This window comes from Varanus komodoensis, unplaced genomic scaffold (assembly GCF_004798865.1).
Source record: "Varanus komodoensis strain SLA01 unplaced genomic scaffold, ASM479886v1 scaffold78, whole genome shotgun sequence".
Taxonomy (NCBI): domain Eukaryota; kingdom Metazoa; phylum Chordata; class Lepidosauria; order Squamata; family Varanidae; genus Varanus; species Varanus komodoensis.
The window spans coordinates 334,606-405,511 of NW_025336455.1; the positions used below are offsets into that span (position 1 = coordinate 334,606).

At 49.2% G+C, this 70,906-nt stretch overlaps 2 protein-coding genes across 2 annotated transcripts; both read left to right on the forward strand.

The window, feature by feature from the left end:
* Positions 1–38,074: 38,074 nt before the first annotated feature.
* On the forward strand, positions 38,075–51,101 carry LOC123035311 (protein-glutamine gamma-glutamyltransferase E-like). The gene is made up of 13 exons (XM_044453347.1): positions 38,075–38,247; positions 40,832–40,999; positions 41,192–41,428; positions 42,657–42,775; positions 43,634–43,762; positions 44,565–44,745; positions 44,990–45,128; positions 46,236–46,339; positions 46,900–47,139; positions 48,049–48,339; positions 49,444–49,601; positions 49,922–50,055; positions 50,250–51,101. Exons 1-13 carry the CDS (start codon positions 38,241–38,243, stop codon positions 50,395–50,397), a joined length of 2,055 nt encoding a protein of 684 aa, XP_044309282.1. The 5' UTR covers positions 38,075–38,240; the 3' UTR covers positions 50,398–51,101.
* Positions 50,907–59,117, forward strand: LOC123035240 (protein-glutamine gamma-glutamyltransferase E-like). Its single transcript, XM_044453226.1, has 6 exons — positions 50,907–50,993; positions 54,030–54,201; positions 55,691–55,990; positions 56,356–56,513; positions 56,871–57,004; positions 58,604–59,117. Exons 1-6 carry the CDS (start codon positions 50,907–50,909, stop codon positions 58,749–58,751), a joined length of 999 nt encoding a protein of 332 aa, XP_044309161.1. The 3' UTR covers positions 58,752–59,117.
* Positions 59,118–70,906: the final 11,789 nt, after the last annotated feature.

Here is a 70,906-nt window from a genome sequence, read left to right on the forward strand (position 1 = left end):
GCTCACCAACCATCTTCATGAGATCATCCCAGGATCTAGTGTAACTTATTATATTTATAGCCTCCCTTTTTTCCTTTCCAGGCACTCAAGAAAGCTCACATCGTTCTGCAACTCTTCTCAGTCCTATCCTCACAACACCTTTGTGATGCCTCAGGGCTGGACCGAGAGTCCGTGTCTGGCCCAAAGTCACCCACGGCTGAGCGGGGACTAGAACTCAATCAGCCAAGCCCTGGTCCTGCGCTCTTCACCAATACACCACATTGTCTCTCAGCAGGGACGGGAGCAAAGGAAAATCTCTCCCTCCCTGCTTTTTTCTCACCATGTCTAATTCTGAACACCTCAATCACGCTGACCCACTTTTGCTCTCCGCTAAGCCCACCTCGTGCCAAGCGTTCATGTGAGGCAGCTTGTGCGCACGACATCCTTGCGTCTGCCAAGCGCAGTTCTGCCTCTACCACGACTTCCCATTTTTGCTCACTGAGCAAAGTGCTTTGTGCAAAGGATGATGCACTGTGCCAGTTTTGCACAAAGACTTACACGCAGTGCATGCTTTGTGCAAAGAAGCCTCCCGCATTCTGGAGTGCTCGGGGGCTGGATCTCAGCTTGGCTCGCTCGCTGCTCAGGGCTGAGCAAGAGAGAGAAGTTGCATGAGTGTCAAAGAGTCAGATTCCAGTCATACTCATAATAGAGTTGCTCCAGCCTCTTGCTTATTTCTACTGCCCCTTTCCCGCCCCTTTCCCACCTTCTCCAACCCTGCAGCAGAAGCAATGGCCAGAACAATACACAACATTCCTAGTGCAGCTGCATGGTAGATTTGTGTAAGAACAGTGCGGTAGTGGCAATCTTATTTTCCATTCCATTCCTAGTGATCTCCAACCTTTAAAAAAATAACCAGCAGCTGCACAGAGGGTTGGCATTTTCATCGAAATGTCCACAACTCCAGGATGTCTTTCTGGCTCAGTCACTGCCATCAGTTTTACCTGTGAAGCTGAGAATTGTTTGCCTCCGCATGCGTCAGCATCCGGCTCGCTTCTCTTGAACCACGTGCTCCCAATTTGAATTGCTCCTCGGGCACTCCCTGCAGCCCCTTTTTCGTTTTTTAGCCTCCTGTAGAGATCATGCGGACAGGATGGGGGCTGTTCGCCTGCCTCGTCTTGCTTAAGACTGCATGGGACACACCTGCTTCCAGCACCACTCATCCTCTACAAACGCAGGTGAATATCTCAGACTATGGAATGGCGAATTTACTGATTCCACAAGACGGCCCAGGTTGATCCTTATGATTCAACAAGATGGTGGATTAGTCTTTCTTTACACTGAGAACAAAAAAACAACACCTGCTAAATTAGGGCTGTTCCTGGGTGCAGTTCCCCCCTCCCGGAACAACATCATGCTGGCATCCACCCTAAGCAAAGCGCAGGGAACCAAGATGTAGGGTGGATGCCAGGAAGCACTTCCTGACAGTCAGGACTCCAAGGGTATGGAATGGGCTTCCACAGGAAGTGGTGAAGGCCCCATGGGTGCGGGTGTTCAAGGAGAGTCTGAACATGCACATGGTGGGCATGTCATGAGTGGAGCCGGCTGGAGTCAGGCTAGATGGCCCAGGAGACCCCTTCTGACTCACTCTGTTTCTATCTTCCTATTGTTCCTACACACCTGGAGGGCTTGCAGTTGAAGGATGTTGGACTCACATTTGGTACACTAGAGTCATTGTGTTAGGCTGCAACAGAGGGAGAGGTTGGAAGAGGTTATTTCAGTTCTCCCAAAATAGCAATGTTATTGGGCCCTTCCTCGGCAGACCTCCAGTACCAGCTATCCCATCAGGCTCAGCAGGAGAGAGAGATCAGACTGTCGGACCCTTGCTGAGACCAGCTCCACTGTTTCCAGTTAAGCTGGCCCTTGAAGTTGTAACTCAGAGCCCTAGTCCTGGGCTTAGCTTTCTCCCTGTTCCCTCACCATCTCCTTTTTCTTCTGTATTGTGTCTTACAGATTTTAAGCCTACCCGACAAGGACTGCCTTTTATTACTGCCTTTTCCAGAAAAACAGCTAGTCCAAAAAAATCAGAGAAATGCTGTGTATTTACATCTAGCGACTAAAGTCGATGCTGCGTGCATCTGAAGTGGAGTAGGCTGTATCCTATGAAAGCTCTGGCCATCATAATACAAATCGGTAGACTTTAGGGACCCGAAACACTTGCCTCACAGGGAGGGTTCTCCAACCCCTTGACCATTTGGGCCGCCTCTTTCTGCACTTGCGTGCAGAAGGTCACTTAGAGGTTAAGAGAGAGCTTTGCTTTATGTGCTGATTATGAAGTGAGCATGGCCTGCAGCGGAAGGCACAGGCAACATGAGAAGGCATCTGGGTATATAAAGGCTTTTAAAGTGGCACTTAGCGGCATAATATATATTAGCTACTGTCTTAATCATGTTGACAGAGGCTCAAACTGCCAGCTAATCTGTAGTTCACTTTCCATTTATTTATTTTTCAAACTTGGCTAGTGCTTGACCCATCGTGAATGTGAAAAAACAGACCACTAGATGGCTGTTCCGAAATCCAGTAGCGCCACCTACTGGGGAAACAGACGATAAGTCTCTGTGTGATCTTAAGACTGGAGAGAGAGGGAGGGAGGGAGAGAGGGAGGGAGGGGAGGGGAGAGTTGTACATGGTAACGGCTACCTCCATGGGACTTTGTAGCAGAAACCCAATAATGTAATACGATAATCTACCCAATAGGTTGCTAGGAGATGTGCTAATTTTAAGAATGATGTGGCTGTAGCCATCTCCCTTTTCTCGGGTCTTTGAGGATATTCCTCTTTAACTGTCTTCATGACTAACTCATAAATGAAACAATTACAGCCCACTAACTTTGCTTTGAAAACAAGGAGGGAATCCAATGAAGAAACACACATCATTGCTTTTTAGTAGTGATTACACCTTCCCCCTTGTGCTCGTGTTGAAATCACTTTACAGCAGTTGTGGAGAGCCTGTCTCCCTGCAGGAGTTGTGGCTAGACTCCAACTCCCACCAGCCCCAACCACCATAACCCAACCGAACATTCCAGCTGTGCTCTGCCAGGCCAAGGCGCCACCTGTCCATTCAGGGGACCAAGTGCCCCCTTGTCTGTGTCCCCAGCAACTTGTCTTCAGAGGCTTGGCACCTCCAACATGGGAGGCACCAGGCCACCATCAGGACTAGCAGCCCTGGGTAGCTTCAGTCAGGAAGGATGGATGTGCTAGTCCAACAACCTGGAAAGGGCCACAGGATCCCTACCAGAGCACAGTCAGACTCTGTCGCTCGAAGCATTCCCAACCTTCCTCTTGTGCCCAGCCTGGTCTTCCAAGTGAGACACCCTGAGGGAAAGTCTGGGAATGCTCATGGTTGTACAACTGGCAACCTCCTCCTGTTCAGCTGCAGCAGCCCCACGGGAAGTACGGAAGAGGCACGCTGCTTGTGCTCCTGGCACACAAGAGGGGTGCTGCTTGGGCCATGCACGGGGCTTGGTTCCTGGAAGGCAGCCTGCAGACATGCCCTTCTCCCCGGGAACTAGGACTCTGGACCGCTGCAAAGTGGTCCAGAGTCTGGGCAGCTGAGCCCAGGGAATCCACTGGATTCCCCCCTCCAGACTGCCTAATCCCCACCCTGCATTAGAAGATTCAGACCATTTAATCTACATCATCTGACTGTACTTTGACATCAACCACCTTGAGAACAGCAGGCAAAGATGCACAACAATGACAATTTCTTTTTCTCTCACTTTGCCACATTTCAGTTAGATTTGCCCCATTTCCACATGCATTTAAAATTGCTTTTTAAAAAATCACATTAAAATATGCACATTTTGCACCCATTTTCCTGATATGCACATCTTGCAGGCAAGTTTCCTGAGAAGATGCATGAAGACGTCCCTGTTCTACTCTCCTCAGCTGACGTTTCCACCTCAGTGACACGCCTAAAAACTGATCCCACCTGCTTGGTTCCTACAGAAGACGTCAGTCAGAGGATTCCCACCAAGCTCTTTCTTCAAGTTGTGGAACAAAGGGAGTCTTGCTTTCCTGTAGCTTGTAATCAGATGGAAGGCCAGGTTTTCAATGTTTGACACATTTGACATTCCACAGCCTGGGCAGGCCCAAACCATACATGTTCCCTCAGCCTACCATCCAGAGAGAAACCAGGCTGAGCTAAATGTTCAGGCGCCATAACTCAGCTGGGTCTTCAACCAACCTGGCCCACCTCTGAATCAGATTCCGACTCAAAAACTAGAGATCCAACGGCTTGGGCGAGGCCCAAGCACCGCCTCTTGCCCCCTGGCCATCGGCCTGTCAGGCAAGCAACTGGTAACAACCTGCAGAAAGAGCACAAGGAGAAAGAGCCTCTGGTGACAGTTTCTCTCTCCCTCCCTCTCTCTCATGATAGGACAGCCCATGAAGCTGATTGATGGGACAGACAAAAGGAAGCACTTTTTCACAAAACACATAAATGATGCCTTTCACCTCTATGAGCCACCAGTGTGAAAGGCCTTGAAAAGGGATTGGGCACCTTCATGACAAGGAGGCTACTAATGGCTACTAGCCCTGCTAGTGACAGTGTGGTAGCCAGTTGGCCACTGTGTGTGCAGAAGGCTGGAGTAGATGGACCAGGGCCTGGCCCTGGATGGCACCTCTTATGCTCATATTCTGTGGACTCAGATTTCCCGAATCAATGGACCTGTTCCACAGGCCTTGCCCTCAAAGTCCTGGAGCCAGCATGGAGAGGTCATGTAGCTTTGCCCATGCTCAGGAGCAAAATACATTCTAATAGTACTTAGCATCGCTATCCTGATGGAGAGATCCAAAGGACATCATAACCTTCTGGTATGCCAGAATTTACTTACTTTATTTATTTATTTAACTTATAGGCCACATTAATTAGTACAAAAGACTCTCTAGTCCATAGGACTTTACTGTTAACAGTGAAGAAATTGAAATCGTGAATGATTTTATGTTATCGTGGCTCAGTCATCAAATTGAAGGGAGGCAGTAGCCAAGAATTTAGAAGAAGATCAAGACTCAGAAAGGCTACAATGAAGGAACCAGAAAAGACCATCACGTGTGAGGATGTTTCACTGGAGACCAAGGTCAAGATCATCCAAACTATCGTATTCCCGATCACAGTGTATGAGTATGAAAGCCGGACAGGAAATTGATGCATTGGAAGCATGGTGCCGGAGGAGAGCCTTGTGAATACCTTGGATGAATGGAAGAGGAACAGGTGCCCCCAAGATCAAATCAAGCTAGAAGTTTTCCTAGAAGCAAAAATGAGAAAACTGAGGCTGTCTTACCTTGGACACATCATGAGGCCAGGCTTCCTGCAGAAGACCATCATGCTAGAGAAGTCGAAGGCAGAAGAAGAAATGAAAGACCAAATAAAGACGGATGGACTCCATCCAGGGAGCCACAGCCCCAAACTTGGAGGAGCTGAGCAGGGCTGTGAAGGACAGGGCCTTTCATGGGCTTCTGTTCATGGAGTTGCCGTAAGTCGGAAAAGACTTAACGGCACATAAAGCAGCATGCTAGTGATATATCCATCACTAGACATTCCCTATAGCATTGATGGCAGAGGTGAAATTCAAATTTGTGTCTTCCCAGCGTGGTCTTGTACTCCCATTGTACATCAGCTTTCTGCTGCCTAACTTTATAAACCAGCAAAACTGGAAAAAGCGAGAAGTAGAACAGTTAAATGGACAACCCAACAATTTCCTTTAAAAGATTGCCAGTAATCATTGTGCACCATGTTCCCAGTGACTGAAGGCACAGCTCCATAATTACTCTAATAACAAACAGCAACAAGAGTGGGAAGAAGCAAATTACCAAGCCTGTCATCTTGTTCCCAGGTGATGGTTTTGCCATCTCACTTTTGAGTAAGATTCCCATCCTTTCTTTCCCTCAAGAAAGAAGCCCACATCTTTCCCTCAAGACAATAAACCCACAAATGCGGTAGCCTAAGAAGGCAGTGTGGTGGTTCAAGTCCAGCCTGAAATGGAACTCTGGGGTGGTGTGAAGTTTTTGAAGAAAGAATGTGGAACTGAGCTCAAAATGCTCCAAAGAGCATTTTATGTTTTGGGCATTTCCAAATGCCCAAAACTCCAAAGAGTATTTTGAGGTTGCGTATTGGGATTGAGGAAAATGGCCCCCAGTCTCCAAACCCCTTTCCGAATTTGGCGGAGGAGGAGAGATCAGTGCAATTTTGAGTGATGAGCGGTACCTGCTGAGTGGAAGTACCTTCCCCTCCGATTTCTTGTTCTTCTAGATGTTGTTTGTTTTCTTGTTTATACTTCCTGTAACTTGATGTAAATTTAGCTGCAGGAAAGAACTTTAAAAATGCAACCCAAATATGGATCTCCCCATAGATTAAAGTGTGACTGCACATCTTTTAAGCAATCCTAGAACAGATTGGAAGGGGTCAAGAAGGCCGTCAGCTCCAACCCCCTACTCAATGTAGGACACCATGTGAAAGATCCATGCATTTTTGGACATTCAGATTTGTGCAAGTGTGATGGGACAGGCTGGCCAACACTCCACAAAAGGCAGATGAAACTAATTCTGCAAAGTCCACATGTGCCTCGCCGTCAGCTTCCTTCCATGCTTTCTTCAAAAATACATTGTTATTGGTGCTGTTTGCACTTATTATTCAATGGCTCCAACTTATTCATTCTCTGAACAGGAGATAGAAACATAGGAACATAGAAACAGAGCGAGTCAGAAGGGGCCTCCCAATCCATCTAGTCTGACCTCCAGCACCAGCCGGCTCCGCTCACGACATGCCCACCATGTGCATGTCCAGCCTATCTTTGAACACCCTCACCAAGATGTTCTATTGTTGCATGTTCAGAGGTACAATTTATAGGTAGACCTAGAAAGAGGCCTAAACTAGAAGAATTCTTATGCATGTGTGTAAACTAGGGATGCAGAACCTCCAGTCATGGGTCCTTATCCACCTCTTGGAGGGTCTCACTCTGGCTCTCCCAGGTTTCCAATGCCCACTTTCCCAACCCAGCCTTCCCTCTTTCTTTTTCTCTGGGCCACAAATGGTTGTTTTTTCAGCTTCTTTTCAGGTCTTCCAGAAAGCTGAAATGCCTCACGTCATTGCTGGAAGTTAGAGTTTTAGGACAAAATATGCCAGCGTTAGGGAATCTTTTCCCCTCGCTTCCTCCTCCTTTGCCTTTGCTGCACCCGATAACAGAACACAGCCCCTGAGGTTTCTCCAAAGTGGAATTTGGCCCTGTGACTGAAAACAATCAAGCATTCTGGGCATAAATGCTTATTATATTTAAAGCAACAATAGCACCAGCCACAACATCCAAAATAGACAAGTGGGGAAATTAGGGGAACCCCTTCACCAGGAAGAGGGCATCAGATGGGGCTATATGGGAAGGTGGAAGCATGTGAGCACATCCTGTTTGCAATCCCAGGCAGAATTGCAAGCAGGTCTTGCATCCCCCAAAACTTGGTCTGATCCAGCATGCATCTCCGTACGCTCCTCTGACATTGAGTGCATTCTTTCACTCCACCTCATCCCTTGTACGTAGGGCCACACGGTTGGTGGCTGGTTTGCAGGGAAAGATGTATGAGGCGAGACTGAGGGAACTGGGTCTCTTCAACCTGGAGAAGAGGACACTCAGAGGGGACCTGTTGGCGACATAAAGGTATGTGAGGGGGTGTCACACAGAGGTGGGGAGAGACCTGTTCTCCCCTGTGGAGGAAGGCAGGATGCGCTCCAATGGAGCAAAGCTCAGGGAACCCAGGTTCCATTTGGATGCCAGGAAGCCCTTCCTGACAGTCGGGACCCCGAGGGTGTGGAATGGGCTTCCACGGGAGGTGGTTGAGGCCCCATCAGTGAGGGTTTTCAAGGATAGGCTGGACATGCACATGGTGGGCATGTCGTGAGCGGAGCTGGCTGGAGCTGGAGGTCAGTCTAGATGGCCCGGGAGACCCCTTCTGACTTGCTCTGTTTCTTTGTTTCTGTGTTTCTATTAACGTGTTCTAAAGTCCACCTCAACGCTCTTTCCAATTCATGTCCGTTTGTGAAGTTTCTTTTTTCTTGCCATTGTGACATGAAATTTTGTGCATATTTCAGTGTGCTTTTCCAAAGGCAAGCACCAGTTGCGTACATTTCTGAGAAGCATACTTTTTGTCCAGTTGGTTAAAACATGTCTAGGTACTTTTTTCATAATACAAATTTTTGTGGCACATTTTGAAATGGGCTGATTTGAATGCAGTTGTTGCTGGTCTGCAAACTGCATCACAAGCTTGGAAATGTATAAAATTTGCTCACAGACTGAGTTTGACTCCACCTTCAAGTCCAGGGGTGAGGGGCAAACTGGGCAAATTTAATTTAAAATAAAGTGAAATGATGTATCTCATGTACTCCTAGCTTAGCAGAGAGGTAATAATCAAACTGGTGCCACTGATGTCCATTCAGAGCCAAAGACAATGCAAGGCAAGACAGAACTTTAAAAGAGGAAAAGTCACATAATGCTGGATTTTAGACAAACTGTTCTGTCAAAAATCTTTCACTCACCCACACACAAAACACACCCACTTTGGTATATACTGCAGCTTCTATATAGCCTGAAGTGCCTCAGCCTGCCCAATCTTGGAAGCTAAGCAAAGTCAGGCCCAGTTGCAATCTGGATGGGTGACTTAATTGTTGTGAACCGGCCAGTATAGAAATGTAATAATTATAATAATGACACTTCTGCACATGGCTGTGGAGGATCTGAAACCAAGTAAGTTTTGTTGGACTGGCTGTTTAGTTGCCTTAATAAAAGTTTAAGTTCTGTATTTTGGAATATAGAAAGCTTTGCCTGCCTTCCTTCCCTCTGCAACCTGCAGGCATTTTCCATTCAGGTTCCTTCTGCAGGAATAGGAGACAAGTCCCAGGATACGCAAATAAATATTATTTGCGTACATAATCTTGCCGGCCACTCCAATCTTCTGCCAGCTCCTCCATTGTCTTCCTGGAAATTCCTACCTCTGAGTGTAAAAGCAAACACTAAAAACCCTTAAATTCTGTAACTTCTGATTGTTTTTGTTATCTGTTACTCAAGCTCTGCATGCATCATTACGTTTCTTTGATGTCCCTGATGATTTCGCCATGCTTCTGTACTGCCTCGCTTCATCACCCATTTGAAGTCTCATTCCCTTCCCTGCCTTATATACATGACTCCGACCCCATAAAACAGTCTGTAGATGCTCTATTTCCTCACAGTCAGTCTTAAACTGCTGCCTTTCAGCCCTCCTGTAATTTAGGAATTTCTGTTTGCTGAAAATAAACTGTTGAATGCTTGATGGTACACCTCCGCTGAAACTGGGTTTTCATTCCAAGCAGGTCTGGAATCCCGACACTGACAAACACCATTACTTGCACCCGTGTTTTTAACTCCCTGAGCCCTCAAAAAGACTCCTTTGGGCTCACGCTCTTGGAGATATCATGGGACTGAAATGGCAGGCATCGTAACAGATCCAGGTTGCTCATCTGCAGCCATCTCTGCATTCCAAGATGGTGTTGTTGCAAAGTGGGGACCTCTGAACCACACCCTGCCTGAGAAGGCCTCCTTGGACAGCTGTGGGTGGGATAAGATTGATGCTCACAGACCACTCTCCTACCCAGCTGCATCGCATCCTTTCACCCATCCTCATCTTCTTTCACTCCACCTCCTCCCTTGTACAACTTTCATGAACAATCAGAGTGAGTGATCTTCAGAGTTTGGCCTGGAAGGAAGCGCAGGTCATTCAAGCTCTAACTCTGCTGACGACGGCTTTCCTTCCGAGTTTTGCTTTTTCCCCTCTTGCTGTAAATGCTTAAGATGGCGGTGTGAATAATTTCATGGCAGGGAAACGCTTTTGCATAAGGGCAAAGGGGAGAAAGGAGACATAAACGAGGCTCAGCCCATTAATTCCCAGTCAGGTGCTCACCCGCCTTGGAATAATAACTTACGGATGGATATTGCCATGTGGATGAGGATGGAGTTCAACTAACCTTTCCAAATGGGCTGTCAGACATCCATCTGCTTGATTGGTGTCAGGCAGAAAGCAGCACAGCTACCCTGAGGAGAATGGCCAGCTCATGGTGTGATCCCGTCTTTCCAGTAGCAAGCACCAGTGAGTTCAGTGGGCTTCGCTCCCAGCTGTTTCTGTAAGATGCAAACTTAATGGCCGGTCTGCCGGGGCCATTGGCTAGGGATAATCGGCGCGACTGGTGTATAGCTTCTGCAGGTAAGAGTGCACGGGTTTTGAAAAATCCACTCTCAGTGTTTTGCAGATTTTCCAGTTTATTTTGCTCAGTCGTTTACTCATTGAGGGCACTGATTGAAAAGAAAAACACATGGAGAATTCCATTATACTTGCTGAATGCAGTGGCCCCTCATGCAGGTCAGTAGGAGTGAAATTTCTTGAGTAGTGTGGTGGAAAGTGTACATCTTATTTTTAGTAAACAGATATATTAACCCAACTATGCAAAGCAAAGGGAGGACAATCTTATATTCATATTGTATTTGGCTTTTCTGCACCAGGCTGTATCTACTTTTGGTTTGATCACAGAATTGCATGAGCAGCATTTCCTTTCCAGCTTTTCTGCTACATGACCTCTAGGTGGCACTGTGGGGTATCAGAAGAGTGCAAATTCATAAGTGAAAGTTGCACACAGGGAACTGTTTCAGAAATAATACCACTTTTTTCCTGATTAGGGAAAGACAAGTGCAACGTACATGCCATTTCCAGAAAAGTTCAAGTTCATAATTTATCAGAATATCTGAGTTTTGACATTGCTAGAAATATTCGTCCTTTATTCCATTATCAAAAGTGCAAGGGGAACTTTATTAGCAGGCAAAATGGCAGAATGAGATCCCACCTTCACACCTGCATGGAAGCTTCCAGAAGGCAGCTGACTAGCCACTGTTCAAAGGAGAATTTGGCGTGAGATGGCCCTTTGACCTGAGCTGGAAAGGTAGCCCTTATGAGTATTTTGAACATTAAGGGGAAAAAATGTGTCCTTCTTTTGAGTGGGGAGAGGTAAAGCCCACTGGGTGGCTTTGGGCAGTTCCTCAGTCTCAACCTATCCTACCTCACAGGGTTCCTGTGTGGATGAAATAAAAAGCAGAAGCATTATTTACGCTTCCTCAGGTTCCTTTTGGAACAACAGGTAGACCTCAAATATCTTTTTAAAATGTCTGGGGAGCAAGAACTAGAAGACAGTGTGATGAGGAGTTCAGTGTGAACCATTTGGCATCAGTTAAGTGTAGCTTCAGAGGCTTGCTGGGCTCAATTGCTGCAAGAAAGCTGCAGGACCTCAGTGAGGTGTCCACTCACCAGCAGGTGCTGTGATTTCCTCACCTCTTCCTTGCGATCAGGATGCTTTTGCCGGGCTGAATTGGGATAACTGGACCTTCTCTCACCCCACTCCCTTGTCTCCCAGAGAGGAGGGCTAACCTGTGTGTCCCAACAGCATCCGAAGTCGAGCGAGAGAAGAACGGCATAAAATCCCTGGCGAAGTTCATTGCTCTTTGGCTTTCCACTTGCAAGCAGAAGCTCACACAGTATCTAAGTAACAGCATCCCAGGAGCAGTGTTTCTCAAACAGGAAGCCCTCCAACCAAGGTGATGCTTTCAGGCTTTTGTTTTGCTTGTTTACTAGCAATCTACATCCTTCTTTTGTCCCTGTGCATATTCCGTAAACTGGAAGTCATCTTTGGTACAGGTGGTCTGATTTCTTCCTAGCATCCCTGGAGCTAAAGAGGGATTCCCTTGTTGGTCCAGGCAGAAACACAAAAGCATTTGCTTGGTGGGAACTGGTGAGTTAAATGTGGTCACTGACTGGTCCTTGACGGCTTTCTGTGCCTGCTGCCTATTAGTCTTGGGCACATCCACACACAGGCTTACCCAACAAGGGAGTTCCAATGTTCTTAGCCATTATCCAATGTCATGTCTTTTTAAGCATTTTCAAACTCACTGGGAAAGGCAACCATGCTAGGGAAAGTCAAAGGCAGAGGAAGGGGAAGGCCGCCTATGAAAAGGACTGCCCCCATAAAAGAGGCCACCATTTCCAAGAACCAAGCAGGACAGTAAAGGAGAAGGGCTGCCATTCATAAGGTTACTGTAAGACAGAGAGGGCTTAATGGCCCATCACATCCACCACCTGGCCTCTTCCTGCCATTTTGGAGTGACGGTTCTGGAGGACAAATATGAGCACAATCTGGATGATGACTTTAAACTAGAACTTTTCCATTCTGTGTACAGTTTACCTCTGTCTCCTGTGATCCAAAAGCATTTATCATTAAACATGAAAGCTACACCCTCTGGAATGTACTCTGAAATCCCCGAGCAAAGTCTACTGAGAAAATGTTGCATTTCCTTTGTTTGTTATCACAGATGCGTCAACATGATGTTAAGCAAACTTAAAATCACCTTAAAATACCTAAAAATCACTTGGAGGCTTTTTTTTTTTTTTCATTTTCTCCAAGTGCAGCAAATCTTGTCATCTTTAGTGTAATTATGTAACATATACCCCTTCATTTCCCTTTCTTAAATATGCATTTCTGTTCATTGTTACTTTATCTGGCTGATTCTTTTCCCCTCCTAATCTCTAATTGCTTTTAGAAGCAGGGAAATAGTCGTGACTTTTATGAGACATATATTGGCTAACATGATAACTTAAAAGTTGTTAATATGGGGCAGATGCCCTAAAAGGCAAATATTTAATGATCTGGTATTTCATGTGAAAACAAATGATTTGTCATAGATGTTTAATAATAAAAACACCAAATATACAACCCTAAAATACATTCTCATTTTAAAATGTGGTGTTATTCATCTTTGGAACCCTGAGTTAGAGTTCTCTGCCATCAGCATCTCTGAATCTCTTAGATTTATCTTCAAAAATGTGTTTGGAGTTTCTATTAGGCTTGTGTTGGGTGGAGATTCTTGTTCCTGATTCTCATTTTGTCACAATGTGGAACTTTGTGATCTGCAAGTCTGTCTGTGGATTCAGATGATTCCTAGATTTTGTCTTGATCAATGAAAGAAACTGAACCAAATGAACCCAAAGCACTTCCTGACAGTTACGACCCCAGGGGGGTGGAATGGGCTTCCACAGAGGTGGTTGAGGCCTCATCGGTGAGGGTGTCCAAGGACAGGCTGGACATGCGCATGGTGGGCATGTCGTGAGCAGAGACGGCTGGAGCCGGGGGTCAGACTAGATGACCCAGGAGACCCCTTCTGACTCGCTCTGTTTCTCTGTTTCAATGTTTCTAATGCAAACAAAATAATAATAATTTGATTATTGGGATAATTTCTGGCAAGAAAGGTTGCAATTCACTGATTTCGCTTCCTTCACAGAAGCTCTCCAAACTAGAAATATGGAAACACAGAAACTGAGCACATCAGAAGGGACTCCTGGGTCATCTAGTCTGACTCCCAGCTCTAGCCAGCTCTGCTCATGACGTGCCTACCATATGCATGTCCAGCCTATCCTTGAACACCCTCACCAATGGGGCCTCAACCACCTCCCATGGAAGCCCATTCCATACCCTTGTGGCCGTAACTGTCAGGAAGTGCTTCCTGGCATCCAAATTGAACCTTGGATCCCTGAGCTTTGCTCCGTTGGAGCACGTCCTGCCCTCCTCTGCAGGGGCAAAAAGATCCTGACCCACCTCTGCGTGACACCCCCTCACGTACCTGTATGTCGCCAACAGATCCCCTCTGAGTCTCCTCTTCTCCAGGCTGAAGAGACCCAGTTTCCTCAGTATCGCCTCTTGCGGCTTCCCCTGCAAACAGACCACCAACCTCGTGGCCCTTCGCTGCACTGACTCCAACCTGGCTACATCCCTCTCGTAATGAAAGGGCCAGAACTGAACACAATACTCCAGCTGCAGGCACACCAGAGTTGTATATTTATTTATTTATTTATTTATTTTTATTTTATTTAAAACATTTATGTGCCTTCACCACATGCCTCGGCATCTCAGGATAGCTTATAATTAAAATTATAATTTTAATTTTATAATTAAAATTAAATTATAAAATTTAATTAAAATCAATAATTAAAAACAATAAAGCAACAACAAATTCCATAAAATATTATATAAAAACAAAAACAAAAAAGCAACTGTTAACGATAAAATATTGATTTTTTAAAATAGCAATTAAATAAAAAGGTTTTAACCTGGCACCGAAAAGAATATAAACTCGACACCAGGCGCGCCTCTCCAGGGAGCGCATAGAGTGGCAGGAATCCCTCTCTCGATCTAGAAGCCAAACTTCTGGAGGCCGCACACTGGAGTGCATTCCTTCAACAGGGGATGCCCTCCAAATCCGTGATTCTGTAAATCAGCTGAAGGCGTCTCCTAACTGCCCCTCTTCCTGCCTGTGAAGAGGTCAGCTCACCTGGACGGAGTCTGACAGGTGGAGAAGAGTTCCCTGCCACTGTTGACAGAATGAGTGCTGAGCACATGGCACATGAGCGTCTGTCCTATTTATTTCACACGCTTTGCAGGTACTCGTCTGGGACTGACAGACACAAACGCACACGTCTTCTCCCAAGGACGTCACTGCCCACTTCAGTGTAGGTGGACACTTGCTTCAGAACATAATTTGCAGTGCAGCGCGGCTAATTCCCTTGCAGCGCTGCCGCCTCTCCCATTAGCTGACAATAAGCTGTTTTTCTCCCGCATTTTTGTTACCCCTCGAGCCCCTTTGCGGGAGAAACTCAGCAAGATTGCACCAAGACTGAAGGCGAGGAGCTGGGAATGGTGCAGGAGGTTCATCAATGACATGGAAGAAGGATCAAATTCACAGACGATACTAAAACGGGGGCAGTGGCCAGGACTGGCCTCTCCACCTCCCTCTTCAGACTGAGGAGTCCTGGATTTCAAGATGTGGACCGCACCAACTCGTCCGGCCATTCACTTGAGCCTGGAAACTCTACTGGAGGACACTGAGGGCAAACTCAGCTTTCTGAGCCAGTGTCCACGTCACTCAATCGCCGGCAGTTAAAGTTTGCCACTGCTAAATCTTTTGAGAAGCCTACAGCAACCGGGAAGATGCCGTGCAGCCTGCATCAACATGCAGAACTGCTCCCATTTTTTTCAGCATTTCTTGGTGCAGCTCCTAATAAATCCTTTGGTCAGCAAGCATGACGTGACAGCTCCAGAAAATATGATGGAAAGTCAGCAAAGCACGGCAGAGAGTTTTTGAGAAAGAAAACCCATGTCATTCCCGTTTTGAAGACGGCTTCTCCAAATGGGCATAATTCAGGATGTGTAGCATGAATATATATGCACATATATATGTATCTGTGTATCCCCAGTGAAGATTTATGGAGTCGATTCCAAGGCTGTTCAAATAATTCATGTCTAGAAGGACACATTTGTTCAGTTGTGGGTGAGCTGAGCCCCCAAGCACAAGTGCGAGCTAATGCCAGATCAGTGGCAGATGATGGCAAAAGGGGGCAGAAGGGAATAAAGAGGCAACAGCGAAAGGTTCCCCAGGTGAAGGAGTCTTGGGACTCCAACAGTAGGGTGGAATTGGCTGGCAGCTGTCCCTGGAGCCCTGATCTCATGGGAAGCAAATCTGAGATCCGGTGCAAATATCCCAGCTTGAACCACCCATAAGTTCCATCTTGAATCCAGCAGCCAGAAGGACAGGAGCAGGAAACCAGAGCTCTTAGCCGGCCTCCTTTCCTGGCATCTGCTCTTTCTGTTTCAGTAAGTGAGATGGACGGCCCTCTGAGTGGGATGGTGTAACGTGGTGTCCTGCAACAGCAGGAGGTTGGACTCGATGGCCTTCATGGCCCCTTCCAGCTCTACTCTTCTATGATTCTATGAGGAAGTCCCACTGTTCAGCACTCTCCAGAGGTGGAAGGCACCCCAGGTAACTTTCCCCCGCTCAAGTGATGCGGGATGCAGCTACAGCATCTCTGACCAGGGCTCAGCCAGCTTCCAAGGATATAGTCCTTGTTCTCAAATCACACAAATAGGGCTTTTTCACAACTCTGAACAGGAACATGAGCAGAAATGCGATTCCCGGGGTATTTCCCCAATTTCCCGAGCTTGCATTACGTGCAAAGTATGAAGTTGTCTAAAAGCATAGCCCTTGCTTGTGGGGCCGAGCTTTCCTCCAGCAGGCCCGAGGACTGGCTGTCCTTTGGACTCCTCATCCCACATCTCTGTGGCCACCTTCCAGTCCCACCTACAGAAAGGACCTTCGATGCCAGTCGGGCAGGAAGTCCTGCTCTAGGCCAGGAAATCCTGTGGCTTAGTTGCGCAGGTAGGGCTGGATCTAGGAAGCCAAACAGTGCCAAATTCTCCTGGGTGAGTCCCAGTGAAATGCTTTTCTGCAGAACTTGTTGAAGATGGTTTCCTGCTTGACAGCCTTATGTTTGTGTGATCTCAGTGGGAAAGAATAGAACCTGCAGCAGACTTGGACCCAGGGGTGCAAGGGGAGCCTTCTTTGGGGGCTGTCCGACTTCTTGGACTCAACTCCCTGGACCCCAGCCCACTTTTTCACAGCCATGTGTCTGACTGGGCACCAATGACCTGTGAGCTTTGTGCTGCTCATGCTCTGCAACAAGCTGGCCAGTCATGCAGCCGGAGTTCTGTAAGTCTTCCCAGGCTTTCTCTCAACTCCAGCTCCCCTCCTAAGCAAGGGCTGAGCCTGAGAAGAAGTCCAGCAAACAGAAGCGAGCCAGAACCCAAGAGGATCGCCACAGCACTGCCCTCGGCTAGTTCCAGTCGCATGCATTCTTTTTTATCTTTCGCAGAATCTAAGAAATTAGCTTGCCTCGCTCTCTGCCCTCCCCTCCAGTGCCGCAAAATAAACCCATCCATCTGCACCAGGTTGTTTATCGCTTGCCATGCTGCAACAGCAGTTTAGAGCTTGCAGGCTCTTTATAGCCCTTGCTCTGTCTCCTGGCTTATGTTCTGAGCAGAGGAGCAGAAAATCACATGTTTATTGAGATGCTTAAGCAGAGAAATAACAGGCAAGACAAGAGCAATAGAGTAGCTTGATGGGAGTCATTTTAAGTGGGATACGCTGCTGCTGGCTCCTTTTTTCAGCAGAGTTGCCACTGGCACGAGGTCTAGAGGGCTTGTCCAGCTGCAGAGAGCAATCACAACACCTGTGCAGGTGTTTTACCCATCTTCTACCTGAGAGAGCATTTTCCACCCTAAGAGATTCCCTGTCCTACTAGAAAAACTCAAGGGTTGGGGCCACTGACGTTCGAGAAAGGCCAAATAAGGGGTTACCATTTGAAGACTGATGTGGTTGCATTTGATGTGCAAAAAGTGAGAAGAAATCTTTTTAATCTGCCTTGCTTGAAAGCTCAGAGCTCAGGGTCCACCCAATAAAATGGACTGGTCGTACTTTGGAGATGTTAGCCTGTGAGCTATCATGAACTGAGGGATGTACTGAAGAGGTAGAAGTGAATCTGAGCGCCACTGGCTGGAAAAGGAAACTGCAGAGAGGGGCCAACCTCTCGCTCCTCACAGGCGGTTCAGTGGGAGTTGCTGCTGGTTTCTGAACAGGAGAAGCAGCAATGGGGGGCTGGAGCTTTCGAAGCTCCTTCAGGTTCACCTAGTGAAGTTTCTCAAGCCAGGTGTGGGAACCAGCCTGTTTGGAAGGGGAGGGGGGTTTTCAAGAGGGAGTATGTGGGAGACCCAGTCCTTGACCCAGCGGAGAAGCATCTTGAGAAATGAGCTGCTCAGTCGGAGGGGCTTCGCCATTCGCACTGTCTGGCCTTCCAGCAGTGAGAACCACCATGACAGCGGGGCCAGAATCTTGAGTACCAAGGAAGGGATCGAGAGAGTTTCCAGTTTGGATTCAGCTCTGTGCATGAGCAGAGCTTCTCTTTCCAGCTTTGGCAGAAGGCTACTTCGAGCTCAGAGTATTCTCTTGAGTCACAGTAAAAGAACTGCATTGTAAAAGATTGCTTTGAGTGCTGAGAATCAGAGGGAAGGGACCTGCTCATGACAGGAACTAGACCAATGGGTGGAAGTTTGGTTTGCCAGTTGCTACCTGATGCTATGTCTCTCCGGTATCTTTATGTCCAGAGGTAACATACCACTGAGTAACATTTCCTGGAAGGGCTCAGCAGGGGAGGAAATTTTTCTTCGGGAAGATTTCTGGTTGACCGCTCATGAAACCAAGATGTTGGACTCCATTAACCTTTGCCTGATCCAGCAGCGTTCCTCCTCTGTTCTGTTAGCCTTTTCTGGGGGGATTTCCATACATCTGGCCCTGTAGCTTTGGCTTACGTGTTGTGCAGGAATGAAATTAACAACAGCAACAGCAGCAGCAGCAACTTTGGTGTATTGAAGCAGATTCTAGGACAACTCCATGGTCCATCAGAGAGTGAGATTCCTCAGGAAGTACCACGGAGGCAAGCTGTCTTCCAAGGAAGTCAGTGCTCCCCGTGATCGTCCCATCAGCCCTCCCATCTCCACACACCATTGGAGTACTGACACAATGAAAACAAAAGAATCCCCAGGTTCAAATACTGTCCTTCCAAGAGTTCCTAAACGATCTGAACAGTATTACGTTGGTGTCCTTCTTCTAAAACAAACCAACCAACATGCAATACGCTTCAAACATCAGCTCCTGTACCAGATAACCAAAGAATGGCCAGTGGAAAAACAATTTGTTAAAAGAGGAGCCAGGAGGAATCTGGGAAATTTCAAGCTGGTTAGCTTCACATCTGTTCCAGATGAATTGGCTGAAAATAGTATTAAAGATACAATTCTCAAGTGCATGAAAGGACAAGTCCTGCTGAAAAAGAAATGGTTTGACATCTGCAGAGGCAAGCCGTACCTCTCTAAGCCTTTTAGTGTTCTTTGAAAATGTCAATAGATTTGTGTGCAGCAGATATTACTTACTTGGAGTTTCGAAAAGCTTTCAGCAGAATCCCTCACCAAAGGCATTTGCACAAACTCAGGAGTAATGAGAGAGATGATGAATGTATATAAAGTGATGTATTGTGTGCACAAGGTGAATAGAAGAGAGGCTTTTAATCTGCCCTCAGTAGGGATGGACAAGGGATCTATTTCGGGGTTGGAAATCCACTGGATGCCCTGGGGCCAGCTCCCTGGATCCTGGTCCAGTTTCCCACAACCATGCCTCCAAGTTCCTAGGGAATGTATCCAGTGTCCACATGGTGCTCACTAGGACCCGAGTCTCACGTAACTGCTGTGCAAGCCTCTTCCCTTTTCCATGGTACACGTGCAGGCCTTGTTTGCGCTGTGCAAATGATGGGGAAGGGGATTGCCCGGTGTGGAACGGGACTCCCACCAGGGTTCATGGACCTCCTCTCTGCTTGGCTCACCTTCTAAGTGAGGGCTGTGCATAAGAGGAAACCTGCGATGGAGCGTTGATGCATCTCTCGTTCCGAGTCTCCCACCAGGAAGTCATGGAATGACCTCAGGTTCTAGGATGAGAAATGAAGGGAAACAACTCTCAGAAGTAATGTAGGGAAACTTTCTTTCACATGGCACATTTTTCGCCTTGGGGAAAGAGCTTTCCACCTCAAGTGAAGATCATCTATGCAGAAAGGCTGAAGCAATGGGGCCATATAGCTTAGGGAAAGGAGTGGCCATGCAAAAGTTTATGACATTATGCATAATGAAGCTCAGAATAGGCATGGTATGGAGAAAGAGGAGAGGGAAAGATCTCTTCCTGTCTTAATATAAGAACTCCAGGTTATTCCATGAAGGCAAATGGCAGAAGATTCAGGAGTGATAACAGAAAGCACTTTTATTCCAAGTTTAACTATGGAATTTCCTAACACAAGATGCAGTGCTGGCCACAGATATGGGTGGCTTTAAAAGGCAATCCGTGACCCCTGGTTCTAGCAGCTCTGTGTTTCCCCCAATGTCAGAGGGGCTGTGCTTACGCACAGGGATATGTGGGCCATTCCGTATGGACGGAGGTGACAATTTCATGATTTGGTGCTCCAGAGCCTCTTTCCAGCCCTGCCTGAGCTGGGACCAGCTCACAACAGTGCCAGCTGAATGACCTGCAGTACCACCCAGTCTCCCTAGGATGAGTCAGAATTTGCACATGTAAAAAACACGAAGGAAATATGCATGCAAGCAGCCACAAATCACGCTAAGATCATGTTCTTTCAGGTGCTGACGTGCAGAATACCATTATCCAGGTATATGGCATAAATTTGCACAAATTGTGGGAATTTACAGGAATTGTGCAAATTTCCTTAACATTTTTTAAAAACATCTCCAAAAATCATGCCCTGTCTTAGAGACGAGCTTTATTCCCAGTTAAGTACATAAGCAACTGCAGGAAATACTAATTTTTCAGTGCTCTGCTGGGAAAGTATTGCTCATCATCGTTCTTACACAGCTCCTTTACTTTTCATCTAGGAGAGTGGGAAGTATAAAAAGAGTACGTGGGAGCCTGGGAAGTGAAAATGCTGAATCATAGGTGACTTAGTAGAAAAGAATAATTTTACTCCATGCCATTAATCTCTCTCTCTCTCCCTCTTCCAGTGAGTTCTCAGTTTAAGCATTATGATGAGTTTTATTTTACAAGGTGAAAAATCCACGTGAACCAAGCTTCTTCTCAGCATGAATCTGCTCCACACATGAGTAATTAAGAAAAAATAGAAGTGAGAAGTGAAAGGGTTTGCAGATTCCAATGCAGAATCATAGAATAGTGGAGTTGGAGGGGGCCCTGAAGGCCATCAGGTCCACCCCCTGCTGTTGCAGGACACCAATTTACACCATCCCACTCAGAGGGTTGTCAGGGTTCTCTCTGAATGTCTCCAGTGTGGGAGAGCCCTCCGCCTCTTCAGGCAGCTGGCTCCATGGTTGTATTGCTCTGACAGTGAGGAATCTTTTCTTGATGTCCAGTCTGAACCTGGGTTGCCGCCACGTGAATTGATTCTTCTGCATCCTGCACTCTGGCATCAGCAAGAAGAGATCTTGACCTTTCTCTTTGGGACAGCCTTTGAGGGACTTATAGGGGATCTCATGTCTCCCCTCAGTCTTCTCTTCCCAAGGCTGAATGTGCCCAGTTTCCTCTGTCTCTCCTCATAGGGCAGCGTTTCCAGACCCTGCATCATTTTTCTTGCCCTCCACTGGACCCTTTCTAATTTACCTGCATCTTCCTTAAATCTTGGTGCCCAGAACTGGACACAGTATTCCAGATGAGGTCTGACTAGTGAGGAGTCTAGAGGAACTACAGCTTCTCATGATTTGGAAGTAATACTTCTCTAAATACATCCCAAAATAGCATTTGCCCTTTTGGCAGCTGCATCGCGCTGTTGACTCATGTTTACCCTGTAGTCCACAATGGGTTCGAGGTCTTTTTCTGAGGTCTTTTTCTTTTTCTGGTCTGTTCAGCCACGTGTTCCCCATCTTGTACCGATGCCTTTGGTTTCTCTTTCCTGGGTGGAGGACTTGGCACTTGTCCTTGCTGAATCTCATTCTGCTGCTTTGAGCCTATGTAAGCTCATGTAATGATCAGATGAGGATTTCATCTCATTAGACATCTCTGCCTGTCATGAATTTTGGAGTGTTAAGTGCAGTTTTAGCTTCCTAGCCAGAACACAAATGTATATTTTAGGGAAGGGTATGTTAAAATGCATTCTCTTTGCAAAATGCCTTGCAAAATGTGTGTATCAGGCAACAATGCATATAAAACGCATATAATCGTAGGAACTAGGCTTGCTTCTCCTAAAAAAACAGCCTTCTGAGGTTGTTGCCTCACATCCTGAACCAGAACTGGAAAAAGAGGCAGGACTGGCGTGCTTAGCTGAAAGGACAGTGAGAAGCCAAGAGGCTGGTGAGAATTGGATGCAGGCAGGCATAGCATTATTGGTCCAATTATACAGCATCAGATTAAAAGGGCAGATCAGCTGAGCACTGCCAGACATTCCTGCCAGCTGCCCGTATGCAGCATGAACTTCCATGAAGGTGGAAACAAAGCCCCTTGTCCAGGGAGGGAGCAAAGGGAATCAGTGTAGAACCAGCTTCTTGTCATGAAGCTGCATTTCCCAGTATTCTGACTTGGCTGGTGTCTTTCATTAATGACTTCTGCAATGCTCTGCTTGTATCACAAGCCAGCCTAGCTGGGCAGATTTAAGAGTTTAGTCAGAAGCCTTTCAGAGGCTTCCCAGAGAAGTAGGACACAATCTCTTCTCATTCATTCCAGAGTGCAGAACACAGAATAATGAACTCAAGTTAATAGAAACCAGATTTAGACGAGACACCAGGAAAAACTTCCTGACTGTCAGAGCAGTACCACAATGAAACTTATTAGCTGGGGAAGTTGTGGGCTCTCCCACACTGGAGACATCAAAAAACATTTGAACCGTCATCTCAATGGGATGGTGTAACTTGGTGTCCCGCAACAGCAGGACGTTGGACCTGACGGCCTTCTGGCCCCTTCCAACTCTATGAGGATTCCATGATTCTGTGGAATAATTATACTAAAATAAAATGCATAAGGCAAGCAAATAAAATTCCATACAAAATTAACATATTAGGAGAAATGCTCACAAAAGTGAACACATTCTGATGCTGCAAACTTTAAAAGAGTCTGTGTTCAGGATAAAATGAATTTAAGAAGAGAAAAATGACAAGTGGGGAGAACCAAAATTGAAAGAGCGGTGGCCATGACAGCAAATATGTCTGGCAATCTGCACCATGAACCATGCCGAGAGTCACTCCAGGGCTTCGCTTACAGTGAATGGGGGACCACAAAATGGCAGAGAAGTTTAACAGCAGTAAAGGGTGCTCCATGTGCTGTTGTTCTTGCTTCCCGTTATTAGACATCTTGCAATTGCTTTGCAGTCGCTCAAGCGACCTGCACTTTCTGATCCAAAAAAATATTGTAGGGAGAACTGGCATAACTGCACCTACCCTTCAAGCTGCAACTAAGGTGCAGGAGATTGGAGAGGACAGTGGCAGATCCCCTCTGAGTCTCCTCTTCTCGAGGTTGAAGAGACCCAGTTCCCTCAGTCTCACCTCATACCCCATCCCCTGCGAACCGGCCACCAACCTTGTGGCCCTTCACTGCACTGACTCCAACCTGGCTGCACCCTTTCTGTAATGAGGGGCCCAAAACTGAGCACAATACTCCAGTTGCAGGCGCACCAGAGTCGTATACAGTGGTAGTAATACCTCTCTCGATCTGGAAGCCACACTTCTGGCTATGCAACCAAGGGGGGCGTTCGCCCTCTTGACCACCGCATCACACGGCTGGCTCGTGTTCAGCCTGCAGTCGACCAGCACCCCGAGGTCCCTTTCACAAGTGCTGCTCTCCAGCCACTTGTCCCCTAACCTGTACTTATGACACCCATCCCTATGCCCCAAGTGCAAGAACTTGCACTTATCCACATTGATTGCCATCCTGTTGTCTCCTGCCCACTTCCATAGTCTGTCCAGATCCTTTTGGATCCAGAGTACCTGCTCCTCAGTTGTGGCCACTGCTCCAGTTTTAGTGTCATCTGCAAATTTGATCAGCAGACTGTTCACCCCTTCTTCCATGTCATTGATGAAAAGATTAAACAGGATCGGACCCAGGACAGAGCCCTGGGGGACCCTGCTTGTCACTGGCAGCCATCCTGATGATTCCCCACTAATGGTTACCCTCTGCTTTCGGTCAGTCAACCATGCCCTAATCCACCGGACAGTGCTTTGGTGTATCCCAAAACTCCTCAGTTTCTCCACCAGGATATCATGGGGCACTTTGTCAAAGGCCTTGCTGAAATATCACTGCTGGCTCATTTTCAGAACATTTCCTGGCGACTGGTTTCCAATAGCCCCTCTTGTTCACTCATTATAATATCATTCTCCTGATTGTAGCACTTTGTCTAATCCACTGTTCAAAATCAATACCTGGAAGAAAAACCACCTCATTCTCTTGTAAAAAGAGCAATCTATACTCCACCATCTGTGTTGGCTTAGCAATGTGCACAGGGGGGGCACTGGAATATAATAACCTCACTGGAAGAACAGTTTGCCTCAATCTCCTGCCTTTTACCCGGGAAGACCTCTCTCTTATTTACTTCATTTTGCCTCTGAGCACTCAGAATAGCTGAATCCATTCTGGGGATGCTAGCTTTTCCCGAGATGGAAACCGAGCTGTGATGAGGCTGCCATTTCCTCAGTTCCCCAAATGGCCTCTTCTATCTGGCCATGCTGGAAACGCATTCCAGGAACGCAGATTCATGGTGGAAACCTGGAAATTAATCCTTATGCTTCCCGGATCAATTACAAATTAGCTAGGCTCGTAATCTGCAGGATGGTTTTCTCAGGCTGATTTTACCGGGGTTTTGTGAGGTAAAGAGGGACTGATTTAGCCACAAAGAACAAAGGTTTGGGGGAGAGTTCAGACACTCCTGGGAAGGAGTAGTGAATCCTGGGTAGGAGTCAGAACCCTTCTGCGAAAAAGAAAGGTTATTGGTTCGGTACATGCGATTTCCCCCTCTTGGATGCACAGTTTAATATGGTGAGGGGGTTTAGGAGTGTCAGAGAAGCCGAAAGCAATGCTGCCAGGAGGCCGGACAAGTCTCCTAGCAGGCAGGAAGGCCACGGCAGAGGCGCTAGACTGAGATTCATCCACCTGCTAACAGTAAAGTCGTGCAATTCTTCAGGAGCTACGGTTTTTGTTTTCTCAGTGTTCAGCTGCAGTTCTGCTTTTGCACTTTTGTCTTCCACTTTCATCAGGAGTCCTTTCAATTCTTTGCTACTCCATGCTAGTAATCTGGTATTAGCTTAAATTACTGATGCATCTTCCACAAATTTTCACCCCTTCCTATGGGATGCCGTGACTGTACTAGAGATGGAAAAAGCCATCTTTTCTTATGATATTATTGGTGCTGTTTGCACTTATTATTCAGTGGCTCCAACTTATTCATGCTCTGAACAGGAGATAGAAACATAGGAACAAAGAAACAGAGCGAGTCAGAAGGGGCCTCCCGGTCCATCTTGTCTGACCCCCGGCTCCAGCCAGCTCCACTCACAACATGCCCACCATGTGCATGTCCAGCCAGTCCTTGAACATCGATCGCCTATCACCAATGGGGCCTCAACCAAGACCCTCCATACCCTCGGGGTCCTAACTGTCAGGAAGTACTTCCTGGCATCCACCTTGAATCCTGGTTCCCTGAACTTTGCTCCATTGGAACGCGTCCTGACCTTCACTGCAGGGGGAGGAAAGGTCCTGACCCACCTCTGCGTGGCACCCCCTCACGTACTTGTATGTCGCTAAAAGGTCCCCTCTGAGTCTCCTCCTCTCCTGGCTAAAGAGACCAAGGTCCCTCAGTTCCACCAGATACGGGGCGTTATGCTCACATGACTCCAGTCCTCCATCAGCTTCACTGGCTTCCCATTGAAGCCCGGGCCCAATTCAAGGTGTTGATTATGACCTACAAAGCCCTAAACGGCTTGGGTCCTGGCTACCTGCACGAGCGCTTACGTCCGTATATGCCCGACCGCCCTTTGAGATCTGCGGGAGAGTCCCTTCTCCGGGAACCCTCCATGAAAGAAATTAGGAGAGTAAGTACCCGGAGGAGGGCTTTCTCTGCGGTGGCGCCCAACCTATGGAATTCACTGCCCAAAGAGGTCCGCCTGGCACCGTCGTTACTGGTTTTTCGGCGCCAGGTAAAGACCTTTTTATTTAAACATCATTTCAATTGTTAAAACATATGATCTGGCCTGGGCAACTTCTTCTTCCTTCTCTTTCTCCTCCTATATTTTTATTTTATACTGATAATTTTAATTTTGTATTTGTAAATCAATGTATTTTTGTATTGTTATATTTAATGGTAATTTATTATGTACTATTGTATTTCAATGTATTTTATCATGTTGTAAGCCGCCCCGAAGTTTTGGCAAGGGGCGGCATAGAAATGTTAATAATAATAATAATAATAATAATAATAATAATAATAATACGGCTTTCCCTGCAATCCGGCCACCATCCTCGTGGCCCTTTGCTGCGCTGAGGCATTGTCTCTTTTCAGTGTACACTAGGAGGCAGCCCAGCTCAGCTCCTGCGTGCTTGTAAAGCAGTCCAGCAAAGAGCAACAGAAAAGCCTCCGCAATGCTCAGCGACAGCTCTCTGATGTGTTGAAGCAACACTGGAGGCACAAAAGGAAATGTTTGTAAGTGCCCCGGTTGGGTCATTTTCCTTTAATTGGCTTCTCAGCTCTCTACTCTTACATCTCCTTCAAGGCCAAGAAAGAGCGAGAGAGGAGTGGAGCATTTCGCAGCACCTGTGACTCTTTCGGTGCGGCAATTTCCAGAGATCCATCACCGGCGTGCCAAACGTTCCAGCTGCTCGTCAGCATGAGCACGCCCACCTTTTCCTGTGCCAGAATGACGTTGGATTCTTGGAATTGATGCAGAAAACGTAGATTTCGTGGCAACTGTGTGCCGAGTTTCTCTTTGCTCTTATGCAGAAGTTGGTTGCCAAATTCAGTTTGTGGGAGGCAGAGGCAAAACCAAACCCTGAACCTTGTTTTTCGAAGCAGCCATGTGCAAACATTTCTCCCTTGGATAAGCAGTTTGGAAAAAGAGTTCTAAACACAGAATGAGTCTGCAGCAAAAGGGGTAGAAGTTGGTTCTCTTATGTCTTTGTGTCTTTGTAAAGAACAAACAGAGAAACTGGAGAATGACCGAGGAGATGTGAGAAAAGCTAAGTCATAGTTCAGAATGTGTTGAAGGTTCCACCACTGGAATCTGCAGCTAGAAGGTCTGAGATGGTGGGTCCAGTCCCTGCCTAGTTCAGGGTTCACCAGGGCCAATCAGAATGGAAAACACTCGGGCGAGCAACAGTTCTCTGCCCTTGTGAAAGGCCATTCTCCTAGCAGTCCCTGGGGAAGCAGCAAGACCAGACCAAGGTCTAGTAGTCTCCTTTGGAGATGGGCCTGCCGGCTGTTTCCGGGCCACATGCACAGCATGGGGGTGATGCTCTTCTCCCGCTACTTCTGCCCTTATCACAATACAAAAACCATGGTGCCTACTGCCCGTGCATTTCCTCACACACCCAGAGCCATCCTGACTAGTGGCCAATGACCGTAGTTGTTCAAATGCTCCTTTGAATCCTGAATGGAAGCCTTCTCAGCCCATGGCTCCCACTTCATCCCATGGCAGGAAAATTCCACAAGTAATGTGTAGGCAGAAGAATGATAGGTCACCTTTCCATCTCCCTTATGCTCAGAACTTCCAGATTCCAGAAATATAGCTGACTATTCCTAGCCCAGACTCTCAGAGATTACCCTTCTGAGATTTGCTCTTGTCCTGGGAGCAGCACTAGAAATTACAAATCCCATGGCTCCCAGCAGCGAACAATGCTGCAAAAACAAGTTCGTTAAACAAACTGAAACAGAAAGTGAACAAAGCAACTTGGAAAAACCAGTTAATTGTGAAGTGAGACGTGGAGAACTTTCCCCTTGGCTAATAAACTGTTCCTATTTACATGCAGCTTCCTCAATCAGGAATCATGGAAGGCGAGTGTTTCTCTGTAATGTTCAGCATTTCCTGGCAGGCGGTAATAAAAACTGTGCACCAATGCAACTCTCAGAGAGCACACGGAGTTATGAATGCCATAAATATTCTTTAGGATGGGTTATAGATCACAAGGCAGGTACATCTGCTTTGACTGGATTGTCACAATGGTCCCCTTAGACACCTGTCGATGGTGGAGATTATGGGGCGAGGAAGGGTTGATTGTTTGGTTGCTTATTTAAGGGGAAGAACTATGACAGCGAGCCTGGGTTGGAAATTAAATATTCCATCATTTCTGTAAATGACAGCGGTGGAAGAACCTGCTAGAGTAATAAAAGCAACCAGTGCTAAAAGTAATCTATGTATGGAGGGGGATGGGAACCACAGGAGCAGGTCTCCAAGCAATCAGAGAATCTATCACTAGGACCGCTCTCTCATCTCAGCTTGTCTCTTTGAGCCAAAAGCCTCATCTTTCTCCCGCTTAGTATGTGACATCATGCCTAGACATTGAAAGATCAAGATTTCATTTTAGCAGCTGCATTTCTCTCTCTCTCTCTGTCCCAGTTGCTCAGTTGGATAAGGTTAGTCTTTAGTTAATTTTGCCTTTCTCCAAATCTCATTTTCCCCTTCGCCCTCCCATGAGAGAAACTAGGATGAATTCTTAGTAGCATGGGGGGTGTGGCGGTAAGGGGTGAGAATAGATGGGCAAAAGCAAAAACTGAGTTTCCAATGTCTATGTAATACATTGACGATGATTAAACCAAGCCCGGTTCTGTAGTATCGACTTGCTTATTAGTGAGAAATATGTGTTGAGGCCATAGATGGCAAGCCAGGCAGCCAGAGACTTCATCATCAGACGGGTGCAGACAGTCCTTTCTGGAGTGCATCCATCCCAAAGTTGGCCTTCCTTTTCTTCCTCTCTCTTCAACTTTTCCTAATAGGATTTGCCGTCACATGATGTGCCCAAATTATGGCCCCCTCTAACCCTAACCCTAACCCATACACAAAGACAACTGAATTAAATATGCCTGACATTCCAAAAGCACAGATGGTTTTAACTAGGGATGTGTGGGGAATCCCTTTGGGGATGGGAATTTGCTGTATTCCCTGGGCTTGGACCACGGGCTCCAGTCCTCTTTGCAGCAGCCCCATGTCCGAGTTCCTGGAGAGTGCACCAAGCATTCATGGGACATTCGCCAGGATCGTGCCCCATGCACTGCCCGATCCTGATGCTGTTGCCACTGGGACACCAGGAAGGGAAGAAGATGGGTTGGGGGATTGCCTCAGCTGTGACCCTTCTGCCACGCCTGCCACTGGCGCTCTTTGCAGGGCTGCTCGATGGGGGAGTTGCTGGTTGTGTGAACAGGGCTACACCAGAGTTCACGGACTTCTTCTGGGTTCGGCTCCCTTTGCAAGACCAGGCCATGCATGAAAGGGAGAGCATGAATGCTGGAGGGACAGAGCCTGAAAGGCTTCATCCCAGCCCTAGTTTTAACACAATTCAACCATCTCTACTGGGAATATTACTTATTTATTTAAAACATTTCTATGCCGCCCCATCGCAACAAAGCCTCGGGGCGGCTCACAACACATAAATAAATACAGAAATAATAAAATAAATAAATACTAAATTATACAATAAATAACACCCCCCCCCAGTGCCTACTGAACTGTTCAGTACCTACTGAACTGAAACTGTATAGATGGGTAAGAATTTAATTTGGCTTTTGATTTAAAAAAAAAAAATCACCAACATTCAGGAAGTTTGTCACGTTTGGAAGATGTATATTACGTTGGCATTGTTACTTCTACTGGTTCATGATGTTCATTAGGTGAGAATGGGATTCTGATTGAAGTAAGCATCCTGAATGATATATATGCATTAGGAAAATGTGTGTCTGTGTGCGTGTGGACAGACAGACAGATCAGGAAACTTCCATCACTGGCAAAGCCCCAAGGGGTGATTTAAAAAAAGAATTGCCCACTGGGGAGGAAGAGGCAATTGTTTTGAGTAAAGGTTGAAGAAAATTATGGAAGAAACCATATGAGGGCCTTTCAGCGCAGAGTTCATAAGCTCCCCCTCAAACAGGTGCTTGCTGTAAACACCCCCTGTGGCCATCACACAGCAGGGCAAAGCGCTTGATCCACCGGCTTCCCCAGTGCAGGATCATTTCTTAACGTCCGTCTTTCTGGCTGGTCAACAACTAAACCAGCCTGGGAAATAACACTTGATCTTTATTCACTCCCCTCAGCTTCTGATTCTCCCAGCATAGTTGCAGCTGCGAGGTGTCCAAGATCAATTGCCGTTGCAGGCAGGAGCTTGGTGGAAATTCCTCAAAAACACCCTGCTTGTAAGTCAAGGTTCGCTCAGCCAGCCTCTCGACGGCTCTTCCCAAACAAGGAACTCTTTGGACTTCCCAAAAGCTTAGGTTAAGTGCATGGGGCATGATAATCAGGACGCTGAGAGATCTCAGACATGTACAATTACATGTCTAGGTAATTGGGATCGGGAGCTTTAAACAGTCAGAACACAAACTCCTTTTACAGAAATCGTGACCCCCTTGAGTAAATTCAGAATAACTCTAAAACAAACCAGACCATAAATTGCCACCCGAAATCTTATATTAGAAAGCATGTGGCGATAATGCATCCCTATGGTCAGCAAACTCTGAATCTGTGACCCTTCATGTCCAACTTGTTAACACGGCCTTCAAAACTGGGATCCAGCCCCTTTGGGGCAGCCCTGTTTCTATTCAGTCATCTGCCCGAAGTTTTCCAAATTGATTCGATTGGGACTCAAGTCTCAGGTGAGTTGGAAGCACAATTCTGGCCAGAGGTAGAGCACAGGTAAATGATGGGATTTATTGCACCAGATTTATTGACTGTGTCCTGTCCAGAAACAACAGACTTGCAACAGCAGCCGTAGTCGCACTTTCCTTCTCTCCTTTCATTCTTTCAGAGGGTCAAGTCACGGTCACTCCACACCCATCCCACAATGCCGCATTGAAATGAAGACAGGCTGGGTGTTGGCAGCCTTAACATGCAGGATCACTGGCAGCTGTACCACAGAGCTGACCATCAACAGTGGTCCTGCATCCATCCAGCTTTTGGCTAGTAGGGGAAGGAATGTGGGGCTACCCCAAGAACCTGGGCCCAGGGCGTTTCTTCTGAAGGGTTCTCTCCTTCGCCATGCTCATTCATTTCCTCTAGAAATGTTTCCACCTTTGCTGTGCATCCCGCAACACTTGGCAGCTGAAGATCTCTCTTCTCTCAGCCCTGCAGCCACATGCCTTGGAGGCTCCCCATCACTGGCGACCTTTGCAATATAACTTCAGGGTCAAGAGCTAGACGCAGAGATGGCACTAATCATATTAATTAAAAATCCATTATGGCACTTAGGAGAAAATGATTTAACTGATATGATTAACAGAAGACAACATTCCGTGATGTCATATTTACAAACGTTTGATTGCCTGCGCTGTAAATGGTAACGGTCAGGATGATTAAGTAGCGCTTTTCTGAACTTGATGGCTATCAGCTTCGAATAGAAAGGGGGAAAGAGCTGGCAGGGAGAATGAAGAGACATCGGTACGTTCCCATTCCACCCCCAATGACATATCTGGCGACGTGGGGAGGAACTGATGTGTGAGACCCATTGTGATAACTCTTGGAATATTTGAGTGTTCCTGGGGAGTTTTTAACTGGCTCCCCACCACCCAACCACTTAAAAGGAATGCCTAGTTTTCCAAATCCTTCTTTTCTCTTTCATCCTTTTCCCTGCCTAGCAGCTCCTTCCCTGACATGGCCTCCTTGTTGCCCAAAATGGAAGTCCACCTTTGCAATGGGGGAGGGAAGAACTGGCCCCACAGATGCTCCAGGCACCTGCATGAAAAGAAAATCAAGGAAATTCTCCTCCCTCCTTGGGGTGCGGAAACTGGGGTAAGTGGAAGAATTTCACTAAACTTGTCCACGGGGAAAACAGATTCTGCATCAGCTCGTAGCAGGTGGGACTCACCGTGGGCAAAATTCATTGTGCATTTTTCTTCCTCCTTTCCTTCCATCTTGCGGGTTTTTGCGCCGCACAATGGCATCCACTCTGTTGGCTGCCTGACCTCTGCCTTCCCCACAATTCTCCATACCTGGCATCTCTCTGGGCATCTGGGAGCAGAGAGGGCCTGGAGCCATGCGAAAGTTCCCACACATTAGCTGCCCTTCTCTTCCCACTTCTGGTTCTTTTTGCTTTCTCTCACTTCCTCTGGCTCCTTTGTTCCTTCCCTTTTTCCCTCCCTCCCTCCCCACTCCTTCCCCAAATCCCTCCCCCCCCCCCCCCCCCCCGCATTACAGCCAACAGTGTAATTCATCTATTGGCATAAATAAGGGAGGAGAAAGCCTGCACTGAAATTTGCCTGGAGGGAAGCCCTGGCCATCCTCTGCCATGCAGGGGACAACACTCGGATCCCATGCAAGTCAGGCACACTGCAATTACAGACGTGGTTATAAATTCTGCACCTTCCTCTTGTGGATTTAGCCTTGCTTAATTTAATTTAGATTTTTGTTCCCAAGTGTTTAAAGACAGATCAGGTTAAAGACTGGGAGGAGTGGACACTCTACATTTTACTTGCCAGGGACATACAAATCACTTAAACTATATAAATATCAGGAAATAAATTGCATTTTTATTTGGCTACTCAGTGTCATTGCCTGTTGCAAGGTGAGGGAGCAGGGAAAACATTGTATAATTATTATTTCTGAAGGGCATGTCTTGCCAAGGGGGGTGTCCTTTCTGACCTTCATGGACCTTGTCAAAGTCCATTTAAACAGAGAGAATCTGCCACGTAAATTATGTTTCAGATCTCCTTACATCTTAATAAAGCTATACAGAATGCATGATGTATCTCTTTTGATCAATATAAATCCATGCAGACCAAAGAGCTGGGCTAAACGGAATGACAATACTTTCCATTCTAAATTCATTCAGTTTGGACAAATAAAATACAGATATATGATTTTTTATTCCTTTTTTAAACATGCATGTACCAAACACCCCACCTTGGCGAGATGGATAAAGACAGCAGAAATGATGAGTTAAAGTGGATTTTCCTACTTGAAATGCATAGGTTACATTTTCTTTATGTAGTCTTTAAATAATTCATTAGTCTCCAAGACAGTTTTATTAAGTCTTCCACTGGTACTATGGAATTCCAAGCAGCCATAACTTCTTGCGAGCTTATGGGACCAAACACTTAGAATGCTTAAGCATACTTAAATTGAAATAGTCAGATATTCATGCTGGAAGATTGTATTTTGTCACCCCTATTTCTACTCCAGAAGCAAAGCACATTTTGAATATTGGATTGTGAGCAATCTACAGGTTTGTCTGCCTCAGTGTAACAAATTGATGAAGACAGGACCATTTCTAACACCGTGTTCTGTTCAAGGGTACCCCCATCATCCCAGTGTCCTGGAAGAGTGGGTCATGAAACTGACCAGAGGGGGGTGTCACCCCAGGAATGATCCTAAGTGATGCCATGGGCAGGACACTGTCGAATTGACCAGGAATGTGAGCGTTGCTGAATTGATTGTGCATTGTGGTGATAGTGCTGTCAAATTTAATGTCAATCTAAGCGGGAGATTGCTAAAGGAGACCAACACGGCCATATTTCATTTCAAAAGAGGAAGCATCTCTGAAAGGAAGGAAGTAGCAGCGTGTTTCAGACATGCTCTGAAGGAGAAGCTGAGGTCAGGCTCTGTGGGGAAGTAAAATAGTGAACTTCCTTCCAAGAGCAAACCAGAGCTAGGATTTTGAGGAGAAGGGCGGGTCATCAGAAGTATCATGCTGCAACAGAAGAAAGGTCAAACTCATCCAGAATTAAGTTCCCACAGTGGCCAACCGGTTGCCTCTGAGACTCTCAAGTAAGACATGGCCACAGTAGTGGCCTCACACATGTCTTCCCTGTCAACAACAGTGTCTAGGCACATAGGCGGGAATCAGACAATGCACCTAGGCATGGGGTTGTGTTGAGCTGTTGCTTTGCATTGTGTTGCATTGTTTTGCTTTTTGCCACCATTGGCCTGCTGTGTTGTCAGAACCCAGTCATGGTGTTTCATCATGGTAAGTTTGGTCTTCACAAACTAGTGTAGGAAACAGTGGCTTGTTTATGGTTTCTCTGCACCACCATGGCTTATCAAAGAGTGCGAACCCAGGCTCATGGCTTCCACCATCTTGGTATGCAGCCACCACTAACTACCTGGAATGAGCACCATTGCAGGAGATGCTCGGCCCTGTTTTTGATACTGAGCTGAGCCGAGAGGAAGTCCGAGAACCCTTGCAGCATGACGATTGCATGACCAGCAACCTTCTTCTCTTTTTTTCTAACAGGCTGTTCCATTAGATCCCTATCTATCTGCTGCAATTTATTCCCAACATATATGTATTATCCATCGATAATTTCCCAGCTGCATATAACCGAATAAAATCTATACAATATCTTTCTTTTCTTTTGTTAAATTGCATTTTACCATTTTAATCTGTAACTATTCCTATTAGAGTTTTAATTCTTTTTGTTGCATAGCTGTAGTTAGCATCCTTGAATTCGTATAACTTAATTCAAGGAATTCCCTCTTCTAGTTCAATTTCTCTGTATTCTTTCTACTTCAATATTATGCAACTCTTTCCTTTTAGCTTGTGTTTCTACCAAAATTTTAATGATTTTATCATTTATATGTTTCTTCTCCAAATCTTTTATTTCATTTTCCAGATTTTGCACATATTTAACTTTTTGCTTTTAAAACTACAAGCTTCCCTAATACTTACGTCCCTTTCAACAGCCTTCACTGTATCCATACTAAACTTCCTTCTTTATCATATTTCTTTCAGTTCTCTATTTTATTTTTTATATGCTTATGCTGCAAAATGCTTGAATCCGTGCTCCCATCTTCTAACTGCTTTGTAATCACAATTAATTTTGAAATTCATATTTATAAATGCATGATCTGTAATTCTTATCAAACCTATATCTGAGTTAGCCTGGAAAACAAGTCCTTTGATAGAAATATATAATCAATCCTAGAGTAAGATTTATGAACCAATGAGTAAAAAGTAAATCTTTTTTCATCCCCCTTCAATTCTCTCCATACATCTTTTAAGTCAGTATCATTTATCATTTTATTTAATAATGTAATGCTATGTCTTTTTTTTCTTCTTTTTTAGTAGGATTTAATCTATCCTTCTTTTCATCCTTTACGATATTAAAATCCCCTGCCATTATTACAAATCCTTTCCTGATACTTTCTAACTCATGCAGAACAGTTTTTAGAAAGTGTTTCTGGTCAACATTTGGTGAGTAAATATTAATATATAATCTTCTCTCATTTCACCTTGTAATATCAAATATCTACCTCTCACATCTCTCTTAACTTCTTCGATTTTAAATTCAGCTTTCTTAGATATGGTAATTGACACTCATCTGGCCTGGGTTCTCACATGCTTTTTCATAAATGTCCTTCTGAGGATCCTTGGATTGCTTCTCACGGTGCTGAAGCCAGACTTGAGATTGTGCTCCATTTTCTTGGACTGCCTGACCAATCTTCTGCCTATCTACTAAGACTTAACTATGATAATTAACTCAGGACTATCTGAAGCTGAGTGTTTTATTGCCACCTATTTAGTTCCATAGCACGTCAGTTATCAGGATTTCCAGCAGAACAGATACCTTGCAATTAGTACTGGGTCAAAAGAGAATATTCCAGTGAAATCTGAAGTGGAACTAAACAGCATTTCCATTCAGTCCTTGAGTTAGGTTTGGCAGTAGTTTCCAGTAAAAGCTGACTTGGGATAAATGAGAATGTTGTTAAAGTTCAGAAATAATCTGCCTTTTCCCAATCTTGAACGTAAACAGGCCCAATGTTTCTCTGAAATTTTTGCCAGTGTTCAAACTTTCATTTGCAACATAGATACTCAAAGTGTGTCCAACTTTCTCAAAATGGATAACTTCTAAATCACCAATGCCTTGCTTAAGGGGAGAAGATTGTGCCTTTTGGGAAATCTATGAAATGTTGGGAATATTCATTGCAACGTTCACATTTGAAATGTGCAATGAGCACATTCACAATTTTCCTAATTGTGGAAAATGAACAGTGCCTGCATATTCAAGTGCAAACTGAGAAGAGATCAGCTATGAGCAGATGTATCAGGAGCTGAGGTTCCTCCTTCCAGCAATCACCAACTGCAGGCCAATTTCTTTGCAATTTCTTTAGTGCTTTTAAGGACAAATCAGCCAGAACAGATCTCTGAGTATGCACAGAGTGATTTGCTGAGCACGATCTAGTGACTACCTCCAGGAACTTTCCTTATGAGCTTGCCTGGTCCCCCACATGCCTCCTCTCCATGTGCTACTCATTCAATAGGGCCTCCCACCTCTGTTGACACCTCACCATGGGGTTGAGAGCAGTGGGGGGGGGGGGCGGCCTGCATCAGAGGATTCCTCATCCTCAGAGACCCCTCCCATTGGCTGTACCACTCCCTGGGCCTTCCCAGGAAGCACTTGACCTTGAGATAATCACTTTTTCCTCCTCCTGCTGCGTCTCAGAACCCCGACGGAGCTCATCCTCCCCAATCGCACTGAAACCTTCCTCATCTTCCAACTCTGAAACAGCATGGAATGTGGCCAGCTACCCAAGCACTCCGCCCCTCTTGCTGTCAACATGACGTTCAGAGAATCTTGGCCAGTCGCCCATCCCTAGAGGTGACCTATGGCAGGAGCAACCACACACTGGAAGCTCCAGCCGCCGCCCCACACTGCTTGGAGACAGCCGGCTCTCGTGTGCCTCAGGAATGCCTTGGGGGAGACCTGGAGAGTGGGGTGCACAGTCAATTGTTCCCCATCAGAAAATGGAGGGCAAAGCCAAGATGGCAAGCAAGCATCAGCTTCTCTTTCTCTGCTGAGCTCCTCCTGGTAATTGTTTCACCTATTTTTATAACTCGCCTAGCTACATATTTTAATTTTTACCCACCTTTATTTTATAAATAAGTCTCCCATAGAGACACCGCATAAGGGAGCCGCAAGTTCCTGAAAGATCTTACAAGCTTCAGTGGAGACACGCTGACACCGAAGCAAGCAATGGGGAAGAAGTAAGAAATGCAACAGGACAAGCGCAGGCTTTCATACTCTACCCAAACCAACAAAACAGCCAGAACATGATGACTACATGATAAACGAGAAGACTGCGATTAACAATAACTACAAAGCAATTCCTCCTTACTCTATCTCCACCTCTAACAGTTATTAAATACTGAACTGGGACTTGGAAAGAGAAATTGAAAAGCGACAACTATTGCATGTCCTCTACTTTGCAAGAAGAATCTAATCATTTGACTGAACCTTTGCCTGCATTACTCTCCTCTGATCCTAACACATCTTTGATAGGGGATGAACAAGGCAAACAATCACCAACAGAATTCACAACAGGCTTCACAGCCAAACAATGCTTACTAACTGCACTAATAGTAATCTCAATTTTCGAACATTAAACATCTATAAACACAAAGGTGGACTCTTTAAAAACGGTCTCTGAAACTTTTGTGCAAAGTCATACAGACTTGTTTGTGGACAAACAAAGAAAGCAAAATTGCTCAGAAGAAATAAACTATGATCAGAAAGTGTGACCAAACAGAGGCAGTGCTTGTAGTTCCACCTCTCACCAAAGAGTTAAACTTGAATAAGTTCAGCTGTACCCTTCAAACACATCAGGTTGCTCTAAGGATTACACTCAACAGACCTAACATTGGACGCTGGTCAACTAGAAGAGCTATTATACTGTCACTTAGCTTTCTTCTTCGATGTCCAAGCTATATGATCAACCTATGCGCTGTTGAGTGGCTCCCTAGTATGAAAGGACACAAGCGAATTCTGCTGTTCATCATCCTCTGTATGCCGCATACAATGAAACACTTTCTTTCACTTTTCAAATATATCCACCCTGTGTCTTCCAAGAGGGAAAAATTAATGCTCTCTTTGGCCCAACTTCTCAAGCGGATACGCCTTTACCTTGTGCTATGGGCAGTGTGCCAAATGATAGAAACCATAGCAACTTAGCACTCTCAGCGTCCTTGACAAATTTTTGCTCAATCAAGGAAAACCTGGCACTGATGACACTCTAAATTCTAGAGAAGTCTAGAGTCTAGACACAGGACTAATTAACTCCTTTGAAGCTTTACCAAATGGTGAGCAAGAAGGAATATTGAGACATCTGGATGAACTGAAACAAGCAGCAGCCAAGCCTCTAATTGATTTCATACCCTTGGACCATCAACCCGACAGCAACCCCACCAGGAAATGCTGGCTTTATGGTGACACACATCCAGAGCCTCCCTTTCAGCAACCTGCTCCAGAGAGTTAAAAATGAATCACAAACGGCATCCTGCGTAAGCAATAAGGAAGATGTTATCAATGGTTGTGCAAGCTCCTTGACTTCTTCCCCAGAAGTCATTCCCCAGAAGAACGTTTTCTCACAGTCTTTATTTTCAGTTTCCCTAGTGTAAATAGATGCCAAGTGCTAATTCTGCTCTCCTATATCAGAGGAAAGCGTCAACAGAGCAACTTCTAGGGACTGTGAGTCTCACCCACTTCTAGGAAAAGAGAAAGAGGTGCCTTCTGGGCCTATATAAGAGGCCTTGAGAACTCTCCTGCTTCATCCAGTTGGAGCCAACTGCTTAGGGGACGCAAAAAGCAGCCAAGTGGGGGATCATGGCATGTGAGTACCAGCAGCTGTCACGGGGCTGTGCTGGCTGCCGGGGTTTGGGGAAGCAGGGCTGGAGATGGGTGGGGGTGAAGAATCAGCCCTCACATTTTCCCTTCCAGAGGAGAAACTTGCTCCTATGCTCTCCAGTCGGCTTGGACTTCAATTCCCATCAGCCTCAGTCAGCACAGCCCATAGCAGTGTAGTCCTAAACATCTGCAGGGCAGCAGAATGGGGAAGGCAGCCTTAGACCAACAAATGACTTCTGGCATGGTTTCTGCAGATTCTACCCCGGTCTCTCTCTGCCGCAACACCCAACTGGCCTTGAGACAAAATACAATTAGGATGCTTAGAAGTATCATAGGAATAGTGGTTTATCTCTCATTAAAACTTAAGTTCTGTTTGCTCAACTAAAAAACCAAGCATCATCGAGAACATATCTGGCAGGCATGGTGGCCAAAGCTTATGTGAAAAGGCTTGGTAACTTCTTCTCCCGAGATCATTCTGCTCAACCCTGCGAAGTCTGTGAAGTTTGGGCAGCTGATTGCTAGGGGTGTGATAGAAATAATGCTTACTCCTTGCACCTGCTTTGGCAATGCCCAGCATCTGCTTGCATTTGGGAAGAGGCTATAATATGAACAAAATTTATATGAAAAGCTCTCAAATGTGCATGGATGGACATGCGCTACTTCACTCTCTACCAACCTCCACGGATTTAATACAAAGCCAATATATATGGATTTTCTGCACTGTTACGTCAGCTAAATGGCCGATATGTCAGTGCAGAGAGAATAAACAGCCACCCTTGATAAAACAGTGGATTTAGGATCCCTTCTCCCTTCCCTCCTTTGAATGGAGGTATTTAGATGCATGGATTGATTCAAAGACAATCAGCTTGCCTTTTGTGATACCAGTGCATAAGCACTGCTGTTGATTATAGGCTATTACTTTATAAATACGCACTACATGGGTGTACAAAGTCCATATGTATCAAACTGATATGCTGAATCCTTATACAATCTTTACACAATGTTTTATTTGTTTTGGGCAGATTGCTGTTGATGCCACTTTTTTATATTCAGGATTTCACACACACACACACACATCCCACTAACTGGTTTATTCAAATCAAGCTTAATCATATGAAATATATCTCCAGGAGTAAGTTTTCCAAAATAATCCCAGAATCCCAGAGTAGTAGAGTTGGAAGGACCCAGTAAGGTCATCAGGTCCACCCCCTGCTCCATAAAGGACTACACATGACACCATTCTTCTCAGATGGCTGTCCAGCTGCATCTTGAATGTCCGCACTGTGAGAGCTCACGCCTCGTAGGTCATGGGTTCCATTTCCATGTAGCTCTAACAGGACATTCTTCCTGATTTGCAAGCAGGGTGTGCTTCTGCAGCTGGGGAATGATTATAATAGTGGAACTTGGTGAGCTCTGCACAGGGTGACGACACGGGTACAAATGCGTGAAAATGGATGTAGCCTGCCACACTGAACTGAGAGCACTTCTTGGGTAGACTTTCCAAGCACTATGCAGGATCTGAAGGCAGTAAGGCCCCACTTATTGCCTGAGCCAGGATGCAGGAAAGGACTGCAAGGATTTCACAGAATCACAGAATGGCAGAGCTGGAAGGGGCCATGAAGGCCATCCAGTCCCGCCCCCTGCTGTTGCAGGACACCATGTTACACCATCCCACTCAGAGGGCTGTCCAGTTTCTTCCTGAATGCCTCCTGCGTGCGAGAGCCCACCACCTCTCCAGGCAGCTGGTTCCACTGTCGTATTGCTCTGACAGTGAGGAAGCTTTTCCTATGTCCAGCCTGAATCTGGGGTGTCACAACTTAAATGGATCATTCCATGTCCATGCCTGGCATCAGTGAGCTTGACCTTACTCTTTGGGGCAGCCTTTGAGGCCCTTATAGAGAGATCTCATGTCCCCCCTTAGTCTTCTCTTCTCAAGGCTGAACATGCCCAGTTCTCTCAGTCCCTCCCCACAGGGCAGTGTCTCCAAACCCTGCATCATTTCTGTTGCCCTCCGCTGGACCCTTTCTAATTTGCCTGCATCTTTCTTAAATCTTGGTGCCCAGGACTGGACACAGTATTCCAGGTGAGGTCTGACTAGTGAGGAGTGTAGGGGAACTGCTACTTCTCGTGATTTGGAAGTAATACTTCTGTTGATGCTTCCCAAAATAGCATTTCACCTTTTGGGGGCTACATCACACTGTTGGATCATGTTTACCCCGTTGTCCACAATTACTCCAAGGTCTTTTAAGTTTTCAGTTCTGTTGATCCACGTATTCCCCATCTTGCATCGATGCATTTGGTTTCGCTTTCCTAGGTGGAGGATTTCTGTGGCTCCAGAGTCTTCTGAAAGCAAGAGAGAAGGACAGGATGTACGTTCATGGTGCCTCTGGACCACACTGCCATGCCAGGAGAGGGGAAGGGCATTTATGTAGATTAGACGCAGGGTTCCCGATAAAACCTCCAAGGGCTGTGGGAAAGGGGCTGAGACAGACAAGGAGAAGGACACTGAATCCACAGGGGAAATGCCACGGTCTTCTTAGCAGTTCCGTTCCCCCCTCACTCCTGTACAGCTTCACCAAGCATGGCCTGGAACCTGGGAGATGTTGCCACGATGCACCACACCGACCAATATCGTGGCACGGAGAATGTGTTCCGGCGAGGACAAGAGTTTAATATTAGCCTGAAATATCCAGGAGGAGCACCTCCTGCAACTTACCTAACATTTGCTGTAGCGACGGGTATGTACAACACGTTCCTTTCTCTTCCCCCAAGCCAGTGCACAGCGGCTGGGAGACTCCCTCACTCTCGAGGCAAAGGGGCATCCAGAAATGCCAGGCCATCTCGACATGGCTTGGGGCCTGCTCAAAACATGGCCTCTGTGTGCACAGAAAGCCTCCTTCTCATCCTGCATGTCTGTTCTTCCTCCCCAGGGTCAACCTCTGAGTTGCAGGAAATGACGCGAGTGGAGTTTGGTGTCTCGAGCTCACATTTGCCTTACTCTTGGAGTGCAGTCCAGACCTCTGCTACTGCAACCGAATTGGACATCTCCATTCAGAGCCCCGTAGATGCCATCATCGGAGTCTACCAGTTGAGCGTCAGGAACAGCTTCCTTTGCCCTTTCCAGCATATTGGCACATTTGTGTTGCTCTTTAACCCTTGGCTGCCAGGTACAGTACATGTTCCTTAAGCCACTGTGAGTTACGTGTGGGGAGAAGGTGGCGAAGGAATGTGGGACTTGGGAGACCTGCAGAGCAGGCAGCGTAGAGGGGCTGTGGTGGCGCTTAGGACTTCTCTTTCTTCCAAAGAGCATTGCTCCTCGGCATGTCAGTTCAGGCTGGCCCAGAGAATCCATAGGCTTAGTGCCAGAGCAAAAGCTGCGCATGCCAGCAGATCCTGGTTTAATTTCCTGAATGGCCACTTGAGACCATGTGTGCCCCATGCTCAACGGCCGCTACCACTGGGAGGAGTCCCTGACATCCAGAGGTAGCCTTATCTTGCTGATCCTCTCCATTCCACCAGGCTTCGGCTACGCCCACCATCTCTAGCTTCTCCTCTAACATCCGGCACTCCAGCTCTCCCGTGCTGGCTCTGAGAATTCTAGCATTTGCACGGAAACTCCTGAACAGGGGTAGCCCACTCCAGCCATGCGCAACTTCTGGTCTGGCACCTGGATTTGGCATGGACTGATTATCATGTCTCACCATCTGCTCATGGCTTAGCACCTCCCCTCAGTTCAGATACTCAGTGTGTGTGTTTGCGTGTGTGGACGGACTGTTTCTCTTTTCGTTTGGTCTGGTCTGGTCTGCATCTTCTAGACCTGATCTAACCTGGACTGGATGTTTTCCAGCTCCTCTTGGTTTTCCTGCATGGTTCACTGCAGAAGCTGCTCTGCCTCCTTACTTCTGGAACTCCCCGGTACCCATATGCAGCAAGCCCTGCACTGCAGTGGCCTCATTCTGACACCATGTGTCCCCGTTCCCATGTCAAAGAACCAAGCCACATTTCAGAACCAGCAGGAACCAGGTGCCCAGCCTGGGGAGGGGCTCTACCATGCAGCTTCCGGCATGCCAGAACGCAGCGTCTGTTGGCAGGGGCATGACCCATTCCAACAGATTTGGGGTGCTCCTCTCCTCTCCAGCAGCTCCATGCCCCACCACCCCATGTGCAGTAGCGCTCCCCTTCCTCGACATTCCAAAAGCCAAAAAGAAGCAAGTAAGAGAAAGAGCTCCCCACCCTCCGAGGTGTTACACTTGTGGGAGTGCCTTCCATGCACAGAACTGCTCAACTGCTAAATCAGAAAGCTCCGAGGAAAGGGGAGGGGAGGAGCACCATGTCCCAGGTGGCTCCAGGTCTCGTGACGGGGTGAAATCAGTCCTCCTGCTGTTTGGCTTCCAGCGGATGAAGTCTTCCTGGATGATGATGCACAGCGTGATGAATACGTCAAATCGGACTTCGGCCTTATCTTCAAAGGAGTTGTTGACAATATCCAGGCTTTGCCATGGAATTACGGTCAGGTAAAAAAAAAGTGGAGGGAATGAGGAGACCTTGAGAGTGTGTGGGGAAACGCACTGCTCCTGTTCAGACATCCCTGCGTGTCCCAGGCCGAACCCCACAATGCTGCCCTCCAGCAACCGGCCTTCTCGGCTCTTTCGGGGAGGAGACGGCTCTCCATGGCCAGTCGTGCTGGCACCGATGGCTACCTCCAGGGTGAGAGGCAGTGGCCCCACGTGTCCCAGGGGCTGGGGACCAACCATGAGAAGGGGCTCTGGTACTCGCTTTTAACTTTCGGGCACCCACAGGATGTTGGTCGGAAGGACAGGAGGCTGGCCTAGAGGGAGCCTCCATCTGATCCAGCATGGCTCTGATGGTCTCCTGTCCTGAAGATGAGTCCTGCACTCCCCCCAATGATGGCTCAGCATGACCCCTCTCCTGTGCCAGGGTCCTCCTTCACCCCCTCCCCCATTTCCGATATCTTCTCAAATGAACCAAGTTGGGAGGAGAGAAGTAAAAAGTACAGTGCAGCCACTTTGGGGTTGCTGGTGAGATGCCAAGAATACAGGGTTGCTTTCATCCAAAATGCTTCTAAGTCAGAATGCTTCTTTCTAAGTACAGCACTCCACAACCAGATCTTCAGGCACTTGGGGCAATTCCTTGGAAAGTGATGGACAAGCAAAGAATCACAATAGGCAGATGCCCTCTGTCAAACTGGGCAAGGCGGGCTTTGCTTGGGAAGCGGTTGCTTCTGGTGGCTCAGGGGATCACATTTTGATTGCGCTCTCTCTGTGCCTCAATGTGGGGGTGGGGGGGTGGCATGGCTCATGCAGCAGAACGACAAGACCTTTCTCTCCGCTGACACCTTCCTCCACCAACAGTTTCAGGAAGACATTCTGAATATCTGCCTCTCCATGCTGGACCAGAGCATCCATTATCGCTACAACCCGAGCTCTGACGTGCGCCAGCGGAAGGACCCCAAATACATTGCTCGGGTGCTCAGTGCCACGGTAAGCAGAGGGGTGCGCTCTTCCCCTTCTTCCACAAAGACTGCAGGCAAGCGTCTCCTGTCGCTTCGGGCACAGCCAGACCAGTCCTGATCCAAAGAGTGGAGCACAGGGAAATCTAGCGCTCACTGCAAGGGAAGGGGCTTCCTTGTGTGCTTGATGGTGATGGATCCCCAGGGGCATTCACGAGTCACGGAGGCTGCCAAGGGGCCCGGTCAGATGGCCAGCTAGCCCTGCCGGGTCAGAGGTCCTTTTCCGGGGCGCCTGCTGTGCCCACCTGCTCTGCTTTGTCACATCTGACTGCACAGGGGGAGAAATGAGCAAGGGAGCCAGCCTGAGCCCCAGGGTCCAAACACCCACTGCTCATGGGAACAGGAGAGGGCATGGGCCATGCACATTTCCGGCCCCCAAACCATGCACAGCGTTTCTTGCTCCTCTGCACAGGAAGTGGATCTCTTCCCAACGGAGAGAACCACAGGCAGGGCAGGGGCTCCATCCCGTCTGATGGGGATCCCTTCCTCCTGTCCCCTCCCCGATCCGGTCTCACTTAGGTGACCAGTGGAAGAAAGCTTGGATGGGTTGGTGGCTCAGGTGCCCATCCCTAGAGAAACCAAACAGAGCTGATGCAGGATCATGTGGGAAAAATGTGGCCTATGTGCCATGAGGGCCATTTCATGCAGAGAGTATGTTTGAGGTTGTGCAACAGATGAAGAGCAAGCACTTCACTGGTGCCACAACAAACATGGATCGTGCAGGCAGCTGCCTCTCCCACGATTCACCATTGCATGCCTCCCCGTTTTCCCAGGTCAACGACGCTACTGATGGCAAGGGAGTATTGCAGGGAAACTGGACTGGGGATTACGCTGGTGGGAAAGATCCAAACTACTGGTCGGGAAGTGCGGAGATCTTGAGGACCTGGAGGGACTCTGGATTTCAGCCAGTCAAGTATGGCCAGTGCTGGGTTTTTGCAGGACTCATGACCACAGGTACGCCTCCTTCACAGGACCCTGGCTAAGTGCTGGGAACAAAAATCCACTCTAGGAAATCCTCTCTCTCACAGCCCCCCTTGACTGACCTCCTTTCCCACTACCCCTTCCTGATACGGTGATGTCTGCTCCAAACTCTGGAGGAGGGAATCATGGGGGAAAACCTTAGCAGGCGCAATGCCTGTGTGCCACGTCAGACGAGTGCCACCAACACAGCCTCCTCTCTGGGTGTCTTTCTGCCTAGTCCTCCGGTGTCTGGGGATCCCCAGCTGCCCCGTCACAAACTTTGAATCTGGCCATGATCGAAACAGGGACCTCATTTTGGACCTGTACCTTGACTCCTGTGGAACGTATCTGCCTGCAGAAAGTCCGGACAGCCTCTGGTAACTCCCTCAACTTCTCTACAAGTAGCTTGTGGGTGCTAAGACGCAATCATCACATGATGGCGGGCCCAGAAAGAAAAGGGAGGCATCCTGGCCGTAGGGGCAGACTCCCACTCTGGGGCAAATCCACCAGGCTTCCCCTTCCCCCAGCTGCACGGACCTTCTGCAGTACCCGTGGGGAACCCTTCACAGCACCTGCCGAGAGCTTTCCCTCCCCAGGAGGGCAGGCCACCCAGGCAGCCCCCCTTCCCTTCTCCTCCCTCTCCCTTCACCAGTCCTTCCAGTCCACCGCCCCATGGATTTAGGCACAGGGGCTGCCCTGTCAGCCCAACGGGCAGATCTGATTGGGGAGAGCTCCTTGGGAACGACCTGCCAGCAGCAGGCAGGGCAAAAGGCGAAGGGAGAAGATGCCGGCAGCACGTCGCTTGAGGCTTTTACCGACAGCAAGTAACCCTTAGGAAAGGCACTGCAAGGTTTAGAATGGGGGAAAGGCACCTAGGCTGGGAAACCAGCTGGCTGGTGCTTGGGGGAAGGCGTAGGGCCATCGCGAGCTCGCCAGAGGGGTGAAACTGGCACTCGGGGCCAGCAAATCCTCTCCCCCCACCAGTCATGTGCACCCCACCCATCACCACTGCCTGCCCCTTCTTCCTCCTCTCCCTCGACTGCCCACCCGCGACCCTCTGGTGTTGCTTTGGACAAGGCAGTCACCTTCTGCCACCACCACCAGCCCTTCGGCTCCTCTAGAGTTGCCCTGTCCGCCTCGCTGAAGACACAGACATGCCCCCGCCCCCTCCCAGGCTTTTCCAGGCTCATTTCCCGAGGGATCTGTCTCCTTGGCCTCGGTCTCGGCTGTTCCCCCTGGGCACGGTGTGGGGTGGGGATCCTTCGTCAGCGCTCGACCACAACGCTTCTTTCTCCCATGACTCCCTCCAGCATGGCAACGATATTGCAGACGCACAAGGATCCACATGTTCCCTGGGTGGACGCAGCGATGCTCCAGGGCTCAGGGAGGCTCCCTGTGAAAACGCACTGCCTTCTCCCTGTGGCCAGGCGTAACACCGGGCTACTTTTTCCTGCTTGGATTTGTTTCAATTTATTCCGTTGCAGGAACTTCCACGTGTGGACGGGAACCTGGTTTACCCGAACTGACCTTCCCCCTGGATACGGCGGGAGTCAAACTGTGGACGGAACTCCCCAAGAGAAAAGTGAAGGTAGCAGAACAGCCAGCGACCGGGGGGGGGGGGGGGGAGGGGGGAGGGGTGGCCCCTTAACACCACATGCTGTGGGGGGGGGGGGACTCCGGAGACTTTCCGCTGGCTAGCTGGGAAATGACTGGAGGCAGGCGAAGAGGGGAGTCGGGGCACGGGCTAATCCCCTCTCTGTGCAAGCAACACAACACCCAGGGAGCTGAGCTGAGCTCTGCCCTTCTCCACTCCACTCCAAAACGTTTTCCCAAAATATCCCCGTTGTCTCTTTCTCTCTTGTCTGCACCTTGCATGGATGTCTTTGTGTAAATTGCCCTGAGATCTATAGGGACGAAGGACGGTGTGCCAACATTTTACAAGAGCAAATCTTTTCACCCGACCTCCTCCGCCAGCACAGGGCAGCTCCGCACTGGGTCCGTGCTGTGCTGACGGTGCACTTCGTTTCCCAAGCCTGGAATCATTGCCATGACAGGAATCCCACCGCATCCTTTCTCCGGGCACCATGGCTCCTTGGCTTTCTGAAGCAAGTCCATGGTGGCCTCGTCCCTCCCCTCCACCCCTTCTAGGCATATTCCAGTGTGGGCCAGCCTCGCTGACCGCCATCAAAGCTGGAGACGTGCAGCTGAACTATGACGGCCCCTTCGTCTTTGCCGAGGTCGATGCGGACATTCGCTACTCGATCTACGACGCCGGAACGGTAACTCCAGTTGCAGCTGACATCACTAGGGTCGGCCAGGCCATAAGCACAAAGACTGTGGGCAGGAATGACCGCCAGGATATCACTGACAGTTTCAAATATCCAGCAGGTAAGGCAAAGGAAGCAGGTGAGTTTTCCTTTTACGCAGGTGGAAATGCTGAGAGGGAGGGCAGAGGGCAGACCAGAAACCGGCAGCATCAGGTCCAGGACGGAGCTCAAAGTAAAGGACAAAGGTGGAGTCAAACTGTTTGCCCCAGTATTGAGCCTCCAGTGACTCCCCCATTGCTGAATGGCCAGACTGACCACTGGGCAGAAGGTTTTACCCTTTTGAAACCATTCTGAGAGCCACGTACGGTGCTGAACAGTACATAAAAGCAATGGATGGACGGATGATCTTTTGAAACAGTTCAACTGCACATGCTATGCAGGTGTAGATGGCAAACCATCTTTAGGATGCAAAAGGGAATGATCCAAGGGTTGGGAACACAGCCCTGTGCAGGGGGGCTGAGAGAACAGGGTGTGTTCGGCCTTGCGAAGAGAAGACTAAGGGGGGATGCGACAGCATTATTCAAATACCTGAAAGGCTTCCATGCTGATGAGGGCCAGGATCTCTTCTCAATCAGTCTAGAGGGCAGGGCACAGACAATCAACAACCAAGGTTCGAGATAGATATCAGAAAAAGTTTCCTCGCTTTCAGAGGGATATGAGAGTGGAACCAGCTGCCGGGAGAAGTGGTGGACTCTCCCAGAGAAGGGACTTTCAGAAAGAAACTAGACAGCCATCTGAGAGGGATGGTGTAACTTGGTGTCCTATGAGAGCATGGGGTCAAACCCTATGGCCTTCATGGCCCCTTCTAGCTCTGCTGTTCTATGATTTTATGATAACATGGACAAGAAGAGAAAGCCAAAGAGTGCAGAGTTGCTGCAGAGTTCGGGGAAGACACAGCAAGGTCAACAGCCACTGTGCAAACCACCTGAGTATCATCTCAGTCACTGCCACTCTGGTCTGCTTCTTCCAGGATCTCCCGAGGAAAGGGCAGCGTATGCCAACGCTCGTAGCAAGCTTCCTCCCCCGATGAGAGCAGCCCAGGAGCAAAAAGAGAAACCCACCGTCATCTCCGGGGAGTTCCGGGTGGAGGGCCCCCTGGAGGTCGGCAAGGACGTCAGCTTAAGCCTGGTGCTCAAAAATGTTGCTTCTGCAGCCAAGTGTATGACTGTGAATATGGCCGCCTGGACAATCCTCTACACTGGGAAACCCGTCCATGAAATCTGGAAGGATTCCCACCAGGAGACCCTGGGACCCAGCCAACGTAATTCCTTTACCTAAGTCCTGAGGGTGGACTGCCCATCGACACCATGGCCAGGCAGGAGGAAAACCATCAAGCCATACAGATGCAGGCGGGGGGTGGGGTCCGAAGCAACATGTGGAGCAGGACCGTGTGTGTGGAGCACGGGTCCCCCTCTCACTCGGGACACACTGTTCAGACACATGGATCTGATTCTGAGGAGGAGGTGGAGCTGTGAGGTAGGGAGGAACCTGAACTTGAGCAATTTGAGCAGGTGCAAGATGCAGTCTTTGACCCCGTAGGGAGGCGATGGGAGAAAGGAGCTGCCCACTCTGAGGGTCTCAGGCATTCCCACCATCTTGCCCCCATGCAGGGAGGCCCCCTGAGGGGGGAATCCAAAACTTTACTGGGGGGGGGGAACGAGGCGAGCTTTCGCTTTGGGTTCTGCTCTTGACACGGCCGGAAGCTTCTCCTCCAGCATTGGTAGGAGGCTCTTCAGAATTCATACTGTTCTAATGCCCTTCGAAGGAGAAGCACTTCTTGAGATGGACAACCAAATACAAAGAGGGAAGGGGCCAGTCCAGGATCAGATGCCTCCTTGTTGCCATTCCTGGGGAATCGAAGGGGAAGCTTGCCATCCCGTCCTGGGAGAGACCGGCACATTTCTCCCCAAATGCAGTTTTCGGGGGCACTTGCTTCAGATGGGGAATCAGAACTGGAAGGGGAGGCAGGACTGGAGTTCGTGTTCAAAATGCCAAGGCCAACATGCTGAGAGGTGTTTAAGAGGCAGGCAGTGCCTGTGCTCGCACATCATGGAACGCACCCTCAGTGGTTATCACGGTACGTGGCCCTGTGGCTCAACATGCGTGAAAGACAACCAGGCACAGGGTGGTAACTCTTGGTGCATACACTGTAAGAACCCCCCGAAAAAAGAGGCTGCTCCTTTGGGCTTGCAATTACCTTTGCACCATTTGCCCACCTTCCGTAACAGCCGTTTCTCTAAATGTGCTCATGCACAGCCCAAGCAGTCCTTTCCATCCAGGCCCAGCTCTGCGATCGCCAAGCCATCACCACTTCCACAGAGTTCATCTCACGGGGGCAACCTCTTGGCTACTGCTTCTATTGCAGAGAAACCATTCCCTTTCAAGATCTCGTATGCTGCCTACCGCCGATACCTGACCTCTGACAAAATGATTGCGGTGACTGCCTTATGCAAAGTGGATGATGGGAGCTTTGCTGTGGTGGAAAGAGTCGTCATTCTGTCCAACCCCCATGTCACCACGAAGGTAACCCCTCCTGCTCAGCTGCTCTCAGGCACTTCTAAGCGAGCACAACTGAAATCCGGCATCCAGATCAAGATGTGGCATGTGCAGGGGCCAAGTGGAGCTGCGTGTTCCATGGAGCAGCGGTCTGGGTGGGAAGGGGAAGGGGAAGCTGCATCGGCCTGGCCCTCCCAACACAGCCCCCTGCCCAAGTGAGCCTTGGCCCCTCCTCACTTCCCAAAAGCACCGCCTCTTTCCTGGGCCTCTACTCTGAAGCCAGGGCTAGGCCCCCACTGAGCAATACCCATGCCTGCTGTGCCACGCAGACACTTTGCTCTGGACAGGTGCTGGGCCCAGCCAAAGTGGGCAAGGAGGTGAAAGTGGAAGTCAAGTTCGCCAGTCCCCTGGAGGAGGAGCTGAAGGACTGCGTGCTGCATGCAGAGGGCGCTGACTTGGTGGCCGAGACCCTCAGGTTGCAGTAAGTACCTGGGGCTCCTGGCAGGCAGAACACCTGCTTCAAACAACAAGATTTGGGAGGAGGTGCACCTTTGCAACCATCTGAGCATGTCAGAATGTGTGAACAAGCATAACTTGTCCCCAGTCACGCCAGTCCCGGAGCTCTTGCCACGCCTAAGCTGTTGGCCGACCAACCTCTTTGCTCTTCCTACACAGGGTGGCCCCCCTGAAAGCCAAGGAGAGCTCCCCGGTCCAATTCACCATTGTTCCCAGCCGGAGCGGAACCAAGCATCTCCTCATCAACTTCTCTTGTGACAAATACAAGAACATCAAAGCCTTCGAGACCATCACAGTGGAAGACTGATCCTGGAGCCCAGGACGGGGCCGTGCGGGTGACAGGAGCAGCAAGTCCACGGCTGCCGGGCCAGATGTGGAACATGCAGCTGTATGCAGAGCCCCGCCTCCTCACGCAGACATTTATGCTAATCACATATATTCAAACGCAGCTTCCCCAAGTTCTCATGCAGCAGCTGAGTTGTGTCAGCTGTTGGCAGGTTGGGCCAGCTACGATGCTTAGCTAAAGTGCAATGTATCCTAGACAAGTCCAAGAGAACAAGTGTCCAGCAAAGCACAGCAAGAGAGAGTGCCTGTTTTGGTGGCAGAGCTACGCAGAGTGGAACAGGGAGGAGGAGTTGAGGGGTTTTGAGGGAAGGGGGATGAGGAGCTCACAGAGGCTGAGGGTGGGCATCCCCTGGACAAGGCCGCAACTACATCTGTGCAACTCCCAGGCAGACACCCAACACCCCCCCCCACCCTGGGGCCTTTAAGACCCCCATGGCCTTTAAGACATATTAAGGGATTGTGCAGGAATGGATGCTCCTCATACTAGGAGATTTCCTTTCTGACACCCAGCAATCCCAGGAACAGAAAGACCCATCAGGTCAGGGCTCATACGACCAAGTAAGTCTGGAGAAGCTTGTGAGCCTGCTGTTTCTTTGTCTCTCATGATTCTCCTGTGCAAGTGTGAAATTACCATTGCTGCTTAATAAAGGCCTTTGCTTCCTCCTGGAAATGTCAGTGCCATTCCACTTCACAAAACCTGTGGCTACCCACAAACCCAGCGTGTTCTTGCATGGAAGGGCCATCGAGCAGACTGAGGCATCGTGGCAAGCAAGGAGGCATAGCTCCCACGACTGGTGGGAACTTGCCGCATTTGCTGTGGTAGATGATCCTAAGGCCTTGTGGGATCTGTTGCTTCCTGCCCCCACTCCCAACATGCCTCCCATGACAAAAGGAAAGGTGAAACACACAGTCCCAAACACAAGCCAGGACATGTTTCTTAGGAAATACTTGCCATCTCTAAACTTGGTATGCCTCTGGCATACTTCCAGAGGCACCCATGCCTACCCACCTCCAAACTGCCCTTTCCACTTGAGCTGATGGGGAATTGGCACACTTCCTGGCAAATAGATGGGGAAGAAAGGGAGGTAGTGACAGATTTTATTTTCCTGGGCCCCAAGACCACCACAGATGGGGACTGCAGCCAAGAAAGTAAAAGACACCTGCTCCTGGGGAGGAAAGCTATGGCAAGTCTAGACTGCATACTAAAAAGCAGAGACATCACTCTGCCAACAAACGTTCGCATACTCAAAGCTATGGTTTTCCCAGTTGCAATATATGGCTGTGAAAGTTGGACCATAAGGAAGACTGAGCACCGAAGGATTGAGGCCTTTGAATTGTGGTGCTGGAGGAGACTCTGCGAGTCCCTTGGACCACAAGGCAATCAAACCGGTCAGTCCTAGAGGAGATCAACCCCGACTGCTCTTTAGAAGGCCAGATCCTGAAGATGAAACTCAAATACTTGGCCACCTAATGAGAAGGAAGGACTCCCTGGAGAAGAGCCTAATTCTGGGAACAATAGATGGCAAAAGAAGGAGGGGGCGGCAGAGGATGAGGTGGCTGGATGGAGTCACTGAGGCAGTTGGTGTGAACTTAAGTGGACTCCGGGGGATGGTGGAGGACAGGTAGGCCTGGAGAAATGTTGTCCATGGGGTTGCGATGGTTTGGACACGACTTCGTGATTAACAACAACAACAACAACAAACACATTTCTTCCCCAGTGGAAAATGCATACTTTTTAACTTTAGCTTTTTTCCTGGCTGAATTAAAAAACAACACATTTTTCCTCTGAAACATGAGCACTGCTGTCCAAACTTGTAGGAGCAATCTGGAGAAACTTTGTGAGCTCAGACATTTCAGAAACAGGTTCCCGTGAACCCAGACAAAAAAGAGAAGAAATGAATTTCCAGGTCCCATGGGACCACTGGCCAGAGGTGGGGGGTGAATTCAGCTAGGTAGTAAAGAAGGTGTTTTAATGGAAAAGGTGGCGAAGTCTGGGCCTTACTCATTATCAAATATAGTAAAAAGAGTGTGTGGGGGAGAATGGAATCTGTTCCAAATAGCTTGGAAGACCAATTGTCTGGCTCCCACAGGGTTGCTCAGAAAAGATGCTCAGGAACAGCCCCCAAAACCAAGTAAGAGACATGGTCAAATAAGAAATCCCCTTCAGACAGAAAGCAAAAAGACAAGCTTTGGCCCAGGAGGCCTCAAAAGAAGCAAACGCACACAAGTGGAAACTGGAGCTACACAAAATAAGGAAGAGCAAACATGAAACAAAAAAACAAAATAACGTCCCCGTTCTTTTCGGGTGAATGAGAATTTGGTGAGGGGGAAACTGTCTGGCGAGGAGCTGGAGAACGGGCGCCCTGAAACGCTGCTGTGGGACTGAGCCACATGCCGGTGCCTTGGCAGTGCCCCGGGGCAGGTGGCCCCTGGCTTGGGTGGGCTGGGGTGCTGGCACACAGGGAAAGGCCACTGCTCCTGCCCGGTGCGGGCTGCATGCTTCCACCCTGCCGTGCCCAGTGCAGCCCCCGCCCGGTGGGGAATGAAAGTCCGCACTGTGCCAGACGGGACTGCTGCCCCGAAGACTGGTGCCAACATCCAACGGTCAGGATGCGGCCCAGGGCCTGCTGGAAGAGCGAGGGAGGGAGGGAGGGAGGGAGGCCTGGCTGGCACTGGATGGGACACACAGGCTTGTTTCCTCTCTAACAGGCTTCATGGTTACTTTCTTCCCGTGCCACCCAAGTGTCAAAGCTCTTGGGGTGGTTTCTGCTCCGCGAGAGAACTACGAGATAGCCAGAATGAAGGATGGTTTTATGGGGTTTTAGAGCTCTAGCACTTACTAAAAACTTCTCATCGTAAAGTAATAGATTGCTCACAAGGTGGGTGAACAGCTATAAATGCCAGAGAGGGGCGTAGGGCCTAAGGGGGCTGATAAAAGCATCGCTCAAGTCAGGACAATAACCAAGACATCTTTAGAATCCCCTAAAATATAAACATCCCCAGAGACTGATCTTCAAGATGCTGAGAGGGGGGATTGCAATGACTAAGATAAAACCCAGAAGGAAAGTGAAAGTCTCAAAACCATAGAAAGCAACAGCAGCAAGTGCACTGAGGTCAGAAAGGGGCTTTTAATGGCTGCTTGGAGTGCAGGCGCTGCTTCGAATTTACACCTGAGAAAGTCATTGCAGCAGGGCTGTGAAGGAGGGAGGAAAGGGAGCAGGCAGCGGGGGCAGAATATTCGCCGGAGGCTAAACCGGGCAAGATGCAGGCGTGGGGGGGTGGGGAGAGACGAGGGGGCCCCGCTTGCACGGAACGTGGGCCCAGCACCTCACGGTGAGTCGCGGGCGGAATACCATCTGGGACAGGGTTGGACCCCTTCGCTGGTTCCGCAAAGTTACCACTCGCCAGCTATCCGAATCCTCCGGGCGCTGTAGAGCGATTCAGAAGTCCAACAGAACACGACGACAGAGGGAAATAAAGGCAAAAACATCGGGAAAGTTTTGGGAAGCTCCGCGCTGTAAAGAGCCGAGAGGGGAGTGCACGCGTGGGAATCCCAACCCCGCGCGCGCAACAGCCGGCTCGGCTCTCCCGCAGGATCGCGGCGCTGCGCAAAGAATCCAGCGCGGAAGCACACGCGGGATCGATCGCTGCAGGCGCGCCGCCTGCCAGGAGCGCGGGGTGCCACCGGCGCCGCCCAGCCCCGGTCAGGCGCTCGGCGCGGCGGCCAGCCACGCCCGGAGCTTCGCGGAAGAGCCCGCCGGGAGCCGTGAGTCTTCGCCCGCGCCGGGGAGGCCCCACAGGGTTGCCGGGTGCCGCCGCGCCGCCTCTCGCCGCCAGCGCCAGCCGCGACCGGGCCCCCCCGCCCGGGGAGCCGCTCCGCTCCAACCCGCGGCGCGGCGGAGCTCGCGGAAAGGCGGCGAGAGGCGGCGCTGGGCCTTCCGGGCTGCCTGGGCGCCGCTGGGCCTCCCGGCCCGGCGCTCCACCGCGTTCTCCTCGGGCAGGCCCCGCGCCCGCCGCCGCGCCGCGCTCCCCGCCCCCCCGAGGCGCGCTTCCTTCCCGGCTCTCCCCGGGAAGTGCGGAAGCGCGCGCTGCTCGCCGCCGTGCCTTCTCGCGGTTTGCACGGGAGCTCTTTTCCGTGCGCGTGCATGGGCCGTGTGCCGTGGAAGTTGATGGCCGCGCGGAAGGGGGAGCCTGGAAACGGGGCGCTTCTCTTTCACCCCCCCCCCCAAGTGCAGCGCATTTGGCAGTTTTATGGAGAAGTGAAGCGGGAACGCAATGAATACTTTTCGGGATGAAAATCTGCCACGCAGGAAACCCCAAGGCACAATAACTGGCATTAGCAACAGAGAAAGACATACGCAAAAGAGTATTATGCGATAACAGACTTAAAGAGAGAATACCATTGTAAGACCACAAGGGGGGGAGTGCCATGCAAAAGTCACTGCAACTGAGCTTTTAGGACATCCAGTCCTAGAACTGGGGCAAATGTTTCCCCGTGATGCAGGAAGCGAGATCTGAGATGGGCAGACGGAACAGAAGCAGGGGGGAGCCTGACCACATTCAGAGCTGTTCAGGGGCAAAGGAGCTTTGGGCTCCCGTGGCGTAGAAATACCATGAATACAGGAAGCACCCCCCGCGCCCCCACTTCAAAGGCTATCTCAGGGAAGACAGCCAGGAGCAGATTCAAAAAGTGAAGGGGGCATGATCAAAGCAAGAAATCCGCCTTTCTCTCCAAAAGAAGCCAAAATGCAAGTTACGGCATTTTCTTTCCTTCATTGCACTAAAAGCAGAAAGTCCCTGGGTTTCTTCTCTCATGCCATCCCCATGAGGTGCCTTGGGCTGAGAAACAGGGACTGACCAGGGTCATCTAGTGAGGAATGGGGGGGGGGGGTTGTATACCCATCATCCTCAGGGAGCAAAACATGCTGGGCCTACCCCAGTCTATAGCATCTGTGTGTTAGGATTCCGTCTGTTTATATGTTTTGTGACTGAGGCTTACATGCTGTAAAAGGCAATGCTGCAGTTTGAGTTTCAGTTCCAGGAAAGCCGGGAGGATGAGTTTTCCAAAATGCACAGTCAGTCTTTCTTTTCCTTAACGCTGTCCCTGAAAATAGCTCTCTCTGTGCCTGCATTTTAAACCTGGAAGCTCCTGGGTGTTCCTGGGAGCAGCCACGGACCCCGTGCACTGTTGCGTCCCGTGCCTCCCTCAGCTCCGGCAGGCTTTCCTCACTGCCGCTTTGCTCTATCTCTTCCAGCTTCTGCCAAGGAAAGGGGGCTGTTCGAAAGGACCCGTGGCGGCCTGCTCCTGGAGTGGTCGGCAGCCATGTTTGCGGAACAGGGACAAGCTGCCAGCTGCAGCATCTCAGGCGAGTTCGAGGTGGATGGCTCTCTGCAACTTGGCCAAGACGTCAACTTAATCCTTGTGCTGAGAAACCTTTCTGCCGCCATCAAGAGTCTCACGGCTAACGTGGCCTTGTGGACCATCATCTACACCGGGCGGACCATGCACGAACTCTTGCGGGACTCGCTCCCGGTGACTCTTGGCCCCAACGAAGGTAGCCCTTTTCTGTCGGCCCAGCCCCCGAGAGCGGGCTTCCCCACGGCCAGCGAAGGGAGGACATGCCACAGGGTTTGGCTGGGTTGAGACTGATGTTCCGGGTAGGCCCATGTGGGACACGGAGCTGGCAGACCCGTTTCCTGCCGTGACCCCCCTTGCACCCCCATTCCCTGGAGAGAGGGTTGCCTTTCCTCCTCCTGGTGCTGAACAGGAGGACTCCGGCCTTTCTCCAGCTGGCTCTGGACAGGGACTGACTGCTCCACTCAGTCCTGTCCTGATCAAGGCGCGACCGAGGCGAAGCTTGGCCAGGCTGCCTGCGGACACCGCACGGGGCCAGTCTCTCCTCTCCTGCTTTCCTTGCAGAGAAAAGGTTTCCCTTTAGGATTCCCTATGCCGAATACAAGGGGCACCTGACACTGGACAACATGATTCAGGCTACTGCCCTGTGCCATGTGGAAGACGGGAGCTGTGCTCTAGTGCAAAGAGTTGTCATCCTAGAATCCCACCCCATCCTCCTGAAGGTAACCCCCCCCCCACTCTGCTCTCCCCCCTCCAGCCCGCTGTCTCCTCTGTGCTCGGGGCCATGTCAGGCAGGTCATATGACAGGGCCCTGAGAATCAGTGCTCTCCAGAGACCGAATTCTGCACCTCGGGTGTGGGCAGACAGAGCGGGCCACGGCAGCCGCGCCCCCCTGTGGGGGGGCCTGGAGGGGAGCCATTTGCAGGAGCCCGTGCTCTGACCTCCATGTCTGAAAAGGCCTTTGGAGGCGTAGCCACTGTCCCTCCTCTTCCACCCTGGCCTGCCTCCTGGGCCTCCTCTTCTCCAAGGCTAGGCCAGGCCTTGGGGCTTCTCTGCCCAACAGAGACTTTGTCTGGCAGGTGCTGGGCCAGGCCAAAGTGGGCGAGCAGGTGAAGGTGGAAGTGCTGTTCACCAACCCGCTGGAAGAGGAGGTGAAGGACTGTGTGCTGCGGGCGGAAGGCAGCGATCTGACGGCGGACACGGTCCGGATACAGTAAGTACCGGGGCCCCCAAGCAGGCCTGGGCAGGGAAGGAAGGGGGCAGGAGGCCCTGGCCACCGGCATCTGCATTTGGGATCACTCAGTTGCAGCCCCGGTGGCTGTGCTCCAACTGGGACAGAAACAGCAGGGCCGTGGAAGGGCGTCCCTCATGACCCCCCCCTCCATCTCCCATAGCCATCAGTGCCCATTTGTTTTAGAGATGCGCCCCCACCGTTTAGGGCACCACCTCCAAGATGGCTGGCAAGAGAGCGCAAGAGTCTCGGGGTGAAAGGGAGCTGCCTCACCATAAACTGTGCACAGCTGCTGCTGCGGAAGGTCGTTATGCAGGAAGCCAAACTGGACAGCTTTTGAATGCTGTTGAGGTTAAATCAAACTCGGGCTCAGGGAGAGCTAAATTGCCCTGACCAAGGGAGTGATTTATGCAGCAGTAGCCTTTTAGCCGTCGGGCTCTAAGGAGTAACTGGCAACTGCGGGTTGTCAACTAAGTTCGATTCAAGGGCGCCAGGATGGGAACTGTCCGCCTGGGACATGAATGGTATGATGGCCAACACCCGGGAGAGTGGGCGCCTCTGGACTGGGAGGCTCATCACCCCGCAGATCAGTGAAGAGGAAGCTGGGAGAAAGCACCTGGGGATGGAGAAAGTCTTTGTCCCTCCTGCGGGGCATCCTGCAGGAGAAGGGGCCTTTTGCTCCCTAACCCAAGTCCAAGACTCTGCATGGAGCAGCCACCAGGGGTGGAGAGCATTAGAGGCTGGCTTTCTTCGCTGTCTGGTATAACAAGGGCTGGCGGGTGCCAGGACTGGGCCTGCCGCTGTCCCCCACTTGTACCGGCTGCTACCTGCTGCCCTTCCCTTCTTTTGCTTTCACCTTTCTGTCACTCTTTTAAAAAACATAATAAATGCTCCTTTCCGTGGAGTTGCTGCTGGAGTGACCCGAGTGCTGAATCTGGTGTCCTGACGACAGGGCTTGGGTCAGTGATTGCTGCCAGGAGGAGGCAGAGCAGGGAGTTTCCTCTACTGTAACATTTATGTATATATGTATTTATTTATTTATTTACTTACTTACTTACTTACTTACTTACTTACTTACTGTAACATTACAAATGGCTGCTCCAAATGTCACCGAGCCCATCAAGACTGCACCTCCTCCGTGAGGTGGGATGAAGCACATCTGTGGTTTTCCCCAGAATTTGAAGGAACCAGAAGAGATGTGGGCCCACACCCTGGAGCTGTCAGGGCAGAATTGCCCACAATCATAACTCTGCCATTCCTGGGGCAAGTGGGACCGTTTGCGATTCTGCACAATTGCAGACATCCTGAGATCAGCTGCAGATGCTGTGCACCTAGTGACTGGCTCAACAGATGACGTTTTTATCAGCAGTGGAACTCTGACGTTTGGAACTGGGGGATTTTGTGTGTGGGAGGGAGGGAGGGAGACTAGGATTGCTGCCCCACAACCTTCCCCAGCACTCATGGGGGCAGAACGGGGAAGGGCAGTCAGCGTTCTCCCCAGCCGCTGGGCTCCTGAGCACTTGCTGGGTTAAAGCTCTTCCCGGGCCTCTGCTGACCAGGCCTTCCCTTCCTCCCTCGCAGGCTGCCACCAGTGAAGGCCAAGGACCGCTCTCGTGTCCACCTCGACATCACTCCTAGCAGAAGTGGGACCAAGCACCTCGTCGTCCATTTCTCCTGCGACAAGCTGGGGCACGTCAATGCCTTTGAAGCCATTAATGTGGATGAATGATGGGGAAGCCTGGACCGGCCGGCCAGACGGTGCCTCCCCCAGAAGACAACAAGTCTGCTAGAACCAGATGTAGCATCTGGAGCTGCAGGAGGGTTGTTTTCTTGAGGCCATTCTCGGGAATCACGCATAATCACATCACTTGGTTCTCATAGCTTCAGGACTGTAACGGTGTTCCCAAGGGCTGATGGAGTAGCTTTTGCCTACAGGACGCTTAAGTCAATTTGACTGCTTAGCTTAAAGGGAGTAGGGCTTGGCAATTCACAACACAGGAAGCGTGGGGGTTCCATTTCTGTTTGATACACATTCTTTGATTCACTCCACAAGCTTCTTACCACTCAGCACCATAAATTAGTGGCTACCTGCAAACCAGGTGTTTCCTTTAGACAGCAAGGGAAATGGTGGGCGTGCTGCTCTTCACCACCACCGTTACACCTGCCCAGGTTGCCAGTGCAGGTCTTTCTGGTGGTCCAAGATCTATTACTGACAAATAGGACAATAAATAACCAACTCGCACCCACACAACGAAGAGGAAGACTCCTCAGCAGCTCATGGGTGCTCCTTTGCAGAATACTTTGTAGGTTGGAGCGACCCGATCTGTACGAATAGGAATTCCTGATTCCACGGGGAGTTGGTGGATGCATCTGACGGGGTGCTTTTCAGTTTGTTCAGAGCTCGGAAGTGGATAGGCTGCCTGGAGGTGTTGGGCCTACCCCTTGGGTGCCGGAGCCATGCTCTTCCTGTGTTATGAGGGCAGGTGTGGGGGACCAGCTAAATGGGTAGGGCATGGAGTCCCCTTTAAGGCAATGTGATTCCGTCTTGCCTAAAACAAGAGCCAGCGACCGTTTTTGCTTTTTTTCCAAGTTCTAATGGAAAGCATTGCTTCATGGAGGGAGCCAGGGATAGGCAGAATGCCACAGGATTGCTCTGAGCCACAATCTGAAAGTTTCTTCAACCAGCCGCCAGTTTCTTCAAAAGAGCAGAGGAGGGGTGAAACGCCGTGGAGAAACGGATCCAGTCCCCCAAATGCAAAGCCATCCTCTCCTGAGGATGAGTCTCAGCTACTGCTTTATAAGCCTGGTCCAACTGTTCCTTGAGTAGAACATGCAAAGATTGCAGTTCTTGTAAGAAGTCTGCTGCTGCTGGTACAGTGGAGGGAGGCAGAGTGGTGGAGAAGTTCCTAGGGAGGCGGCCCAGACTGGCCAAGGGGAGCCTGCTGTTTGGAAGCATTACCGGAGTTGTAGGCAAATGTCGCCAGAGGAAGAAAAGCAGGACAATTGTCCTGTGGGAATTGACGCAGCAGCGGAGGCATTGCTCCAGGGTAGCATTCAAGCTTTCAGTCTGGCCATCAGACGGGGGGTGGTGAGCAGAGGACAAGCACAGGTCTACTCAGAGTAGGGAGAGATGTTCCTGACAAAAATGGCAGTAAACCGGGGGGAGGGGGGTTATCTGAAATCAGTGCCTGGGGCCACCTGTGTCATCTGTAAGTATGATGGGACAAGCAGGGAAGTAGTGGCTTTCACTGAACGGAGTCCAGTGCAGGGTATGAGATGAGCCATCTTAGTGAATACACCAGTCCCTCTCCCCTCCTTAAGGGATGGCTCTCACAGGAGGCTGGGTGGGCACATACGGGCGCAGGAGCTCCCTAAGATAACGGGGGCCTGAGCCGTTTCGGGCTTTATCTGCCAACACAAGCACCTTGAATTGGGCTGGGGCCACAATTGGCAGCCAATGGAGATCTTTCAGGATAGGCTTTATGTGGGTCGCTCTAGGGCTCCCGTCACCAGTTGTAATTGCTGGACCATCTTCAAGGGCAGCCCCACACAGCGCAGTACAGTAATCTATGTTGGATGTTTCCAGCGCATGGGTGACTGTTTTCAGGCTCTGTCTGTGCAGGCAGGGACAAAGCTAGTGTATCTTCCACAGCTGGAGGAAAGCACCGCTGGGCACCGAGCTCACCTGACATTCTAGGGACAAACCCAGGTCCAGGAGCACCCCCTTTCCCTTTCCCTTAGGGGGAGTACAACCCCATCAAGGACAGGGCAATTCCCCTCCAATTTATCAGGTGACCCCCCTACTAGCAGTACCTGTGTCTTGTCAGGATTGAGCCTCAGTTTACTGAGCCTCAGTTTACTGACCCTCATCCAGTGCATTATTGAGCTCAGGCCCCGGTTCAAGACGGTGACAGCCTCCCCTGGGTGAGATGTAAAAGAGAGGTAGAGCTGAGTATCCCCAGCATATTGCTGAGTCCTCAGCCCAAACCTCCGGATAACCTTTCCCAGTGGCTTCATATAGACGTTAAAAAGCATGGGGGGCAACACTGGGCCCTGTGGTGTACCCCATGATGCAAATGCCATGGTGCAGAGCAGCAGTCCCCCAGAACTGCCTTCTGGACTCAGCCAGCCAGGTAGGAGTGCAACCACTGCAAAGCACTGCCTCCAACCCCAACACCAGCCAACCTGTCCAGAAGGACACCATGGTCAATGGTGTCAAAGGCTGCTTAGAGGTCAAGGAGAGCCAACGGGTTCGCACTCCCCCTGTCCCTCTCCCTGCACAGGTCATCATGGAGGGCGAAAGGCCATCTCCATTCCAAACCCAGCCTAAAGCCCGACTGAAATGGATCCAGGTAATCCGTATCCTCCAAGAGTCCTGAAGCTGCCCGCCCACCACCTGCTCTAACACCTTGCCCAAATCCTGTTGAAGGATATTATCAAAAGTTGGATTCAGAGTGGGAGGTTTCATATCTGAGATCTGGGAATCCAGGAGCCACCACTCTTGGCAGGCACAACCGAACAAGCTTGGAGAAGTTAAGAAGACCGTCATTTTTTTTCTTTCATTTTACTTCTGTGCGAGTGCGAGATTTTCTATTCCAATCTAATAAGGCTGCCTGAACGCATTCTGTACGAATCTTGAGCATTCAGCTCCATAAAACAAGAGGCTAATGACAACCCGACTCTTTCCTCGGCCTGCTGAGATTAGTAGCGCTCGCTCATTGTGCACTTAAATCATCATTCAAACTGTTTCTTGCTGCATCTTAAATGCAGTCAGAAACATTACACCGCAACAGCCCATGAGCCATTGTGTCCAAGAGGCATCATTTAAAAGCACATTTTCTTTCTGTATCCCAGTTGTGTGGACTCATATTTTTCCGTCCGTCGTATCTGCTTGACAAACCCTGTAACTTGATGGCGAATTCACGACAGACGAGTGCTCCACTTCGTTCATCATCTTGTCTCCAGCAGGGCACAGCCGAAAGATGCCAGGCAGTGGAAGTTCTGCAAAGGTTCAGGGGCCATTACAGGACACAAACCTGCACATGCTGATTTATATCCCATTTATAAATGCAGACTAAGATTCCAACCCTTGATGGGGTTGAAGGGAGAAATGGAGGTTTCGTTCTCTTCCCCCACCTTCTATTCAAACGCTGCATTATTTGCAAAGAAGAAAATGAATACAAGAAGCCCCTGACAGCCCCCCAAAGAGCCATGCTGCCTGTCCTTTTAAATTGCATTGACTGCCCTGCCTATTGGTTGGATACTAAAGCGTAACAATAGGTTCACTCAAGGCTGAGCCCCTTCAGCTCCACTCTAGACAGACTCGGCTGTCTCAAATACCTTCTCGGCATCTGTTCCCTTTTCCATGGAGGCTAATGATAGAAAGACGGAATTCAAAGCGAGTCTGCAGATGAGCGAGTGGAAGGCTTCACAGTGGCTCTCCTGTAATTGTTCTTATATAAGCATCAGAAATGTGTTCCTACGAGGTTAAAAAGTTTCCTTTCCTGCAGACTGTAAGAATAGGCCCCGTGCCACGCTGGATGACTCAACAGAACTCCTGCCTGGCCTCTTGGCTGCACTTCCCACCTCTTTACTTTGTCCCTGTTTTACCAGAGAGCCAAATCTGCACAACAGCAAAGGAAAATAGCACAAAACATAATGGAGAGGGAAGTGGAGGCAGCACTGAAACGTCAGTGTGCTTTCTTTCGCAGTGATCCGATCCGCAGCTTTCTGTGAAGCAATGGCTGAACACCCCCACCCCCACCCCCAGGACTCTCACTTATAACACCTGGTTAACTTTGTTCCAGCTTGGAAGCTGCTGATCCCCCACATTGGAGTTGCACTGATATATTTTCCCACCGTGCAAAAGAGACCTGGCATCATAACGGGGGCGCATCCTTGCAAAGGAGTAGAACTGTTCTTCAGTTTTGTAGTTCGCTTGGAGAGCGAACATTTGCTCGCTTGCGTGTTTTACTTCATTCCTCTACTGCTCTCTGGGCAGGCGAAGCCCCAGTACAGTAAAACAAGCATGAAATTTCCAATATAAAAAAGTAAGACCGTTTCAGTGGCTAAAGCAGTTTTTTAATTCGCACCCACATGCGGCATTAAATATCATTGGATGCCTCGGGAAAAAATGGACAGGAATGCTGATGGGATGGTTCCCTTCCAGTCATGGGACGGGGCATCCACCCTGGTCCTCCCTGGTTAATGCAACTGCATGAGGATGGAAACGAGTGCCTGCGGCCGTCCTTCTGCTTCACCTTTCTCTTTCACCTTTTCCATTTAGTCCAAGTTTCTGGCACACCTGATTCTCCCAATACTTCCCCGAATGGCAGTATCGCAGGAGCATTCTGTCCTTTTCAGGTTCTTGCAGTCACTTTGTCTGCCCATTTCCTGACAGTCCCGGCAGTCCAAATATACGGTAATGCCCTTTTGATTGTTCCACCCCAGCATACCTGTTTTCTCTGGATTTTGGGGGAGGGAGAGAGCGAGGGAGAGCAGAGCAGAGCAGAGCTTGTGCAAAGCACAGCTCCCCTCCTTGCTCAAAGCTGCCCTCTGCGACTACTGGTGGGGAGTGTGAGGGATAATAGAAGAGATTCTGGTACTCCCTCACACATAACCAAAGAATTGGGTTGCTGCTGCCGCTGCTTGATTGGGTGAGAGCTTGATGGAGTCAATGGACTTCTGGGCCTCAAAAATTGTCTATATCTGCCCAGTCCTTTATCCTTGACAAGAATTCTCTTGGCTCTCCTTTAATACACACACCGACCCCTAACTAATACATTTTGGCTAGTATTTATTTATTTATTTATTTAAAATATTTATATGCCGTCCTGTTCACAAAAAGCCTCAGAACAGCTTACAGCATAAGATATAACATAAATTCCCGACCCACACTGGCTGCAATTAAAAACATAGAAAAGGCAACATTAAAACTTATTAAAATATTGCTGGAATAAAAGGTCTTAACCTGGTGCTGAAAAACAAATAACAACGGCGCCAGGCGGGCCTTTCTGGGGAGCGCATTCCATAGATGGGGCACCACCGCAGAGAAAGCAGAGAAACGGTATATCTTTTGGATGAGTTCTTCAGAGGCCGAGACAGTGTGGTGTAATGGTGAGAGCAACACCCTGCAATGTGGAGGGTCTGGCTTCCAGTCCCCACTCAGCCATGAACTTTACTGGGTGATTTTGGGCCAGCAACCAACTCCCAACCTAACTGGGACTCTTGTGAGGATAAAATGGAGTGAAGGAGAAAGACGACGGGAACAATCTTGGGCACCTTGGAGGAAAAGCGTCGGGATACAAATGTGACAAATGTTTTTCTAATCCGTGTTTAATTGCTCCTTGTTTACTTTTCATGACCGAGTGGCTGTTTTGTCTCTGTTATAAACAGTAAAAGCAAGCAGTGCGTACCAAAGCCATGGCTGGATGAAACTCTCTGAAGTCTGTCCCTTGAGCACTCATAGGCCACCTCTTGTGCTGGGCCTCATCCTGGAAAGTAAACTGACTCGAGAGGAAGTCCATGAACACATGTAGCATGAAGATCGCACAACCGGCAACCTCCTTCCAGGTGCAGCGGGGCTGGCACAGCGTGTGAGGTTCAATTTCTGGCGAGCGCCGCACAAACTTGCCGGGAACTTGGGCTCAGGGCTGCAGCTCAGAGCCCGGGAAGCTGAGCCCAGGGAATCCACTGGATCACCAGGCCCAAATGGATTCCTCCACAGCCCTATCCAAACCTGGTTTGCTGCAGCAGGTCTCTGTGCTCGCTGTTCATGGTGCTCTTGCATGCTTCCGCTGAGGCCCTGGGGTGGGTGCAGGCTGCCTGAAGACCAAGTCACAGGACGCAGGGAGGCGACGGTGCAGGAAATATGACTGAAAAACGTTGCTCCCCCCTTCCCATCCTCCACATGCGCAATTGACACATACTCTGTGCTCTGCATAAGAATAGTGGCTTGTCTCTTGCCTGGCCAGACACAAATACCCATTTGATATGGCCATAACTGTTTACTATTCTTCGATGGTCCAGAAAATGCAGATTGCTTTTATATTACGCTGACTGAACCACTTCTAACCTAGAGAGGTAACTGAATGTCAAGCTCCATTCTGGCTGCTGAACACACGCCGCACTCACATTTCTGTGCTTTTAATTCCCGGGCCTCACTAGGTCTATCTGGGGGCCCCTTCAGTGTATGAGAGACCGCATTCTTGCTGTTGATGCAACTGTCTGGAAATTCAGAGGAGCTGGAAAGGGGGCTTGTGCAGAGCATTTTTAAGTCCATCCGCTAGGTGCTAGTGTGAAGGTTAGAGGAGAAGGGGAAAGACAGATCCTTGTGTCCCCCCATACAAGAACCCAGGAGAAGGAGAGCGGCGAGGGCGAGAGGTGGTGGTGCTTCCTGCTCCGTTCTCTCCCCTCCCATGGGATGAAGCCAGCGGAACCAGCATCCCCTTCCCCTCCACCCACAGGCAAGCTCAGCTGAAGTCAGTGTGATTTACTTCTGAGTAAGGCCCTCGAAGATCATCGTATTTATTCCTGAGCAGATGTGCATTTGAGCTGGTTGCTCCTTGAGGCGAGAGGATCAAGGAAGCAACTGGGAAAGCTGGCAAAGACGTCACAAATTTTATCTTGTCAAAGGATGCAGGAAGGACGGGGGGCAGCAACCATGCTCTGACTCTCCCGTTCACTGGAGGTCTTGCTGGGTGGGCATGAGCGAAGGCGGCTTGGCTTGTCCCTCCAAGAAGCCAGGTAGGTTCTTCCCCTTGCCATACCGTACTACCTTCTCCTCAACACATTGAAACCACTCCTTTCCCCTACAGAACAGTAACCACCTGGTTAGTACACACCAAAATATTTCCCGTGGAAAAAATGCAACACATAAAGAGTTATGATATAATCAGGATGAAGTAATCCAGAATATAACAATGGGAACGGTGCAAAGAGGGTGATACGGGGTGAGAGTCAGTCATTCCAACACTGGCAAAAATGCAGAATGCACATCTCCCCCACGGCTTCTTTTCTGTTTCCCCCTTGCTCTTGTTAAGCGAAAGCAGATGCAAAATTCCACAGCAGAGATTAGATTCCACGCATGGGCTACACTGGGTGTCCCTGCCTTCTGTAGCTCTCTTACTCCTCGGAATGAATGGATGATTCAAAGAACCACAGTGCTCCCGACCTTACCCACCTCTCCTTATGCCTTTTCCATTTAGCACTGCGCCATCACCTCTTCATTTCGTCTCTCTGGAGAAAGCAGATTTTCCTTCCTTCCACCCTCAGACACAAACACAGAGGCGCAACAGAGCTCCGTTAAGGCTAGCAGTGATGAATGAAGGCAATTGCTTTTCCCCCACGATTCACCGAAGGGAAAAAGTTGTGTGTGGTGCAACACACCAGCAGTTGGATGCACTAAAAATGCGCTCTCTTCTCACTCAGGGGCAACCCCCCCGCCCCCAAAAAAGTGGTGTTAGTCTGTGGCACCAAAGACACACTAAGCTGAACCATCTCAGTTGTGTGCCCGCTTCATCGGGTACCTAACAGGAGAATAAAGAATGACTTGTGCATCTCATCAATCCCTCCAAGTCCAGAGGTGAGAAGCTTCCTTATTTACACCTGTCTTCCAGGTATCCCTCCTCCTTCCCACCAACAAAATGGTTAACAAGGCACCTTTGGGTGCTCCTGTGCCAGGTATAGCAACATGTAGGTGATGATGCCTGGACTTAGCCTCCTTTTGGTTCTCTGAAGTAGAGGATAAATAAATGAGATGAATTTTGGAACAAGTCATGTGTGCACCCATAAATCCCTTTTGTTTTATTTCCACATTAATCTTCATTTAGTGTTGGTTAGTTTTCCGGGAGGAGGGAAGAAACTGCCTGGAATTGTATACATATTTTATGTGCTTTTTCTCCTAAAATATTCATTTTACAGCATAATATACCTCTCTAAATGCCTGTTATCATAAAATATGCATTGTAAATTGTATATATTTGGATACATTTTTGAAGAGGAAACTGCACCACAACATTTGGAAAAGTACAGAAACAGGAGAATTAGTCCTAGACTCCTGGAATGCTGGAATCCTGGAATAGTGGCATTGGAAGGAACCCTGAAGGCCATCAGGTCCAACCCCTGCTCAGTGCAGGACTCCCAGTTAAACCATCCCTCTCAGATGCCCGTCCAGATGCATCTTGAATGCCTCCAGTGTGGGAGAGCCCACCACCTCCCCAGGTAAGAGGTTCCACTGTGGTACTGCTCTGACCATCAGGAAGTTCTTCCTGGTGTCTAGCCTAAATCTGGTTTCTTTTAACTTAAGTCCATTATTCTGTGTCTTGCACTCTGGAGTGAGCAAGAAGAGATCTTGACCTTCCTCTTCCTCTTTTTATGTGGCCTTTGAGGTACTTGTACAGTGCTATCATATGTTCCCCCAGGCTTCTCTTCCTGAGGCTGAACGTGCCCAGTTCTCTCCATCTTTCCTCACTGGGCTTTGCCTCCAGTCCCCGAATCATCCTTGTTGCCCTCCCCTGAACCCTTTCTAGCTTTTCTGCATCGTTTTAAAACTCAGGTGCCCAGAACTGGACACAGGACTCCAGGTGAGGCCTGACTAGGGCTGAGCACAGTGGGACTCGTACTTCACGTGTTTTGGAAGTGAAGCATCTGTTGATACAGCCCAAACTAAGTACTTTATAAAGGCCGCATAAACAAATGGCCACCTTGCGAGGTGGGTTCCATTACTCCACGTTGCTGGAGAGAAGGCAGAGTAGAATACGATAGTTCTTCAATGCAGTCTATGGTTATTGTCCGGTCTCCTGATGCATTGATCATTTTAAGGAAAGGTAGGGGGTGGATGGGCTGTGCAGGTCCCAAAATGGTTGTTGGGGGAAGGAGGGTGAGAGAGTGTCCGTTGCTTTAGGAATATGGATGTGTTCAGACACTAGAGGGATGAATACTGGTAGATTGTTGAGCTGAATGTTGCTAGAATAGGGTTTATTGTGTTGTCTGAACCCAACCATGCTAACAAACCATGGTTGGTTAACCAGAAACAGCCCATGAAGAGAACTCATGGTTTATTGCTGGGATGTGGTAAACAAACCATGGTTTGTTAGTATGGCTGGGTTCAGACAATATGACAAGCCACATTTCAGCAACAGTCCATAGTTCAAAGGACAACCCACACTCAGCCCTTGGGTGTGGGTTTGCGTTGTCTGAATCTGGTCAATATAAAAGTGTTAGTTTTTGCAGGGGGCCTAGGTAGATTCCCCAGGATTTGTCAGATGTGTTACCAAAAGTTTATTTATTTATTTATTTAAAACATTTATATGCCGTCCTTCATGTACAACATCTCAGGACGGCTTGCATCATTAAAATCAAAATCCAATAAAAATAATCAATACAACAATAACCTAATAGAGAACCAATAAAAATAAATCAAAAGCGACTGTTAAACCATTAAAATGCTACTTTTTAAAATAACGCTTAAATAAAAAAGTTTTGAGCTGGTACAAAGTTAAATAAGTGTGAGGAAGGTTGCAGGTTACTGGATAAGTTACATGGTTTTAAAAGGGCACCTGAGGGGACCTGGGTAATCCCAGGCAGGTTCACTTGCGTTCTAGGTGAATTGGTTAAATGCATTGTTCAAAATAGAATCACTGAGCACATAGAGGAACAGAAAAGAAATACAAATGTCGATTCCTCCGAGAACACAGCATCGCATCGGACAGTCTGATACTCATTGTTTACCTGGCCTCCCAAAAGGCCTTTGACACAGTCCCCCAGTAATGATGCCTGAGCAAATTTAGCAGTCACAGCATAAAAGGGACATGCGCTTATGGATCAATACCTGGTGAAAGAACAGAAAGCAGAGGGTGGCGATAAATGGCAATTGCTTCTAACGGGCGATGTAAATAGTGAGATCCCAAAGGGATCCTGCATTCAGCCCAGTGCATTTCAATCTATTCGTCAACGAAGGGGCTGAATTTGCTGATGGCACCAAACTATTTATGGTGGTTACAGAGAAAAGGGATGGGGAGGCACTCCACAGGGACCCCTCCAAGCCGGGAGAAGGGGCATCGACGAGGCGAATGCACACAAGCGTAGCGGAATGCAGGTCGGGGCAAAACCCCCAGCTTCAGCCATGTGCGGATGGGATCTGAGCTGGCAGAGACGGAGCAAGGAGGGGGTCTTGCGCTGGTGGTTGACAGCTCAGCGGAAACACTGGCAAAGTGCACAGCTGCTGTGGACACAACAAACTCCATGTTAGGCTTCATGAAATAAAGGAAGGGAAACAGCACCGTGAGATCTGTTCCCCTTACACACGGAGCATATCGCATGCAGGTCTGCTCACCACCCCTATGAAGGCAATTACTGAGTTAGAAAAAGCACAGGGAAAGGGGAAGAACGATGGGCGGAGGGAGGAGCTCCCCTGAGAGGAACAGTTGTCGCAACCGGGATCTTTTAGTTTAGGAAAGAGGCGAGGAAGGAGGAGCTGCTTAAAATCGCGGGTGGGGTGGAGAAAATGGAGAGGGAGAGAAACGTGTGCTAGAGCCCAGCTCATCCAATGAAGCTGATGGGCGGGAGATGCAGGACAGATCAAAGGAAGCCCTTCTGCACATGCCGTGGTGGCCTCCAGTATGGGGGGCTTCAAAGGGGGATCGGCAGACTAGTGGGGGACGAGACAAGAAGGCTGCCTGTCTTTTTTGCTCCGTGTTCCCTCCATGATCATACACCATTATCAATTGCTGAGGAGCAGGCCGGGTGGAATTCTTGAACCCGTCTTGCTCGTGGGCAGCAGGTGTGCCACCCTCTGAAGTCCGTGCTGGACTGGACGGACCCCTGGTGGGACCCCACAAGCTTTGCACGCATTCTTATGCTCTTACGAAACCAGACTGGCACATGAAGTATTATTTCTATTCATCCAATCTGCCAATTCCACGAGGAACCCGCTTTTCCCAAACAGCAGGAATTCCTGGACTTGCAGCCCAGTTTCCTTTTAACTGGGGTGGGAGATGTGTGCGCTTTGCACTTGGACTATGTCCATCATCTCTCTCCATATGAACCCAAGTCAAGCCATGGGTCAGTCTAACCTGGGTTGCCTCCTCTGATGAGCAGAGGTCTCTCAGGATGCCGGGAAGAAGTGTTTTCCACCACTCTGCTCTACAAACCCCTCATCAGCGAAGGTGGTGCAGTGTGACCCTGGCAGCGTCTCCATCCCAGGCATGGACTTTGGGAGTGAGCTGCTCAGGCCTTTCTTGGGAGTCCAGAATGAGGACCATGAACAGGCAAGAAGCCCTGCGGATGAGAGATTCCTGAATCTGGGAGACCGACTCGTTGCCTGCCCCATGCGGAGCTGTGCTGTGCTCCCTCCGAACGACCAGGGCCATGGTCTCAGGGTAGCTGCAGATCCACCGGAGTCTTTGGAGCTCCCCGGGACCGTGGGGCTCAGAATGCCTTTGCTGCCTCTCCGGGACAGGGATGGCTATGTGATGCCGGCTCCGACAACCCCAAGGCTGGAGCGCTGCGGTGCGCTCTGTGCGAGGCCGCCCTGAGTCTGCTCCGGACCGGGGCAGCTCAGCCATGGCAGAGCAACTCCTTTTCCCACATGCGGCACACGGTGCGCCCTGCAGGAAGGACCTGCAAAGCGGGGCAGCTCCCCCTGGTGGCTCGATGCAGAAGGCAGCCTGCCGTGCTTTGCAACCATTGCAAGGTTAGTATCTGGCTGCAGGTGCTTGCGGGATGAGGGCCGGTCCAGGGCTCTGGGGCAGACCTCCCTGCCCTGCTCAGCTTTGCCGCAGCAACAGAGTGTGGTGCCCCACGGGGCCTGCCTGCAGGGCTGCAGCACCTTCACCCGCAGCTCACCTCCTGCCTGTTCCTGCCGCTGCCTTGGCCTCTGGTCCA

Coding starts and splice junctions, on each gene's coding strand:
- LOC123035311 (XM_044453347.1), top strand. Junction 41,429..42,656: donor CTTTAACCCTTGGCTGCCAG/GTACAGTACATG, acceptor TTTGGCTTCCAG/CGGATGAAGTCTTCCTGGAT. Junction 47,140..48,048: donor CAGTTTCAAATATCCAGCAG/GTAAGGCAAAGG, acceptor TGCTTCTTCCAG/GATCTCCCGAGGAAAGGGCA.
- LOC123035240 (XM_044453226.1), top strand. CDS start 50,907: ATGCTCCTCATACTAGGAGATTTCCTTTCTGACACCCAGCAATCCCAG. Junction 56,514..56,870: donor CCCACCCCATCCTCCTGAAG/GTAACCCCCCCC, acceptor TTTGTCTGGCAG/GTGCTGGGCCAGGCCAAAGT. Junction 57,005..58,603: donor GCGGACACGGTCCGGATACA/GTAAGTACCGGG, acceptor CCTCCCTCGCAG/GCTGCCACCAGTGAAGGCCA.